Raw genomic sequence first — 65,305 nt, forward strand, 5'->3', positions numbered from 1 at the left:
GAAATTCTTTGATACTTTAAAATAATTAAAATGGTCTGACATGCAAATGTCAAAATGGAAGAAATTTAGCAGAAAATGGAGCAGAAATGGCCAGATCTTCCTATTATCGCTTGCTGTACATCTCAAAAGACAGCTGATTCCCGGCTCTGTATGGGTTCCAGCATTCAGTGATTTATTGGGTAATTCAGCATTTGCCAGTATGTCTTGTGCTAATTAAATGCATCGCACTCTATTCAGAAATGTCACAATTGATTTGTCTTCTGCAAGCACTGACTTTATTTCAATCTTCTAAAAAGATTTTATGAGCCCCAGATAACTTATCCTGGCACATTCATCTCCCAGGGCAGCTTCTGCATCTGAAGGCAGTATGGGAAGAAACCAACAATGAACGTCCAATACAAATGTCTTCTTTGGACAGCTTATTTATCTGATATGTGCTGTATATCCAGGAGTGGGTAGCCTATATGGCGAAATTACAAGCTGTTCCATTAATGTATAAAAATGCTCCAACATGTCAGAATTTAATATACAGTATTGGCAGATTTTATTGGTTGATAGAGCCAAAGAGCCATGAGGATTGAGAACGCTGTAAGCTGTAACAAGGTGTTTATTTACAAGTGGTTTTGTGACTGAATTTGGCTATTAACTAAATTGCATCAAGAGGAAATGAGCATAAAATAGCTCACTCAAAATATAAGATGCCAAAGCATGCTTAGTATAATATTCAGAGGCTGAGGACTATTCTGTCATTTTAATAAAGCGTTTCACTCCACACATTATGCATAACGGAATGCTGAGGGAAAATTGCAGCATTTTTCTACTCGGTCTTAGAGAATACAGTTACAGTGTACAGTAGAAAACTGCTTTGTTCTGAGAAAGTACAATTCCTGTCACACAATTGTGGTTGAAGCTTAATTAGAATTGAAAATCTGTGATGCAAGATAGAGTGCTTTTCATGTGACACAGGAAGAAAACAACTACCTGTTTTAAGGCAGGGAGTGATTATTCAGAGGCCCAACAGGAAGGTCAACACCAAAATTATTTTGAGCATTTTAGTAGAAAACAATGATTTTCTATTACCATCACTTCCATCTCAGACCATTTATTGCTTAGAGGCTTCTGCAACAGGAATTCTTGCAGAGAGGAAACTTGATGCCTTGGTGAGAAACTTTCTGGAATAGGCTCGAATCAGTCAAGCACAGTTTGAATTTGTCATTTGTCACATTACCAACTGAATGTTGTATTTGTAGCAGTTTGGTGTGTATAGCAGAGGGAGGACCCGGTGTCTATTTTTGCTGCACAGGCTTCTGCTGCTGAGCCCCAACCAAGGATACCTACTATGGTAGGCTGTCTGCAGCAATGATGACATTTAACTGGAAGACAGTGATTCACACAGTTTACTCCCTGGTGTCAGACAGTGGCTGTTTATACACTTTCTGAAGAAAAGCCATTGCATTGGCCATTAACTTGGTCATTTGGCTGTGGCTGTTCATCTTGCCAAAACATGTATGGGTGTTAAGTAGAACTGGATTGTTGATTCAGGGTTCCTGTTCATTTTTAGGTCTTTGTTGTCTCCTTGTTGCTGGCTTGTACAGCAAAGTGGGGAAACACAGTGTATGAACTAGAATAGGAAGGGAAGTCTTTGGATCTTTAATCTGCAACTCCAGACAGTTGTACTATATGCTTCTCATGAAGTAATCACGCTCAGACTACTGAATCTAGCTCTTGTGTCAGGCTGATCCAGAATCTCACCAACAACTAGAATAATTTTCCTGCTAATTTCTATATTAAAATATGTATTTATTTGTCCTATGTTTATTTGATTCTTTTGCTTAAATAGCTCTTCTATATTCTGACTACATATGTCCTTTATGCATTTATAGAGCACAATCACACGCTCTCACAGTTTCCTCCCAGCCAGTCTGCTAAGATGTACCAACCAAATGTTTCAATCTCCGTTCCTCTGGTCATCCTGCACCAATTCTAATTTTAATTAAACTTTTTAGCACACAGATAGCCTGAGCTGTTTCCAATAATCTATATTGCACAATGACTTTAATACTTTCTTCCTTTTTTCTGTGAAAATGCTTCATATGCTACATTAGTATAAAATTTGAGGCTTTCATAACTATGGTAATAGTAATAACGGTAATTACTGCTTACGGCCACTCTGTCATTGAGTAACACACCCTGGTTTTCTTCTTTTTCATTTCAAATCAATGAATTCCCAGTTTACCTAAAAAGATCATGTTACTACCCCTTAAGTGCAATTACATTTTATCCAATTTTCTACTACCTAATCCATTTTAGTCCTCTAGTTGCCCAGTTCTTCAAGGTATCCTGATTTGTTGTTCTACACTATTTTCTGGTAAAACAATGGTACCACTTTTTAGGATGATATTGAGAAAAGCTACAAGATAGCAATATTGCCTACTTACTAATATTAAGCCATTTGTCAGTAGAGAAAGCAAGTTCTACCAAGAGATTCCTTTTTCCATAATCACAATGTATTTCATATGAAAAACACAAATATGCTGTTTACATGAAAGAGGGAAAAATTACATACCAGAAGACATCTTAGCTGCAACCATATTTTAGTATTGCTTAATTTTTCCATGTCACTGATAAAGAAGGGTGCCATGCAACTGTCCATTTACTGCTAAAAGAAGCATTCACTTCCATAATAAAGGGTAAACATTTGTCTACAGAAATATTTTGGGATATCATTACTGCAAAAGGCTGAGATTGCTCAAAGAAAGGACATATTCTCAAAATCACAGTTTTTTCATAACTGACTGTTGGAAAGGAAGAATTACTAGTTTGGCAAAGCCTTAAAAGCTGGTATTTTAGAGATCCAAGATGAAGGAACAAATCTGGTTAATAAAAAGAATCACATCATATATGGAAATTCAGCTGATTAGTAGAGTCATGGAACATGCTTCTGTGTCATCAGGAGAACTGTCTGTCAGTTACGGGGTCATGTTGATCCAGGAAGTTCAAGTCTAACACAGTATCTGGTGTTCTGGCAAGTTTTGCTTTCAGTTGCAATTGCCAAGCCACTCTTTCAAGTGACCAGTTTCAGGTCACACAGAAAATCAATGCTCTGGGGTAACCTCCAGAGCATTCATACAGAGCATTCAGTGCCCTTTTGCCAACCCAAGAAATCATAGACAACTCTTGCTTACACTTCAGTATCTTTCCACAAAATGTTTTACCACCAGGGATCACACTTTCAGAAGGGGCTTCCCAATTTGTAAACTGAGTTTAACATCCTACCAATTGTGTTTTATATATCTTCTCCTTTCCCAAACTGGGTAATGGCAAAGATGTGGTTGAGTGAGATGTCTGAGGATTGATACCCCTCACCTACTTTATATGCTGTAGTGAAGGTCATGTTTAAATGTGACCTCGTGCATATTGAGCTGGAGACACTGACAACAGTGTCACTTCTTGGTCTACCCATGGCACATGTCAGCACTTCCAGGAGAGAGGATGCTGGCATCTCAGCCAGTCTCTGAAGAAAGAACATCCTCATGCACTCTTCTGTATGAGAGTTCTCTCGTTTCTTTTGAACTTCCCTTCTTACTTGTCCCTATTACATTGCACATGGTGGAAAAAAATGGGGCTTAGTCCAATTAAATGTTCTAATCAGAAGTTAAGAGTAAAAATGTGCAGTTAATGCCTGGAAGATAGAAGCAATGGATCTTGATTTCCCTGAGCACCTTCTAATGGGACAGTTGCTAATGCAGCTGCTTTTTCTTTTACAAATGCAAAGCTGATGCACTTCTTTACAAATGTTTCCCATTCTCTTTCCTGCCAATTCATTCCCATTGGTGTCATTGGCAAAACTTTCATTGATTGCACAGGCATCATGGTCAATATCTCCTATACCTGGATGTTTGTCTGTCTTTTTAGGAAATATTTGACTGAGTTTCTTCTTACTAGCACACTTGTTCTGCCTACTTGAAGGGCTTCCCTTCATGGCACTGCCACAAATGAGGATGGTCATTCAACAGAAGTGAGCAAAACCTTGCCTCTGAGTCTTTGTAGGTAGAAAGTCTAGACAGCTAGACAGGTGATAGTGTGCATATTGAGAAGTATTTGGATTAAAAACTATGTAGAAAGATCTTGGTAGAGAGAGAAACATAACTGATGACTTGCAAGACACGTGCATCAATCTTTTTCTTAAATCCCTAATCTACACATGCGCCACAGAGGAGCTGTACGTTAGAGCACTCCATAGGTTCATATACAGAGCACTGCTAGCTTAAGTCCTGGGAGAAGTCTGTTCTTCTTTCCTGGCTACGGGATTGCTCTCCTCTGGCTTGGAGAGGCCATAACATGCTATTGTAGCCAGTACAGATATGTTTCTCTTCTCTTCCCTTTCCATACCATTTATCCTTCTCAGCCAGGAAACAAATGAACAACCCTTTCTGCATTTCTGCACGTTCTTTTTGTATTCCTTCTCTCTTTGTCATGTCCCAGTAGCTCCAGTCCTGAGTGCAGGTCCTCAGGGCAGGTTGTGGTGTGCTATCCTGAGCACAATTCTTTCCATGAGTGTGAATTTTAACTTGTTGAGAGACAAACACTGAAGGCACAGAAGGATTCTCTGTAGGACTTTGCATGACTGTTCTGAGCTTATTTTTATTTGGACCTCTGTCAAAGTAAAAGCAAGCATTTGCTGTCTGAGCTGGGTCCTCTCACTATGGCAACAAATACAGAGTATAGAGATCAGGAGAGCCTGGAAGGGAAAACAGGTTATGGAGAAATGATGTACGAGGATAGTGATCCTGAGCCCGCATTTAATGACTGCATGAGACCCCCCATCTCAAAGGAAGGGTTGCAGTATCCCACACTGCACGGTGCTCACCCAGTCTCCTCTCCACCTACCCACAACAATGTGCCAGCCAGCCTCCTGTGCCAGCTGAGACAGCACCTTTGCATCCCGATGGAGGAACCCCTTTCTCCCGGGCACCACTGAGCTCCTCTGTGCCCCCCATCTTCCCAGGGCTTCTGAGGAGAAAGGCAAAAGAGCCTTCTTCTCTTAGTCATTCTTGGAAGGGAGGCGTTCGTCCCACGGAAGCAAGAAGACTGTGTTTCTTTCATTTGCAATTAAAACACAGTTCTTAAGCACATTTTAAAGCAGAAGAAAAATAAACAATAAGTCAACAAAAGCATCGTTTGTTAGTTGAGAGAAAACTGCTAAAGTCTGCCTTCGCTGCTCGATTTCTGGGGTATGACAGAATCCAGTCAGTCCCTGGGTGCCAAGGATTCAAATAAAAAATATATACATAAAAACAGGCAGTTACTTCTAGCAGAAAGCCAGGATTCGTGCGTGATAGGCTTTAGAATAGATATTACTCAGTAGCTGCATCTGCTGAAAGTCTGGATCTTTCTCTGGAATCTGTCATCTTATCTTCAAGCCACAAGCTGAACTGAGGGGTTTTTTAGGGACTGAGAGCTCTAAGGTGCTGCAATAGGCAGGTAAAGGTGACCACAGGTTCTCAGGAAAGCTGAGACAGCCATGTGCAACTAAAACACTGAAAATGTATTAGCCCTATTGCCAGAACACCGTCACTAATAGAATCATTTGTGCTTCTGGAGTCTGGATAACCTGCTTCACTGGGCTTATTTAAATTTGCTGTACACATCTCAATGCGCTGCACTTTGCCACATTCGGCTTCCTGATGAGTTTGCAGCATGAAAAATTACATATGGAAAACTGCAAGTGGGTGGTTTGTCCCAGGCAAGGGCCAGGGTTGTTGGAAGTGGACTCAAAAGGCATTGAGGAAACTTATTCTTTCCCCGAACCCTACATGTGTTTTCCCATTCAGTTCTTCCTCTGTTGGTCATTCTTTTGCTGGTGGAAATGCTCCATACTGAATTTCTGCACCTGTTACTCTCATAAGACACCAGAAATACCTTTCCTTGGTGTGAGAATGAGTATTCACAGTAGCAGCAGTCTGCAGACTATCAACCCTGGTTGAGAAGACACCCACCATAATTGATAGATGAGGTGATTACCACCAGAAGCACTACCACAAAGAAGTGAAAAAAGGAGCTAAGTGCTGACGACATCCTGAAGTTAAGTGGCAACGAAAGCCACAGCATATCAGTCTTGCTTGTTAATTGCTGTGATTTGGTTCCGAGACAGCTGGAGGTCGGCAAGAAAGCGATTTGTTTGTTCAGCAGAAAATAAAAGTACTTCTGGGGTGTAATCCAGAAAATTCTTTTGAGACCTCACTTGGGCAAGGTCAGGCCTAAAGCTCATCATTTTATTTGCAAAAGTGTTTTAATGAAGGATGGATGCTGTGGTACTGTGAAAAAATCCCTCTTCAGGGTTGCCTGTGACTGTAGTTTGAATAAGAATTAACCCTTGCAGTCTGGACAGTAGAAAATGTGGCGAGACATTTGTTTACTCCTATCTTACTGTGCAGACCTTGGCAGGGACTATGGTGACAAGCAGGAAGGACAGAAGAGATGGTCAGATGTTGCCTAGAAATAAAAACAAAATGCTTTTTGCAGGAAGCACAGAGAAATGAGTCAAACAGGGAATTAACAGGAAGCTTCAGAAAACAGATCACACACAAATAAAAAGAAAAACAAGAATCCCAACCAAATGCTGCTGACACTTAAGAAGGAAAAGGGGAAAAACAAACAAGGGGGGAAAAGGACCTAAAAGTTTACTGTGGCCCATGAGAAAAAAAAATAACTAGCCTTTTAGTAGAAACTGATCACTCAAACCATCCATAGGTAAAAGCGGTTGCAAGACAGGTCTCTATATCTTTCCACATCCTCAGCTGCCTTCAGGAAATCAGTACATGTCAACTGAAATGACACCAGTGGAGTTTCTGGCCCAAAGATTTCAAATGGTTGTGATTAGCTGGCTGTCAATAGCAGATGTGTTACTGAAGTAAAATCCTCTCTAAAGGAAAGCTGCAAGTGTATCATCAAAACCAAATCACAATGGAACTCAAGAGGCAGAGGAATTATCCACATTGACTCAGGGATGCTTGAGAGATCCAACTCGCATCTGGAGTCCTGTTTTTCAAATTGGAAGGTAAAATATTTAGAACCAGAACCTGGGATGCCTCATAGCTTTGGATGTGAGTAACACTTGCATGAAGCTGTTCACATCCCACTTGAATGGTGGGATTACAGTAACCAATAGCCATACCAGCACAGTCCCTTGTTTCTGGTATCAGAATCTGGTATCACCATTATCCCTAAGCATGCTTAAATGCCTTTCAGCAACTAAACTGCAACTTCACATTTGAAATGCCATGTCAGAAGGAAATGAAGATGGGATGTGAGAGGTCAACCAACATATCCAGTAAAGGAAACCTCCTGCTCTCATTGGAGAGCAAATGGCAAAATATGAGAGAAAGCAAGAAAGCTGCAGCAAGCAAGGAAAATGTTGATCAAGGACCCTGATCTGGGGGACACTTAGAATCAAATCTGGCTGCCATGGCAATCTCCTACAGTTTACCAAAGCAGAGTCATTAAACGAGACTTCAGTGACGATGACAAGAGAGAAAGAATTTCTTCTCTCATTGCTAGGCCACTCCTCTTGGACAGCCAATGGACCTACATGTTGCTGAGAACATGGGGTTAGCAGGCAGACTGCATCACATGGGAACTGCATGCAATCAGCTCTGCGTGGAGGGATGGTCCTTTATAGGACTCTGATTCTAGCAGCAATTTCACTGAACCTAAGCTCCAACCAAATGAAGTTAAAAGTTGGAAATAGTTGTTATTTTCTATTTTGTCATCCTTTTACTTTACGTGTTATAAAGTCCTTCCTACACTTCTAAACAGTCTTGCTTTAGAGTATCTGCAATAGTTTCAGACCAGATGGAGTAACTCTTTGACAGGCAATACTGTATAACAAATGTCCAATAATTAATAATTAACTTGGCATTTAATAATTTGTTATAAAAATCATCATACACTAATTTACTGAAATTATGAATCCAACAGGCAATTCCAGATGTCTGCTATAGCTTGGCATCAGCTCATGTTCTTAATGTACTTATGGTACAGCATTTTCATTTTAAAAAAAGAGCTCCAGCAAATCTTTACTACCAAAATACACAGAAAAAATCACCAGCTCTTTTCCCCACACTCAAATGTATTAAGCTTTTCTGTGCCATTAGAGAGTATAGATCTTCTCTTGTGAAAGCTGATTTAGTTTTGTGTCTTTCTGATGGAAACCTTCCTACCACATCCAGAGCTATGAAAATTTCTCTGTGCAACAGCAGTAGGCTCAAGTTCTACGGTCTTTGAGGTAAATCAGGATTTCTGGTCCATGTGCTAATAAGAAAAGCCTCATAATGAATATTACTACTGAGGTACAAAGCTTTCGAGCTATGTCGCACAGAATTTACAAATGTTGGCTTTTTCCCAGCATATTTAGTGAGATCTTGACATCACAGCAGACACTCTTTTGAAAGAAGCAATATGAAATCTATTCACATAACTGCTATATGACCCTCATATGATTTTCGTATGATACCATTTCATAGGCTACTTTGTAAGACACATGTGAACCTGCATTTGCACCAGGTTCATGACCCTTCTTGAGCCTAGAAGTAGGACCAGAGCATAATTACAAAGGCAGTCAGCACATTTCTGCGAAGTGTCCAAGGACCTTCCCTTACCTCCAGTTTACCACAGGAGTGTAACTAAGGGAGTTTCTGAGACTTGGAGGAGCTTCAAGTGCTTCTGACCACAGTTCCCAGATTACAGCAAAAAGCAGTAGTATTGGGTTTAATCCCAGCTGTGATCTTTTCAAAATGATTTTGCATCAGGTTAATTCAGAGCTCGGGACACATACTCAGAGCAACTGAACTTACCTACAGCTGTATAGCATTTTCACTAACCTAGGGTGACTTCATTTTGACTTATGATCTAACAGTGTCTATCAGTGCAGCAACGTATCAGAATTTTTCAGACATGAAGAAAACCAATATCTAAAATGATGCTTGCAGTTCTCCTTAACAGATCTTTACATATCTCAGCAATGTCTGTGGACACTAATTAGATACAGTTAATGAAGAAAATGCCTATATGGGCATGCAAAGGCAGGGTCTAATTGCAAAAGCCTGCAATTAGAGCTCTGACAGCATATGGCAGGTTTGCTTTAGGGCACCAGGACATGGGCTTTCCCCTTTCTAGAGGGATTCTCCACAAGTGTCTCTGACATACCACCACTCCAGGCTCCCCACAACAGGAGCACTGAAGAATGCGTCCAGACCACATGTAATACACAGCTTTGCTGTTAAAATATCATGAGCTCTTTGCAGGGTTTGATTCTTCATCTCCTCGAGTTTGAGAGTTCCATCTAAAAATGTCTGATGTTGCTTTAAAAAAACCCAAACAAACCAACTCATCTCTCCCTCCTCAACATCATCAGCCCTAAGGGGAGCTGCAAGAAAACTCTGTGAGGATGATTCAAGTGCTCGCAAAGACTGAGGAGCTAAATGAGAGCTTGAGCTTTACAACTTCTGTCAAAACCGATGCTCCTGGGAAGGGAAGACCCGTTTCTCAGGCTGCTGGAGGAACCCTCCTTATGCCACTCCTCAGTGGAGCTCAGGCTGCACAGAAAAGCTTCCCTTTGCAGATCAAATCCTTTGCTTAAGCAGTAACTCTGTGGGCAGGAGAGTCCATCCCAAGCAGCTCTCCAGCTGCTCCCATGCCAGCTCCCTGAGACAGGAATGTCTCAGTTTTGGGGTTTGTTTTAATATCTTGTTTGTAGCCCTGGAAGAGCCTTTTTGAATAAACCTAGTTTCAATGCATTCTGCCTGTTCAAACAAGCTCTGCAGACGTTAGATTCCAGCTTTCTTTTAGCCTACAGGCAAATTAGAAATACATGCACATTTTAGAAGACTAGAAATCTCAAAGGGACACCAAAAGGGAACTGGAGTGCTTTCACAGCTAAGTCACACCAAGGGATGTTACCTTTATTCAAATAACCTTTACATAAGTGATCATTTGTACTGCCTGTGAGATGTCAAAGCAGTCGAGACAATCAGCAAAATGTCAATTCTCCTGCTTTCAACAGACTTTGCTACAGACCCCAGCAGAATCCTCTGCCCCTCTGGGAACAGAGTTGGCAATCTGCAGGAGTCAGAAGTGGAGGTGGGGCAGTTAACATCCCGAGCAAGGCGCCTACATTGATCTCCACTCTTCTGCTCATATTTCTTTTGGTGGGATTTGATGCAGAACAGCCTCCCCGAAGACCACTTAGCAGGCAGTCTGTGATTTGAACCACTTCAGGGCTTCTCAATCGGGTTGTTACTGAAGACTAACAACCCACATTTCTCAAGCTGCTCTGCCCTTTTGCTTAAGGTTGCTTTGTGCCTGCTAACCAAACTGATATCTCAGTCATGCCAGATTAATGTCACTTTGCTATACCCTGAGAAAAAAAGGGGGGGGGGTGGGAGGGGGTGGAGAGGAGAAAGGTAAGGGTGGGTCTTTCATAAAGGCCACCATGCAAGAAGTGACCAAGATGAAGTTGCACTATCCATTTGTCCATCTGCTCCATGCCCTGTCAGTCAGGTGCTGGCTGTATTTAATTCCTCTTTAGAGAGGAAGACTACCCTGCAGAGTGGAAGACACTAGGTAATACAGTTATAAACATCATCAAGCCTATAAAGGGGGCAGTGAATGATAAATAATTTACTTTTATCAGAACTACTAAATCTTATTACAAGTTCAGCAATTGCATGTCCTTCTAGTCCACAGTCCTGTCAGAAAAGGAGGATAATTTCAATAGTCTTTTGGTTAGATATATTGGAGTGCTGTATGAGTATTGAACCTACCACTCTTTTACCTTTTGTCCTTTGAAAGGTGATGAGGCTGCTATTACAGTGGGGCCTGCAAAACGCAAAATGGAAACCATTTCAATTTGATTTTTGGAGAAGATTTTGTCATAAATCAATGACAAACTGTCCCTGGAGGATGTTTATATCCTCACCTTCTTTTCAACCCCACTACAAGGCTTATTGTATTTTATATTATCAGAGATATATGGAACTGCTCTGATTGTCTCCTTGTTCCCTCCCCACTATTAGTGTCTGCGTATATAAAAATATGTGTGGTCACAAAGGAAACCAGAAAAGGGAGGGTAAGGGGGCCTCCATTAGCCCTGCAGTCTGGTTCAACAGTGACAGCTGAAGGGTCCACTGTGACAAAATAGACAGAAAAAAAGCTCTTCTAACACCTCCGGACTGCTGAAAGACCCAGGGAAAATGGATGTACTCAAACTTCCACTCTGCGTTTTCATAACCAAGTGTGACAACAGCAACAAAGAATTGACTTCTGTCTCCTCTCTTCTTCAAAAAGCTGGAACGGATAGTCTGGGTTTTTTTCGTGTTAATTCTTATCTTGATTCCAGGAAAGAAACAGCTTGATAAAGCACATGCCTCCCATGAAATAACCAAAACTCCAAACAGCTTCTCACTGTCTGTTCTGTTCCTGGCCTTCTGACCTATGCTAATTGCTAAACTTTGAATATGCATTTACAATTTTCTGTGGGCAATGTGACTCTCTTGAAATAAAAATAGATGCCAGAATGTATTTTCTAACTAAAATACAGAGAATGACATTTAATGTAAGTGTTTAATCATTATTAATTGCTTTGGTATTCATTGACATCATGATGGGTTCATTTGAATGCATAGCATAATTTCTGAGAATACTTTGAATGAATAGATATACCAGAGCTGAGTAAAAAAACATAGTGAAGCCTTCCAGGAATGTTTTTTAATCCGTACACATATATGCTGGAGCTGGTTAAAAATTCAGTTGTCATAAAGCACCTTTAAGAAATAACCTCGCCTATTTTACCCTATAAAGTTTCATTGAAAATCTGAAGCCAAAAATATTTTCAAAACAAATTTATTAAACATAATTAATTTTAAAAATCCCTTTTTATTTTTAAAATAAATTTTTCCTAACATTTTTTGTGATAAAGCTGTGTTTGTATTTTGTTTAAAAAAACAGTTCCTGTGTGATGTACTGTAGGTTACCCTGCTCTTGCAGGGGGGTTGGACTAGATGATCTTTTTAGGTCCCTTCCAACCCTTGGGATTCTGTGATTCTGTGATTCTGTGAAAAAGTCAGCCAAAAAAAGAAAGCATCCAGCTCTAGCCCAGGTAGGCAGGCACCAAATCATCAGGCAAATTACCACAAACTGTCAGGGAATACAGCGTCCTACAGCCTTGCCAAAAAGGCCACTACAGGGCTCTCTCTTACAAGTCCAGAGAAAACTAACAACCCTGCCAGCTTAGGGACACAGAGACTCCAGAGTATACTAAGAGCACAGGTTTGGGTTGCGACCCTTTCTCCACTAAAATATCTCACTACAAGAAGTCAGGACTCTCTCTGACCTCTTAACACAGACACCTGGTGTAACTTTTATCCCTTTCCTGCTCTCTGTAAAAACCCTGTTAAGACTCAAATTTGTTACAAGATCAGAAATACAGTGACAAGAACTGGCTGATCTAGCAAATCAAGCAGTTATAGCCACATACGACAATAGACAGCTGTTTGTCTATAAGCACATGCACATAGATGCTGTACAATTTAATTTCAGAAGAAAACAAATTTAAATGTTAATATTTCTTCCTCTTCTCTCATAACTAACCATTTCTTCTGGTTTCCTACTCATTACATGTACCATTTTCCATGTTTCAGACATGAATCCATTATCTTAACAGGATCAAACATTTCAATATTAGGCACCAAAATTTGCTATTGAGCCACCCAATAGCAACTCAATTTCACCCAATTTTCATTGCGGAGAATGACATGGCCTGGTAACATCCGCCACACAGAAAAGAAAAATGGAGCCTGGGCAAAGGATAGGAAAATAGTTGTTCTACTGGAAAAACCTAACTTGGTGACTGGCAAGAGCAATTAGTTTTCTTTTTAGTTATGTTTCTGAGCAAAGCAGGGTTTTATAAACTGCATGACTATAGCTGCAGGAATCTAGAGCAAAGGGTACTAAGAAATCATGAGTTCAAACCAAATGTTTCTGAGAGATAATAAGTCTATTTACATGAAAATTTCAATTCCTAATTCAGAAAGTAAGCACACAGATGAAGACATGCATTGGGGAACATTTTGATATCTGTGCCTATGTTTTTCCTGTGCTAGCCATCCTGTCACCCATCCCACACACCAAATAAGGTATCACAGTAATGCGTTTCCCTGTCATATTAACAATTGTACCTTAACTCTCATGCTCTACACTTACAGTAAGCTTAGATGGAGAGAGTCATTTGGTCTTTTACATATAAAAGTTGTTTTTTTATCTTAATGCAGAAAAAAGAAAGAATTATGATGCTTATCACATATAAAGATTATTTTGAACCAGCCAGAAAGATTCAAATAGCAAAGTTTATATATTCTTTTTTCAAAATAGAGAGATGTTTCACTCTGCCTGCTTAGAGCAGCTGAAGGAACAAGCATAATGACATTTTCAAGTAAGAAGAAATCTGGCATATTTGTAGAAGCAAGGCAAAAGGCAACAGGAGATGTGAATTCTTTTTCTCAAATTAGAGAAAACATTTGAAAATATATGCCTTAAACTCTCTACTTTTACATTTGCTGATGGAATTCTTGATAGGATTGGAGTCCTGCTACTACTTTCCAAAAGATCAGTAGTGGAGTTGGTAGGAATTTTTCTGGTAAAATAGCTTTCTGTCACAAATATGTCAACAGCTCAAGATCAAAAGTTTGTGCAAAAAATAGATGTGCTTCAATGAAGATGATTGTGCTGGGGAGGGAAAAAAAAACTCAAGATATTCAGAGCTAAAATTTGCATCATAAGACTTTTTCCTGTAGATGAGTGGCCAAAATACTGTTTTCAGTCATTTTGAGGTGAGAAAAACCTCACACTAAAATTGTAAGGGAAGGATAGACTGTGCACCCAGTATTTTGTACGGCGTGACTTTTGCTTTTAAACCTGAGATAGGGAATAAGTCTTCCCTTTCATGCCTCTATTCACATAACATTTATGTCTGTCCCGAATGAGAACCAGTCTACCTGATTTTCCCATTTCTCCAGTTTGAAAACAGGTGAACATACTTGGTTTCATCCCCATGTGGGGCAGGCAATCAAGAAAATGTTTCCAAGGAAGCTGAAAAGCAATTCCTATTTAGACTTACTCAGTATTACTACTGGCTGTAGGGCACTTTCAAAGTCTTAAAAAGGCATCAAAAAACCCCCCAACCTCCTTTCACAGATAAGTAAAAAAAAAGCTTGACAGCAAGATAGCCACCTTCATAATTAAAAACATTAGCAAAACTAGCTAAAAGTGCTTCAAATTCAGTTCTATCCAATGTTAAACTGCAAACTATATGAATCCATATTTAATAGCCAACAGCTTGCTATCTAACTGCAAAACTTTTGCCACACTGATGCAAACACATAGTGAAAACAAGGCATTTGAATGTGTTTCTTGTTTTTTTTTCAAGTCACCACTGAAATTTAATTTTGTTTTACAACTGGAACTTTTCACAGTGGTAATATCAGCATTCATATGGTCTTCACAGCCATTAAAACTTTGAATAATCATTACTGAGGGAACTGCCAAAAATGCAGTTGTAAATGAACAAACATGCCTGAAGCCTTTTAAAGTAGTTATACAAGAAACTGAGAAACAAATTTCTAGGTGTTAACGATGGTGGTACAGGTTGGATGATTCAGGCACAGAAAGAAAAGGATATTAAATAGTGATGCTGGTTGAAAGTCACTGTTTATTACACAGAAAAATGAGCCATGATGTGTACTGTCATATTAAACACCAAGGAAGTAGAAAATAAATCCCCAAACTCATATCCAGTTTCCTAATTTTAAAATGAGCCCTTTTAACTATTTTTTAAAGAAAATATCCCATTCAGCAATACTAAGTGGATTTGTAATTGTTCATCAGGCTGCAGTCAGAGGCTCTGGGTTCTAAAAGAGAACCTACAGCGCAAGAAAATGGGGAGTTATTTAAGACAACAGAACAAAAAGACGTAGGGGACTGTATGTACATATATGTAGATACATATATGTGTGTATATATATATATAAATAAAAACAAACCATGGTGAAACTCAGTATTTAGTGTTTTTACCTTTTCAGATTAAGACCCATATACAACCAGTTACCTCTTCTTAATGTATAAGGATTATCTTTTCTTATTTTACCTTTTATAAACAGTGTTTGAAAACTAATGGACTGAGCTTTTGGGTCTCCCTGTTCTCATGTTTTCCTTGACTCATTCTTGTAACTTTGAATGGGGAGGAATGGGAAGGAATGCAGAAATATATCTTGAGTCACTGTCACTATAGATTTGAAATAATTTCATCTTCCTGCTTCTTCTTGATATTGGCAGATGTAAGCCTGTGGGAAGTACATTGCTGCTGTCTTGCATACAGCATCAGATTGGGCACTCAGCTTCTTTTGATTATCTAACTGCTGTGATTCCTGTGTCATTTTCAGAATTACTGAATCACACCCTCACTTTATCAATGCTTTCTCTGAGTCAAGATATGTCTTCCTATGGGGATGAACTTAAAAAATATGTTCTTCAGGTTAAGCATAGTATGTATAATTTATATCACTCTGATTTTTGTATCTATCTGTAAATTTTAGCATGATGATTCACAAATAATTAGCAAAACAACTGAACAGCAACAAGCCGTCTGTTCCTGCCAGATAGTTATTTCCCATTTACAATTATTCTGTGACACATACCGAGTAGCCATGTTTTAGGCAATACCGGCAATGTCAATCTCACCTTCTACAGTTTGTTTTTCAATTGCATTTCTGTAAATCGTTATGAGAAGTGGTCAGTTGTAAATGTCACCATTTTTATGTCTTGTGTGAAAAGTAAAGACTTTCCCTTAAAAAAAAAATAATGAAGAAAAAACATTGAGAAACTCAAGAATCTCTAAAAGCCATTCTCTATGATGATCCTAACAAAATCAGGGGCACTTATTTTTCTAAAATGTATCTGTAAACTATTCATCTTGTTTTGGGAATGTTCAGAGGACTACAGTTACCGAACAGTATCTCAACATCTGCAAAGCACTATCATCCAGAACTTTGACTGCTACTTTGTTCAGACAGCAATTACAAAGTCTGTGTATCTATGGCCTAAAAGACTCATGTTAATGTGTACATAGCATTATTTCAGCATGCAATTACCACTAATTATTTAATATGTCCTCATTGCAAGCTGCACTTGGAAGCATGATGACTGAGGCTTCAGAAATATAACGTAAGTTTGTACAATGCATATTTCTTATAAATTGACTTTCTGGAGCTTTCTTGCTCTGAACAATCTTATGTGACAAAAGGTTTGGTTTTTTTCTTCTGCTGAAGTACCTTTAAGAGGAGAGACTACATGAAGGAAAAAAATTATAAACATATTCAAGGACAAGAGATTCAGAAAAGGTAAACACTGTTTGTGTTCAGTCTTTTACGAGGATAGGAACCAAACCTTTGGTCTAAGGTATTTAAGAAATCCTCTTTGTCAGCATCCACTGATTCTCAGACATCTGAAATGCAGACATTTTATACAAAGAGATATAAAATGAGAGTATTCTGAGGAGATGAGGAAACAGACTTGTCAAGAGAAAACACATTAGAATGAGTTGGATCACACCCAAAATGACAATTTATTTGCAGGAGAGGAATCTTCTTGAGATATTTCATATTTTAGTTGCTATTAGTCAATTGTGTCTACGTTTTTATAACACAAATGAGACTGTTTGCTTGTATTTGCTCCCCCAGTTACAGAAAACATCCCTGTTTTAATAGTCTGCCATGGAAAGACTCTAGGGGCATAGGCTTAATTTAAATGAAGCACCTTTCCTACAGTGAGATGCCAAGTTGATTTACATGCTCTTGAATCACATGCCTAATGGCAAAATACAGACAGCTGTAATGTGAAACCCAAGAACTATTTAACAGTGCACATCGATACTAAACCATACTCTGAGCCTTGAAGATGAGAATGTTTTATCCAAATCCATTACCAAGAATTTTTGCACAGTATAACACATACTTACCATATTTTATAGCACATGCTTACACCCTCAAAACTATAGGAATACACAACCTAAGACCTTGTCTTTAAGTTAACTACACCAAAGCAAGATCCCATGAACATATGCTTTTTTAATGTAGAACTGATATATACTGTAGGTTTGCATCAGTCTGGTTTCCTGGTGAGGGAAGACATATTCCCTGGTGCTTCAGTACACCAAGACTCAATGCTAACAGACTAAGTTCTAAGAAAAATGATGTGAGGGTTGTGAGGCACTGGAACAGGTTGTCCGAAGAAGTGGTAAATGCTCCATCACTGACAGTGTTCAAGGCAAGGTTGGACAGAGCCTTGGGTGACATGGTTTAGTGTGAGGTGTCCCTGCCCATGACAAAGGGTTTGGAACTAGATGATCTTAAGGTCCTTTCCAACCCAAACCATTCTATGATTCTATGATTCGATGTCTCTCCTGATGCAACACTTACATACTGAAAGATCAAACAGCACAGCTCTGAGCTCTGCTTTGCCTTGCACCCTGCCTGTTCTTGACCCATGTGTTCAGTGGCTCACCAGTCAGCTGGCAGAGGAGTTATCAGTGCCATCACTAACACTTCTGCACCAAAAGAAAAGATCTCTGTAAGCCTTATCTGGCTCTTATTAGGTCAACCAAGTACAGCAGCAAATTGTTTCACTAGACTGTGAATCTAACTCTCAAATCATGAGAAAAACCCACTGTGAATCTCCTGATAATGATCTAATGTCATAATTCCTTCGTGGGTATTTCACTGACACTAGTTTTAAAAATGCTTCTGCTGATCTTTCAAGAAAAAACAAACCAAACCAAACAAACAAACAAAACCAACCCCAGACAAATCTTCCTGCTGCCTCTCTTCCAGCCTCTCGGACATATGTAAAAAAACCAAACCAAACCAAAGTTTTAATTAAGAAATAAAATTTAAGGGCTTTTGAAGGCACTGAAAACTCGTTTTCTGCTGTATCTGCAAAACCAGACACAGATGCGTTTGGGAGTATTTGTACTGCTGACTGTTTGACTGGCATCTACAAATAAATTGTTCATGGTCCAAGTACTCAGGTGTAAAGTTTACACAATTGAATTCTAAGTGGAAGAAGCATGCAGAGCTTGATGCCTGCTATATCATGGCTTTAAAAATATATCTCTTTGAACCTGAAGTCCTGTCTGCACTAGGAACAATATTTGTTTATCAGGCAGGATGCTAGCTCCTATGTCACTCAGACACACAGAAAAATATCCTACACCCTCAAACGTCTTCAGGTTTTGATACATAAACTAGAAGCTGTGACCTGGACTTATATTACTTCATAAAGCATTACAGGAGGACTTGATCACCAATTTCCAATATTAAGCAAAAGTTATTTCACATGGAGCTTTTAGTAAAATAAATATAATGAACATTGAGAATATGAGACCTATAGAGTACTTAAGCAAGTGCTTAAATTAAGACAGGGAGCCCATCATCTTCTGCAGGACCATATTCAACTGCTTTTTTTAACTAATGCCTACATAGCCATCGACGTACATACAGCTCGCTAACCAAACCTCACAAAACACATTCCTATAGGACGAAACAGACCTGGCAAGGTTTTGTGAGGAACTTGTTATAAAGGACACATCAAACAGGAGAAAATCTATCATTTCAGCTCTGGATGCCACATAGCATTGCAATGCCACTTTTTAAGGCAGTGTGAACAGGACAGGCAAAGACCCAGCCTGCAGGAGTCTGAACTACCTCTTCCTTCAGTTGGGGTGGTCAACTCAATGTGAGATTGCTGAGGTAGCACAGCAAACACTGAACTCTCACCAATGATACTCTGAATGTCCTCTGGCAAAATAGAGTCTTTAAGGCTGTCAATTTGGCATCTTTCGTGAGTTAAATTCACACACAAAAAAAGTAAAAAAAAAAAAAAATAGAGGGCAAAGTCTTAGTTTCACAGAATGACACAAGCAGCACTGAGCTGTGATAAACAACTGGAAGTGGAATTACTTATTTTCAAAGCAGTTGAAAAGTTGCTGTTTGAATGCAGCATTAAGCATAACTAATTTATTCTGGTAGTGTTTTCAGGCTGCCAAATGCATTTTTAAAAAGAAACCCATTTGAAATGCATCCTTATAGCAAATGTACCAGTGTTATCCAACTGGACAACAAAAGGAGCGGACTGCTACCTCACTTTCAAGCAAGAATGGTGCAAAAAAAGAATATTTCTGTTTCAACACAATAACAAAGCTGTAGGTGACAAATGCATTTTCCTACCAGTTTCAGTCTTAATAGGTCAGTACAATCGCTATCAGACTAAGTTTCAGCTCGCTGTATCAAAAGAATTAGAACAGACAGGCACCAGTTTAAGGTAGTTGGTACAATTTACCTTGACTTAATAGGGTCTTTCTATGGGAGAATAGCTAGGAGTATAAATAGTCCTACAGATATGCTCAGAGCTTTCTTTGGTACTTCTTAACATTGGATGCTTTCATGATATTGGTCACAGAAATATTTAGCTGGCTTAGAACAATTGCTTAGTCTTTTCTGAATATAATATCCCAGTCTTCATTCTACTAACTATTAGTAGATTTTTATTTAATTTGTATCAGGTTCAGATACAGGCAATGACAAAGTTTTGTCCAGATTTTTCACGGCTGTTTGCTCTCCACTCTGTTTTATGTGTAGACATATTTTGGAGCTGACCGACGATGTATTACTTCTCCTCTGCTCCCAGCAGGACCGATAAAGCCCTACCAGCTATGCAGCAGCCAGTCTCCAAGTGCCTCCTTCCGTAGATAAAGTAGCTATGTAAGGCAACTTGTGCTTTACAAAACATCAGTCCCTGAGATGATAGGTGATATGACTGGAAAGAAGCTATGACCGGGATCCTCATCATCTGGATAGTGTTTTGAGGGCCACTGGCTGGAACATCAATATAGATCAAGCACTGAGGGCTCCGAAACTCTGGCATGTAGCATTGCTTCCGAGTTGTAAATACTCTCCCTAATTTAATAGAGGAAGCCACAACTTGATAGGACCCAAGTAGCTGGATTTGCCTCCGCATATTTCTAGCAAACTGTCACCCATGTTGCAGACAATTATATTAAATATTCATACCAATTTAAAATTTCTGAGTTGTTAGCTTTTCAAACAGGAAACAAAAATATACCCCATATTTGTAAAATTTGCCTATTATCTCTGATTAATTTGTCCCATCTGTTTTGCTCACAAAATGATCTCTCAGTAAGCATGAGCTTCCATGTGTGATTGTTGTCACTGGTACAAACGAGAAGGAATTTCAGTACATACAATTTTCATACCCCTTTGCACAGGAGTCACTGATTATAAAATCTGCATGGCAACATAAGGACTCACAGTTTCTGCAAGGCAATTAAATAGGCAGGTACAGTGTCCCACGCGCATTGTCTGAGATAATGAATGTAATATTCAGAAACTGTAGCTTTGTCTTCTAAAACGCAAGCTCTTCTGCTTTGTCTGTCACTGACAGAAGAGAAAAACACCACTCTTGTTCATAATAGGAATATTGTGACATGAGACGTGGTATGTTGTTGAGCAAAAGAAAGGAAATAAATGAAAGAACATAGCAGCCAAATTTTCAAAGAAATAATGTTTTCAGTTGAAAGAGAACTGTCCTTGACTTTCTTCATCTGGATGTAAAACTAAGATTCAACAGCAAATATGAACAGAACTAAAAATGTACACATAAAATAACTGTAGTTCTAGCCTCAGAAATCAAAACATGGGGAAAAATGAGAAACCTCTCCCTGTGAGATTTTGCTGTTAATGAATGCTGTTCCAGGATACAAGGGGATACTGTCAGCTCATAATTTAGACAACTTTTGATGCCTGCTCCTGTCTTCGTGCATGTGTACTTCTGTGTGCACGCATACCAGGATGCATGCGTGACTTTAATTATTTTTCTACCTTTTATCTTCCTTTTTTTGCCTGGAAGATCAACACAAACAAGGGAAGACTGACTAATGCACCTCACACTGAAAATTTCTCTCCTGGGGGAAATGCCTTGGCCCACAAAGCACCCCATTTAAAATAGTGAGGCTCTACATGGGAGCATGGCGTTTCCCACATGCAACAGCCTGCAGGATCAGGCGAATTAATGATGCAAAATGTTGCCCAAAGCAGGCACCTGACTAAAGAGGAAAAAAATATAGATCTAAAAAACTCAAAGGGCAAAATGGAAAACTTTTTTTTTTTCTTTGTCCTGTCCTTCTCCCACAAACATTCAATATAGAATCATAGAATCATAGAATAGTTAGGGTTGGAAAGGACCTCAAGATCATCTAGTTCCAACCCCCCTGCCATGGGCAGGGACACCTCTCACTAAACCATCCCACACAAGGCTTCATCCAACCTGGCCTTGAACACCGCCAGGGATGGAGCACTCACAACCTCTCTGGGCAACCCATTCCAGTGCCTCACCACCCTCGCAGGAAAGAACTTCCTCCTTATATCCAATCTAAACTTCCCCTGTTTAAGTTTTAACCTGTTACCCCTTGTCCTGTCACTACAGTCCCTGACGAAGAGTCCCTCCCCACCATCCCTATAGGCCCCCTTCAGATACTGGAAGGCTGCTATGAGGTCTCCACGCAGCCTTCTCTTCTCCAGGCTGAACAGCCCCAACTTCCTCAGCCTATCTTCATACAGGAGGTGCTCCAGTCCCCTGATCATCCTCGTGGCCCTCCTCTGGACTTGTTCCAGCAGTTCCATGTCCTTTTTATGTTGAGGACACCAGAACTGCACACAATACTCCAGGTGAGGTCTCACAAGAGCAGAGTAGAGGGGCAGGATCACCTCCTTCGACCTGCTGGTCACGCTCCTTTTGATGCAGCCCAGGATATGGTTGGCTTCTGGGCTGCGAGCGTACACTGAAGCCGGCTCATGTTCATTTTCTCATCGACCAGCACCCCCAAGTCCTTCTCTGCAGGCCTGCTCTGAATCTCTTCTCTGCCCAACCTGTAGCTGTGCCTGGGATTGCTCCGACCCAGGTGTAGGACCTTGCGCTGGTCGTGGTTGAACTTCATAAGGTTGGCATCAGCCCACCTCACAAGCGTGTCAAGGTCCCTCTGGATGGCATCCCTTCCCTCCAGCGTATCAACCGGACCACACAGCTTGGTGTCATCAGCAAACTTGCTGAGGGCGCACTCAATCCCACTGTCCATGTCAGCGATGAAGATGTTAAACAAGACCGGTCCCAACACCGATCCCTGAGGGACACCACTCGTTACTGGTCTCCAGCCGGACATCGAGCCATTATATAAGAAAATCCCTTTTATTTATTCACTTGGTCTCCACTTGGTTATTCCTGAAAAGATGTCAGTTATCCCCTCTCGCCATGGCCACATCAATTCCTGCATGGGATGCCCAAGGCACAGGGGAAATATTTTTACTTTCAGAGCTGGATTCTTGTCCCTGTTAGAAATTTTGTGACTGAGAAATTATTCAAGAAAAAGGTAAATCCAGGTCACCCTCACTCCAGCAATCCCTAGCTGCTGCGATAGCCCCTGGCAGTGACAGTAGTCAGCCTTGAAATTTCTACAGCTATGTAATATAGCTGGAAGCAATACCCTGTAGTACACAGCTGGTATCATACAAATTAATACAGGGTAAATGCTGCTACTTTGCTGCTTACCCCCGAAGCTCTTTCTTTCCCTTTCAGGAAAGTAGCTGTGCTGATCAATAACTAGAGAATCTGTTAGAACCACAGAAAATTGTTTGCCTTGTGAAAACTGCTTTTCTCCTGTAAACATTTGCTTTCAAATAGCACAGACTGCAGCTGCACCCTAGACAGAGCGAAATTGCTCACCCTAGTTTGACTTGAAAGGGGCAGTCATTTCTGCTTCTATCAATCAGTCTCAAACTTGACCCTTCTCCCACCCAACTTACAGTCAACGCCAAGGGACTGCAGGATCAGGATCATTAAGCAGTGCTGAATGGACAAGTCCTAAAGTGAAGCAGAGGGACAGTCAATTGTAGGTGGAATGCAGCAGATTTATATCCACTAGGTGAAAGAAAAATGACTCCTAAATGGGCTGGAGCAGCTGTGAAACTAGTGTGCCACAAGCAAGGATGAAGCATGGGAATCTCAGAGAAGAGCCTCTTCGCTATCCAGCTCTAAAAGCAATTACCATAGATAAAAGCAAGTTCCTGGCAGGGCAGGCCAACTGACAGGGCTCAATTCTTAAACAGCAATCTGATCCCAGGGGAGCTTCCAGGTCACTTACAGAACTACCATCACAGCAGCCTTACTGACTGAAAGTATGAAAACAGAGTAGGAGTAAGAGAGATTGTCCCTCCAGATATAATGATGCTGCCCAGAAAGAGCCTTTAAAGAGAGGATTCCACATGGAAATTACTGATCTCAATGCAGGTGTTAGGGGAAAGCCACATAGTTAGGAATGGTAAGAGTGAGCTTGAGCTTTACAAATCAGAAGTAAAACTCTCAGACATTTAAATTTTTAATGGAATCCACTTTTAGTGTTCTAATGAAGATTGGTGTTTGGTAGTTAATTTCATGGATCAGAACAACTGTAATCTCCCAAACACAGTTCTGTAAGGCCTAAAGCTGAATTACGATTTTGCTGTGAGTACAAACTAATATTATCTTTTCAATAAAAGAGGAAATAATAATATATTAAACTGTCTGTGAAGGCATCTATTTGGCCTAGCGTTATATATTGGTTTATATCAAAATGGAAAAAAAAAAAAAATCATAGGTTAAAAAAAAAAAGAAAAGATCAAGGTTAAAGTGAGGAGTTAGAGGAAGACTGGAGAAAGAGCAGTATCTTTCATTGCTCGAAGAGAAAGTTTTAACTGTGTGTCTCATGAGCCATGACAGAGAGCAAAACCTGAGAAGACAGAGCAGAGCAAGAAGCTGGACACTGAAGCATGGAAAGATGTATGCTTAGTATTACTTAGACAGACAGGTTAAAACAATGGGTAAGTGAACAAGTGAGAATAGAAGATCAAGAAGATAGGGCTAAAGCTGACGTGATAGCAGATTGCCATTCTGAAGAAGGGAAAATAAATAAACTCTGCTTGGGAATAAATACAGACCAATAATATAAGTTTTTAAAAAAAGCCATCACAAATAAAACTTTTAGAATGTGAATGGCTGGAGACAGAACTATCAAAGTTTTACTCAACAGGGAAAGGGTTAAAGACACCATGTGATAATTCCTTTGCTGTCTCTGTAGTTCTTTGGATCAGGGTAGCCCAGTGCAAAGTACAAGCAAGCCAAGGCACTCATGATCACTAGGGGTAACCTAGATAACATTAATAAGTACAAATACTCAAGCTTTTCTTGATCTAGCATTAACCAGTTTCAGCTCCATCTGCTCCATTTTGGATAGCCGCCTGGATGTTTCATGTTAACTTCGTATGCTTCTAAATTGCCATCAGTTGTATCTTCTATTAAATAATGTTCAACAACTGTCTGGACAGAACAAGGGCTATGTTCACCTCACTGATTTCAAAAAGACTGCTTAGAGAGGGTGGGGCACAGAAGACCTGATCCCATGCCTCAAAATTCATTCCTAGGTTTAAAGAACACTATTTACAGCATCTTTCTGTTCCCAAATTAGCAGAGAAACACATTTAAACAAAATAGAAATGTGCTTTAAGCAAACAGGCCAAAGGCTTGTAGGCTTAATTTTATCTTTTCTTAAACATAAGCAGCTTCATGACCTTCAAAGGCCTTTTCCTAAGGGATTGAAAGGTGAGGCTATAAAGGACAGATCTTGTTTGCAACAAAGAAATGGGAGTTAGGGAACTGATTTAAGGAGATAGGATTTGATCTGGTGAGTTAGTGGCAAAATAAAAGAGTCTAGCCTCCATTTACGGTTTAGTTTGAGCCTGTAGAACCATCTCCATTTCAATTCCTCTCATTAAGGAGTTTTCTCATTCTCAGCTTCTCTCATTAAAGACATAAACTTTAAAAGGTGGCAACAAACTGGAAGAAATTGTGTTTGTACAGTGAATTGAAACCTAGCAGCCACAAGTTTTGCCCTCGATTACATCCACATGAAGATATTCATAACTTTGGTACTAATTGCTAGTACAGGCGATATCAAGGTCATTTATCTGCAGCTCTTGGGATTTATCAGAAGAACGAAGGAAAAGTGGCGGGCTGAAGTGACCAGTCTTGGTTTACTCATGTGTGTTATCACTGACCACCTGCAGAAATAAGCTTGAGTTTTGTGCTACTGAATTACATCATCCCAGCGCTGAGCTAGAAACAAAGCAGCAGTTTTTTTCCAAAATTCTTCCACATAGTACTATTAAATATATTGAAGTCAATATTAGGGAGTGAAACAGTAAAAGTCACTCTGATATTTTATATTTTTTTCTTGTTTCTGTAAAAAAGAATAAATCTTTATTTCTTGAAAATAAATGGAAATGTTCTTTTGTGGAACCTCTTGCTCTCAACCAGCAGCCCATTATAAAGTATGCAAATTGCCCATCATCCCGTCTTCCACTCCAGCAGTGCAACCAGAGATTTTACTTCTCTCTTTTTTTCTGTTCCTCTACTGTATAACCACCAACAGTAAGACCCCTGCAGTTTCAGATTATATGTGACTGGTAAACCTGTCATTTTCTAAGAAAAAAATAAATGTCTGTGTAGTCACTTGTCATCTGGATCGAGTCGATTTACATACATGTCTTTGAAAAAATTCCTCTTAACTCAGAAAGCGAACATGCGCTTTTTGCTGAAAATATCTCAGAAGCTTGAGGACTCACAGGAATACTTGTCTGCATCCTTCTCTCTGGGAAAAAAATACTAAATCAGATCAAACAAAAGCCTGAAAATACTTACCCTCCTAAAATATTAATCAACAAGATAACAGGAGAGGCACCATCATATAACCTGCTCAGAGTTTCTAGCCTAGTCAAAGATGAGGGTGCTGAGAGAATTGTATTTAATGGCTGTGAATTCAACAGCATCCTGAAATAATATTTGAGCTGAATACTGCAAACTTTCTTAATGATCAACATAGCTTGGCTATTTCAAAATACCCTCCACTAACTCAAATAATAACTAAGAATGTAAGATTAAGTAAATCTTTAGTCAAAGTTAACATCGTTCTGCCTTTTGCCTACAGAAAATTGTAACTTAATATTCTTCAGAGACATGTTTACTTTTGCTGTTAATGAATAACTTTGTGTTATTTCCAGTTAAGTATTATGTATTGCCTACTTCTTCCAATTTCCATTTGCATCTGCAATTTAACACTCAGTTAAATGGTACCTACATTTGAAGCACATCAGAATTTTTCAAGAACAGCCGTTATTAATCTTTGAATTACACTGCTAACCAAAAAAAAACACCCTTCCTAAGCAAAAAAGACACACCTGAAACACTTTCCAAACAGTCATGGTTGGTTTTAAACCCCTACTTACCATATAATTCATCTCCTGAATGAACTGAAGGACTCCTGTCTGCTGTTCAGTTATTTAACAGCAACAGGCCTGTGCCACACTGACAAGTAAATTATTCTTTTTAACCCTCTCAATTTATGGAAGCACTTGGAAAGGGGGGCAGGGGGGATTTTTATCATGATCAATAAAAGGTTTCCCTGAAGAATTAAATTTTGCATATTTTACCTTTGCTGCATGAATTTTCTCTGGTGTTTTTAACATTCTGGGGTTCCTATTTATTCATGCTACTAACTTGCATATTATGGATTATATTGTACATGTGTACAACTGATATTCTGGCTTCCATTTCCCAACAGTATGTGAAAATGCTTATGTTTACAATGGCCCTTGCACAAATACAGCTTGAAATTGCATTTTGTGTCTTTTTCCTTTCCACGCTTATTACCTTTCTGAAGAAAGAATAATAGTAATCTGTAGTCTTCAGCTACTAATTTTTATTAAAACAAACTGGAATTCCCTTGTCTTCAAGTCATACCAGAAGAAAAATTCATATACAGCTTCATATTAAAGAAGTACTTGTTTGTGCCTGGAAGTTTGCCTAGTTTTCCACTTACCATTAGTCGGCTTCCTGAATGCTGTTACCACAGCCCCCAAAAGGGACTTGCTTCAAAGAAGAAAAATACTACATTTAAGCTAGTGAAAACATTATCAATTGTTCTCTTAATAAACCAAAACACAGCATGGTTTTTATATCTTCTGTAGCACCTGAGTAATTGAGCCCTGAGTAGATGTCCGGCTGGAGAAGATTCTGAAGTCCCCAAGGTCCTAGAGCCGTGGACTAGGTGCTTCCACAGCCATACAGGTGGCAGTAGCTGCCACAGCCTCTCTGTCTTGGGAATCCCACCTGGGTTTAGGACCTCTGTGCACCTTCTTGGTACAGCCCCTCTATGGCACTTCCCCCTAGGTCACCCTGAAGAGCACTCCCTTGCATCAGGGTGTTGCACCCACAGGTCTGCTCTTTTCTCTTGGAAAGAGATGTTACTGAAGCTGCAAGGATATGTTCCTTATTTTGTGTTTACTGTTAAATAATGGACAAAGTATACAAAAGCGTCTTCAATGGGTAAAGAATCAATCCCTTTTGCTCACTGCATGACAGAGGAGGACAAAAGTATGGGTATTATTTAGCCCTGATCAGACTGTAGCTTTTACAAAAGCCACTGATACCAAGCTTTTCTTTAGTGCAAATAGTAAACTGCTTTTCCTTGTTTCTGAACCATATAATATGGATATTCTAGTTTGTGACATTACTGATAGTTGCCACTGCCATTTGTATGGCAACATAGCTGAGGTTTTTTGCAGCCTTTGTTTCCTCCAATTTCATAAGCCATTTAATGTGGTAACCAATTCAGTATTTCTAGGAAGCCCACAGCCTGGTTTTCAGACTTGGGAAAGGGGATACAAATGCCAGATAGATTACAAAAGGTTGTATATCACCTAAATTGTGAATACAGTGTGATATGTATAGACTGTGCCAGCTGCTGGCTTGTTTTCACTGTTCACTACACATTCGGTCTGAACAAGACAGCCTCATTACTTTATGTTTACAAGCCTCAGTTTTGTAGCAGGTTGAAATCAAGGACATAAAAAATAAAAATATAGCACCTTACTTTGATTTGGCCATACTGAAGATTGCTTTAAAGAGAAGCTCATTCTGCGTATGTAAAAATGCAGATTGAATATGGTTTTACTTTGTACATACCCAAGTTTTAATATTGCTTTTATTTCAAAACACAAAAGAAATGTAGAAGTGCAGGCCTTATGCAAAATTCATCGCAAATCTTCAAAACAGGTTTGATATGGCCAGTGATAAATAATGTTCCATAAAGCATTGCATGACTATTTTTAACATAGCTCTCATACATAATTTCTCCTGCACTGATGGCCCAGCAATAGGATCATGTTGAAATTCAAGGCATTATAAATGACAGTCTTTCATATCTCCACTTAATCTTTACAGGACCCATACTCACTTGACTTCATATGAGAAGCAAATAAAAACAAGTGACGCTGACAACTAGAACCATCCCAGCACCTTCGCTCTAGACATCTATCTGTATTAATCACTGCTGCATATGTGGAGTGACTGGCTGCTAATTCAAAAGATCCCAACCATTTCACTTGCTTCACCTTTTACTTTCCCTTTACTGGGCAGTAGTTTCCATTTGGGTTGAGATCCTAAAGGCTGAGCCCTCCCCACACCAATATGACAAGTCACTGTAGACTCTACGCTATAGGTTTTCTCACAATGCTCCTTTTCTTTCTTTATTTTTTTTAAAGCCAAATTCCACTTCTTCGTCACTTTTATAAAAGCACAACTTTCCCTTACCTCCTACCCCTCTAAAGTTGTTTACTACTGCACCCTCCTCATTTTTCATCCACTACCTCCACTTTTGTTCTTCCTTCACTGTAAGATAGATGGTAAAAGGCCTGAGCACCAGCATGCATTGGCTTTCATTCCCAGTTTTGCCCACTCACATTCTGCATCACTGGATTATCTAGGATCTGAATAAAAGCCACGATCCAGCTCCCATAGGCAATGAACAGCTGTATTAGAGGCTGACACACCAGAATTCATTTGCAGGCACCACGCTGCAGTGCTGAGTACAGGCTGGGGCTCTGTATAGCGGGATGCAGGGCCATTGCTGGCCTCAGCCTCAGACAAAAGGAAACAGGGCAGGAATCAGAGCAGAATGGCCAGCAATGAGAACAGCAAGTACTTCTCCCACAAAAGCCTGAGGTTCCTTCCTGGGCTCAGCGCAGAGGGTGGCTTTGCTGCAGCTTTGGCTGTGCGCAAGGGCTGGAGGAGTTCACCATCCTTTGTGTCTTTGTTAGTCATGTTGCCAGCATCTGTTTACCCTTCTATAAAATGGAAGAGTACGACACAGGATACCGCGAACCTTAGGGAAATAAAGACACTTTCGAGATCCTTAGCGGAAAGTGTAAAAACTTGGTGTGCGCTCTGTTTTCATTTCATATTTTGCACCTGTTTTTATCTGGAATCACTGTCAATGTCATCCTGTTTGTGGACATTGGGAAGCGCCTCTTCAACCTTCCCTGCTATTTGCATTGCAAGGGCAAACTAGAAAATATTGCCTCTTGCAAGCCCATTCAGCACGATCTCCCAACCCCCCGAAATGACTCAGTAGATCCAAGCCTCCTCCCTGCTGTGTAAACAGGGGTACGAGCAAGGACAGGCAGGATGCACGCATCCACCGGCTCCCGTTTGTACGTGGAGCCAGCGCCGGCACAGAGCACTGCTGGACCTTACTCTAAGGCGGAACGAGCTTCTGCGGCGCACGACCCGCGGGTGGCGAGGCAGGAGCCCAGCGGCAGGGCCCACACCTGCGCCGGTCGCCGCAGGGATCCAGCGGGGCACGGCTCCCCCCCGCTCCCGCTCCCCCGGCCTGCGGCGCCCCGTGTCCCGCCCCCTTCGCGCCCAGCCCGCTCCCTCCAGTCCACCGCCCGCCCCCATCGCCGGCGCCGGGCCGAGGCGGGGAGTGCCGCCCCGCGCCGCGGGGAGGCGGCGAGCCGCCAGCCGAGAGCCGTGCGCGGGGCTGACGTGCTGCCGGCGGAGGGGCCTGCCGTGGGGTGAGCGACCGGTGCGGCGGGACCCCGGGGTGCGTCTCCTAAGCGTGCCGAGCCGCTCCGCGCTCTCCTGCTGCCCAGACCCCGTCCCAGCGTTGCCCTTAATGCCCTCGGACTGACAAGCGCCCGGGCCTAGCAACTCCGCTGGAGCTGCGGAGCGAGAGCTGCTTCCGCCCCTTCCTTCGGCTGCCGGCCCAGGGAGGGGGGCCTGAGGCGGGCAGGGTAGCGAGCAGCGACCGCGGCGACGGCCGCGAGTCCCCTTCCTGCGGAGCTGGGGCCGCGTCGGGCGCTGTGGCTGAGGCGGGCGGGCCGGCGCTGCGGGGCCGGGAGCGCGGGGCCGGCAGCCGCGGGCACTGCGGCGCACGGCCCTACCGAGTGCACCCTCGGCGGAGGGGGCCCTGGCCTGAGCGGACGAGGGAGGGACCTCGGCCACGAGAGTGGCGCTGGGTCAGGCAGGGCTCCTGCAGGGCCACCCGCGGTGGTGAGCGCCTCTTCCGTTCTAGGCTTGCGTTTCACAGGATCTGGTGGCTGTTACCAGCAAAGTAAGCCGCTAGCTCGGGCGGGCCTCACTGTGCGAGTGCAGCTGTTCTGCTGTTATTAGTGCTGGTATTTAATATCTGTGCAGTCATAACAAATTAAATACTGGAGCTACGTCCTCTTGGTAGTCTTCTCCCGTCAGCCCCTGAAGGTGGCTCCGTGAAGAAACAAATGCCTCAATCCAAAACTGGGACTGTCAAAGCCTGCCTTCAGCTGTCTCTCCATCTGGAAGCACCCGCAGACCTCTGCAAGATGCTTCCGGAGTTGCTTAAGCTTGACAGGGCCCAACAGCATAGCTCCAGACTTGCCTGTGAGCCTCGTTGGGCTCCATACACCAGGCATTTTCTACCTGGCCTGAGGGATGCCGCCCTTTACAAGACACAGTGCGGCAGATGCTCTATTTTCTCTTCCCCTCGCACTGGTTTGGTGAGCTGCAGAGATGAGTGCTGGTTCTGAGTGAAGGAGGTTCAGGTCCCCTCTGCCAGGTGTGCTTTGGCAACCCCTCCGCAGCAGGTCTTGTGCTGTACAGAGCTTGGTCCCAAGTTGAAGCATCCAAGTCCTGTTGGTGAGGAATTTAGAAAAGCATCTTTTGGCCTAGCAAGTACATACATTAGTATATGATCTCTAAGAAACTTGCAGGTACAATTCTTTTTTGTGTGTCTTCTTAAGGATGGTGTCTTCTTTATGCTACAGTCGTGTGATAACTCTGGAATGAAACACATTTTTAGCCGGAGGTCACTTGCTTTTGGAAAATTGTGTTTTGCTTGTCTGGAATTCCTTTGTGCTTTATACTGGATACATTATTCATCGTCCTCTGTTGTAATATGTTCTGTAGTCTTTAAAGGTTGTTGCCTTCTTTCTACTGGGGGCTATGTTTCAGTGAAGGGTGAAGCGATGCTTCTAATAGGTAGTTTTGTATCATTTTGTCAGGTACTTTGGGTTTGTTATATGAAAGACTACAGAAGTGTCACTTATTATTATGAATGCCTCTCACGTTTTGGAATGTAACAGACATAATATTTGCCATCATGTCACTATCATCACATTCATTTTTGTAGTTATAATCAAAGGTGGCAACAATGGCATTCAGATGCTTAATTACATTTCATATAGGTGACCAGTGCTCACTTATTAAATTAATGCATGGTGGAGCAGGAACAAGTGTCACTACTTCCGTCTGTGGTTAAGGAGCCATCACACAGAATAATCAGTATATAGTGAAGCATATGGCACCAATGGGTTCTGTGTTTATTAAAGGGTGATTTCTCTGAACATTCTGTGGATTTTATCTCTTATTTCACTGGATATCGATCTAAAATATTTTTTGCATATTTCAAAACTTGAAATACTGAACACAGTTCTTTTTTTTAATAAGCTGAAGCTGAGGTTTAATGTTCTATGAAAACAGAGGAAGGAGACTTCTATTTGCAAGAGACTGGCCACCTGCCTGGTAGGGGAGGATTAGAAATCCATCTAGGCTGTGGAAACCTAAGGTTCAAGTCACTGGTTTGATAAAGAGCAGTTTTTAACTTAGGTCTTCTGTATTTCTGGAGAATATGCAAGTCATTGCATTACCAGCTGAATTGGAAGGGAAAGGGAGTGTCCCATCCCCCTAGTTCTAAAAAGAAATTTCATCTTTTTCTCAAAACTGGTAGGGTAGGTTTCCTGCTTTAACATCATTTTTTGGTCATGAATTGAAAAGCTTCCTCAGAATTTTCTAAGCAGTGGCCATGTCTTTAGTCTGATAGTAATATATGTGTGTGTAATAATCCAAGAAAGGCATTTTATCCTAGCAGTGGCTTTGATATGTTTCACAAGTATTTAACTGCTTCGATAAGGAGGAAGTAGGAAGACCACCACCACCATCTCTTATATGACAGCTTTAAGTATATCACAGTTTTTCAGTCAGATCTCAGGAGCGTGAAGGATTGCTATTCTAAAACCTTAGTTTTGCACAGAGCTAAAACCACAGGGTGGTTTTTTCCTGAAGTAACTTCTGTGGAGGAGGGAGGACCAAACGAGTGGTATATTACCTACTGAGGTACTCTCTCTTTTCCTGCTCTTTCAGGATCTCACCTCATACCTCAAAGTGCAAAAGAAAACTCGTTTTATCCCATCGTTGTCTTTGCCCTGTCTTGACCTTGAGAAGGGCATATGGCTTCCACTTCCTGAGACAGCAATAGGGCACAGTCACAATGGAAAGTGGGAGGTTTTTCTCAACATGATTTTTTTTCTACTGGATCTTCAGATTGGTTGCAAGTTTGGGGATGCAATTTGCAGTAGTGAGGAACTGAATTTAGTTCTGTGCATCTAAGCCCATCACTCACTAGTAAAGTGGTTTTCTGGAAGTCTGTGCATATTCCAGTTGCTGCAGTCTGCGATCTTGAATGAGGCACTAGACCCCATCTCCATGCTGTTTTCCACTGTGCAGACTTTTTTTTCCTGTATCTTCTTGTCCTAGCAAGGCTTGTAGCCTAGAACCTGTGAGAAGCAAATACGATTCTCTTTAGGCTTAAGAATACAAATGTATCAACATGCAGGACTCAGCCTATATTTGCATATAGCATAATGACTTCAGTTCTGATTTTTTTGCCTAAAAACACTATGTGTGCATGTAAAATATAATTAATGTAATGTTGGACCTAGGGGAGAATTTTTATCTGACCTTTTATCTGGAGTAATTTTGGAAGCTGCCCAAAATGTAAAATCCCCTGAAGTTCTTGTAAAGGAGATGTTAATGAAAAAACACCTATGGGGGTGTTGGTCTCAGATCTTTCTGAGGAAGAGAACTTCAGTGTGACTTTGCTGGGAAAAGGCTAGATTTTGAGACTGTTATTTACACAGAAATAAGCTAAAATAAAAGTCTAACTATTCTGTTCACAACAGCTGATCTTTAACCAAATTGAAAAAAAAAAAAAAAACCCAAACCTATGCACTGTATTACATGCTAAGTGGTTTAACTTCTGCTTTTGGGCAAATGTATGTGTGCATACATGCTCATGTGTAGATTGTATGTACTTGCTTTGACCCCAAAGGTATAGCCATTCTGTGAAATCGATTTGAGAGGCCACACTTTGTTCTGGTGTCACTGTTTTAAGGAAGAAATCTGTTTTATGTATTGTCTGGCTCAAAGCCTAGCTACAGCAAGAATGTGACCCCCAAACCTCACAAAGCTGGAAGGTCTATCTGTCTGCCACTAGCTGAGCGACAGAGGGAATACACGGTGAGCATTTTCATTTATCCTTTCAGGTGAACATTTAAAAGCTTTGCTTCTTGCTGGCCAAGATCCTCACCCCCGAGGGTGCTTTTCAGAGGTTCTGAAGGCAGGGAGTCAGTATATTGGCCTTTGATGTATGTGTAGAAGTGTTTAAATTTCTCTTAAAATTTAAATGACTTTGCTTTTAGGTTGTGGAACATTGCCAGTGTCACTCAAGCAACGTAACTGCTGTGGTATGTGTACATGCATATTTTGCTGGGACTTCCCTTTATCATTGTAGGATTGTATGAGGCTCAGCTAAAGCTCTCCCAGTTTTTTTCATAGCATGTATTGTGACTTTATGTAAAGTTTTGCTTTCGGTATCCCTTTTCACTTCTGTAGTATAAGGGTTTTTTGGTTGCTGAAAGCATATATAGAAAATGTGGTGAAAACCAATATTTAGCATTTCTTTTAGCTTGGTTTCTGGAGGAAATACATGTTTCTGAATGGTTTGGGGACCAGAGGAAGGTTGTTGAAGGCCACAGCATTAACCCACTACTCTGAATGTCTCCAGAACAACGTGTTTCAGGAAAAAATGTGGTATCGTACAGAGAGATGATACTTTTAAAATATTTCCCCCAAGAGTTCTCTTGGTTTTGAATCTGTTGGCCAAGTTCTGTTGGCAATTGAGAGATTACATGTATCTGAAATGGTAAGGTCCTTACTTGCTGCATGAAAATGCAGCCACCCAAAGATGGAAAACTGCAGGTGCCCCATCAAGTGAAGAGCTGCAGCATATGCAGCAGATGCTTGTATGGGGTTAGGGAGGAGATTTAGAAGGAGAGAAGCACTGGAAGTATTACCCTCCTCTCTGAGAGGAGCTTTAGTCAAAGCATGAAAGATCTATTGTGTGACATAGATCCTTAGGATACAAAGCATTGCCTCCATGTTGGTGCTCATGGAAGTACTAGGATGCCTTTCTCCCCTTAGTACACTTCTGCCCTAGGCAAGGGGTCATACTGTGAAAAGCTGTCATGATACTCATTTTGCTTTGGGTTTTTGTGATTAACAGAGTATGAAGGAAGTGAAAAATGGAAAACAAAACAAAACACTCCTGAATAGATCAGATTATTTTTCTTGGCTTAGTCTTCTGAGTTACCTTCAAGTTCAGCAAATCATGATAATCTCGTAGCTCCAGTTTGGGAGAGGAAAACGAGCAGTGTCACTTCCAACCACTGTCAATTCTGAAGACAGGGAAGATCGATGATGACTGTAATGAGAATAATCTGCATCACCTTCAGAGAAGCATATCTGCCCTTTCTGCAGAAGAGACAGTATTTTGCCCAGAAACCTGCATTTTTTCATAGTACTTATACACTGTTTCCAAATTCTGTTTCTTGGGCAAAATAATCCAGAAGCAATAGGAGATGTGCTGTTACCTCATGTAACCCAGACAACTAGCGGTGCTGTGAGAGTGCTTGTGAATAGTGTTGTAGGCTGGTGAACACCAGTGTTGGACATTGACACACAGGGAATTGCTGGGCTAAATGACAGGTAAGCCTGTACCTGCCCTGGAGCAGATGCAAGTTCAGTCCTACTGCTGCTCTAACCCTGACAGCTGTGGTGAACTCTGCTCCACAGTCCTTGTAGCTGCACTTTCCTGACACTATGCCTGAGAAAAAAAAAAACAGCGTATGAGAAAGCTGGTTTTCAGGCATGTTTGTCCTGTAATTGGCACTTGTGGATGCATTTTTTACAAGGTAAGGTAGATCTGGCACACATCTGTCAGAGAAGTTAGACAGCTTGCTTGTCTGGTGGGGTAGAGGAAGAACTGTGCTGGCAGCAGAGTTCCTTTCACCCTGTAAACCTCCTCAGGGTTGGCAGAAGCATGGAAGAAGAGAGAAGGAAGTTCCTTTTTTAAATTCTTCCTGACACACTTTCTGCTTCTCCTTGTCCTTTGTCTTGCTAAGTCTCCTCATCATACAATGTTTGCATGTGGGGAATGGTGAGATAACACGGCATAGACTAACTAATGGTAATTTACTACAGATGTGTCATGTGTTTCTAATTCGGGGCTTTCCATGCTCTGTAGAGGTAGCTCAGAATAGAACTGGATGCTCTTTGAGCATTTCCTCCATCTGTAAGTATATAGCAAATGTGTGCTATGTCACATATTCTGGGACTGCATGGTTATAAAGGAAAGACCCACTTACTGTGCTCTTCATGCAGCCAAGGCTAAATTGTTCCTAAATGGCAGCTGTGTTTAACTTTTTCTGACTATAATAAATACCTATTGAGCTATTCTTTTTGCTTTTTATTTTTTTTGGTAAATTTTTTGTCACAGCAATCTGGATTTAGCATCACTGTAATCTCACTTTGTAATGTAATGGCAATCAAATGATTCCCATGTAAGCCTAGGGAGAATCTATGCTAATACCATTAAAATGTGCTTACTGAATCAAAACAAGTGCAGCATTAGCATGTGGAAACTGTGTTTATGCGATTATAGTGTTTCAGCAATATGAGATTACTGTGGGAAGCAACTAATGCAAACCTAAAGAGACTTCCCATTACAGTACCATTAAAATGACACAATGACTGAAACACAGGTTTCAGATGGGGAAAGCAGGAACACAAGTCTTGTCATCAGTATTCAGGCAAAACGTCTATTGAACTCCGTGGAGTTTTTACCAGAGTCAGGAATGCAGTACCAGGACCTTTTTAGCAGCATGTCTCTTTTCTCTTAACAGTACCCCTAGGAAAAACATTTACTTTACCAGTATTTAATGGCTGGCTCATGGTGAGAGTTCTATTTTATGCACCATTTGATTAGTTGTAAAGATTTGTCAGGAGTTTGTTACAGAAATGTTGAGGTATATTTTCAAGGCTGTTACGAAATAATACAAGTTTTGGTTATATCTTAAAGCAATTATAATTTTATTTTTATTGAAATATGTAATTTTCAGGAAATGCCATTTATTTCTCTGTTTATATGGTACCTGGAGCATGGAAGCCTTGATCTGTTCAGGAGCACCATCGCAACACCACAGCATAAATTAGTGATTTCCTAAACCAAAATACCTGTTATTGCCAGGTAAGAGCTACCTATTTATCTTCTGTCATAGGAATCAAGACCTTTCCCCTTCCCTCAGACTGGACAAGGATTCAGGAAATATAATTCACATATCTTACATAAACCATCTAAAATATGCTTTTCTTGTCCAGGATGGTTTCTTGGCTCCCTCCATAGTCCTTGGAAGGAGGCTGATACTACAGAAAGTGACTTTTCGTGTCCTATTACAAACATGCAAAATAGGCTGGATGAGTTACCTATGGATATATCTTTCCATCTTGGCTGTGAAAATGCTCTTCTGTAGAAGGCATACCTCATTTTAGATGGCTGAAGGAGGTGATTTGAATTCAGTCCATGATGTATGAAAGAAGGAACTTCCTCAGAAGAAAGTTCTGTGTAAAACATGGCCTGCCAGTCATTAGTAAAGCACACATTGATTCCTGTACTAACATATACATGCTTAAATTAAGCAGTCCTTGCTCCATTTAGAAGTTGCTTGCACCTAGAATTTGTTTTAAAGACACTAATTAAATTCTGTTTCTGTCAGGTGAATATTATTAGGAATAATACATCATTATAGCATTTAATCAGGCATTCTGTCTATGTAAATGACAGTAGGAATGATATCAAGGCGGTGGTTTTAAAAATGATCCAGTCACAGGTTGTTGGCTGTCTTTATTTTTCATATTTTTATTAAAAGCTGTGGGTTTCTAAAACTGTGTTAGTAAGCAAGTGCAGACATTAATATTAATCATGTTTTTCATGCAGATAAAATTAGGCCTACTTTAAATGCTGTTAGTGTCAGTTTCTGTTTTTGTGATGCTGCTTGTATTTATAAAAATCCTTGGCCTCAATCAAAAGGTTCAGTAGTAGACACTGGTTGTGTAAACTCTGTGTGTATGCTATAATCTGAACTCTAGAGTCTAAAAATGAATGGATTGATGTCTGCTATAAGAGAAACCTTTTGCTGGAACTAATAATTTCAGATCTTCTGCTGCTGCTGTAAATCAGTAGATTTATAGCACCTCAGGCTGTAAGATGATCTCACACCTGCAGCTATAGGTCTTTGGAGTGGGCAAGCCGGACTAATTGAGGGTAATCTAAATTAACTGTGGTGGAAAGGAATGAGTGGGAACGAATGTTACAAGTCAGCTTTTCATTAAAGTAGTAACCTAAAAGTGGGCAAAAATTCACATTCTATTTTTTAGTGACTGCACTATTAAATAATGAAAAAACTGAAGGCGAAATTTGTTAAAGAAACAGACTGCAATCAATTTTTGTGAAGTTTTACTAACAGAACTTCAGTACTTACGTATTTGATTATATAACAAAATACTTCTATAGGTTTATTTTCCTAACTTGGATTTGAAATGCATTTGAAATTCCTGAATGGATTTGAAAATTGCCAATGAACATGGGGAAAGAAAAGCGTGTCTGCAATGCAGAGAGTAGTTATCACTCTTCATGCTGTCAGGGTTTTACTGAATACCAGCATATAGATATTTAATATTTAAAAAAAAAAAAGGATGGGGGGAAGCAAATGTAATGCAATTATCATAGACTTATGTTAGCCTCCTTGCTGTGCATCTAGGAATGACTCAGATCATTGAACTTTCTCCAAAATAGTGGGTTGCTCTATAGAGCACCAGCTTTGTTCAAGGATGGAATTAATGACTGGGTTGAACAACTTAATTGAATTGCAGCTAGCAGCAGATTCTGACTAAGACAGGTATTTTGCTTTTGATTATTTGCTCAAGAATAATATTTTCTGAAATCATGCACTTCTTAATTTATTTGGCAAAAAATAAATCATTATATTAATCAGCCAGCAGTCTGTTCTGAGAGTAATTATTCTTCTGCCTTCTCAAACAAGTCAACACACTAGTCTAGATAGGAAATTCATAAAAGAACAGTTCTTCCTAAATCTGCTTTTACACAAGACAAACAGTCAGTCCTTTCTCTTTCTTATGGATGGCCAAGTTTCTGTATTAAAATAACTGTCAGCACTCCAGACATCACTAGGCAGGTGATAACTGCCTTTTGCAGGGGCTGAGTCACTTTTGTACATTGGTACTCTTGACAATGACTGCTGCTTGTGAGATCAAAGTATCCCCAAAGAGACCTCGATGTTCTTGTGCCCTTTGATATGTAGAGTTCAGTGCCCTTCAGATTTCAGGTTTTCTGGCATCCTGGTAGATTAACTTTAGCAGTTAAAAGGAAAATGTCCTCTGAGGGCATCACCAGTAACAAAACCATATTTATGACATTATTCGCTAAAAGGGAGACAGAAATGGGAAAGACCTCTCTCTTTAATCAATAATGCATGCTCTAGTTAGTCCTGTCTTCTGGACATGATTAAACATGTATTTTGTTTCATAACTGATGATTTTGGTTGACTAGGGATTATAACTATATATCCTCAAGCCTTTGCAACTAGCATCAGGGAGATCTAACAAGAACTGGGTAGTCAGGACTGCCCCCACTCACCAGTGAGAAACCTCGCCCCAAATCCCAATGGTGAGAGCTGCAGCTAATTCTAACCTTCAGTGAGTCAAGCCAAGCTGGCACAGGGCAGATGCCTTTGACATGAAGCAACTGCAGACAGCAGAGTCAATGTGTGTCTTTGTCATCACTCATTTCAGATTCTAAGAACATTGTTCTGTTCATGTTAAAGATGAATGTCTCTTAAAGGCTGAGCCATGTAAATTGTTAGATTAAAGTCTGTTCTTAACTGATGAAATATTTGGCCAATGAAGCTGATGGGAAAATCTCTTTGGCTTCTCGCTGCTGGTTGGGGACCACCCTGTATCTTCAGCAACTATTGTTAGCCTTGGGAGAGTTGTCCGGGGCTGTTCCAGACCTCAACAGTACAGCTGGTAAAACAACCTGAGATCCATTGAAGCTGAAGGAGCAGAAGATTGTCCCCATCCCCGCACTCCTCATACAGAGGGACAGATGAGGTGTCCAAACACAGACAGCTTCCTTGGCATGCGCAGGGGACAGTGTGTCTTGGAGGACACAGATGAATAAACCGAATGTACTAGAAAGGAATACTCAGCCTTGGTGCTGAGTATGTCCATAGTGGCTCAAGCTGGCAAAATTTGATAGCTGATGTCGAGCAGAGAATCCTAAATGAGCATACCATGGTTGTTAATTAAATGGGAAACATTTCTCTAATCGTGATACTGACTATAGCACAATAAATGATGGCGATTTCCTTTGACAATGAGTGTGATACGTTTACATTGCTAGAGTACTGATACAAGCATAGTTAGGTAAAATAAATGTTTTTCACGTTGAGCACTCTACTGGAAGCAGCATTTGAAAACGTTTCAAAACATTTAATTCAGCAAACACACACAGCTTGTAGGTACGTGTGTGTGAGAGAGGAGGGAATTCACAAATTGTATAAGGAAGGTTTGCTCTTTCTGAAATGTTCTTCTTTCCTTTCTTCTTCTTTCCCAGACTCTTTCAGAATCTGATTTTTTTCGTTTTTGTTGAAGAAAAATGCCTTCCTTGAGCGGGAAAGTACAGACTGTCTTGGGCCCTGTGGAGCCAGACCAACTTGGCTATACATTGACTCATGAACACTTGGCCATGAACTACAGCAGCAGTTTTTTGCCACCCTCTCCAGGCCAAGAGCCTCTGTCTAATGGGCCCATTGAGATGAAGAACTTGTTTTGGATTAAGCAAAATCCCTACAGCCATAAGGAAAACCTTCTTCTGTATCAGGAAACAGATGCTGTGAAGGAGGAGCTGTTGCATTTTAAAGCAGCAGGTGGTGGGACGATTGTGGAAAACACGACCACAGGAATTGGTCGAGATATGAATACTTTGAAGAAACTTGCTGAAGAAACTGGAGTCCATATTATTGCTGGCGCTGGGTTTTATGTGGGTTTTACTCATTCTTCTCAAACACAGGCCATGACAGTGGAGCAGGTAAGTCTTAACCATTGCTTCAGAGTCTCTCCCCTATGAATTATCCCTGGGTAAGTCAAAGTTGGAGAGGAATTCCAGCAAAATGGATGAAATCTAGAAGTTCTTAACATGAAAATCTTGGGAACAGCATTACTGCTTGTGTGTTATAGCTAGAACAGCACTATTTGTGTGTGCTGGGATCATTTGTCAGCATTTCTAATTCTGAAGCTCTGTTTTCTCTGATAAAATTTGTTATAATGCAACAGTAAAACGGAAGTAAAGTACTTCATCTGTGGGTATCTGGTACAGCACCAATTATACTATTATTTTTACATTTTTTAAGGAAGGTGCATATCCTTTCTGCTGCTTCTGCCTCTTTTTCTGGTTAATTGCTTCCCGATGAGATCACCCAGGATTTTTATAAAAAGTGTAAATAATTGCAGTATTTACAGGACAGTTGCAAATCATTGTTCTGCTCAGGCTGTGTGTTATATCTCTGTTCTCTACTGTTTGTCCAGACTTTTCAGGGCAGAGGCTACATCAGATTGTTTGTGTGGTGCCTAAGACAATGTGTTAATAATGACTGAGGTCCCCAGATATTCCTATAATTATAAATATTCATTCACCTTTTATTAAGAAAATGTGATGATAGGGAGAAGAGGGAAGGAAACTCTCTGGGGCAGGAGGCTGTGGATGAGATGAACAGAGCTGGGAAAATGTTTTTAAAATCTGTCACAGTTTACAAATGAGCCAAAGTAATTTTAGAAATCAATGGGCGTAACTTGAGCAGCTCTGCCAGCCACACTGGCCCAAGCTGTGTGGAACAGAACTACTTCTCCGTAATATTCTTCCATTGTTTGAACTTTGATAACAAATAGATTTCCTGGGGCAAAGGTTTCCCTTTTGTATGTGGACTGCTGGAGACCCAGAGATGTTCTGTATGCAGCAGGTCATCAATATTTAATCTAGTCCAGAAGACAGTTATTTAGAAAGGGTTATGCAATGACTGATCCTCAGTAACTGGTGGTTCCTTATTTGCCAGTGAATTTGACATGATGATATGTTTTATGATTAGACAAAGATAATTTGAGATTTTGAGAGATGCTCTTCAGGAGAGGAGTGAATTCTGTATCTGTCTACAGAAATGGTTGGCAGACTGGTTAGACATGAAGCAGAAGGTGTGTAATTACAGGATAAAGTATTGGGCAGAAGCCTGCTGTAAACTGTAATACCTGGGGCTGACTTCTGTATGCAAATTGAGTATTTACTGATATGTTGTATGAGGCTGTTGAGGAGATAAGGTGTGGAGTGGAGATACGGTGTGGAGTAGAGATAAGTTACAGATAATTTAGTTTTCTGGATTTGCTTGCAAACCTTCCTTCTTCCTTTGCTCACTTTATTCTTCCTGAAAATCATGATTTCCTTAAGATTCAAGGCCAAAGAGTTAGGTGATCATTAGTGCCATTTTGTGCTCTTGGTTCTGAATGTATTCTTTAAGATACATGGCCTATTCTGGAAAAGAAAAACTATAGTTTTTATAGCAAATTGCTTTTATTAGGAGATTCTGATGTCCTGTTTGCATATCAATATTTAAAAACAAGCTGATTTTCACCCTGTAAATCTGTCAGCTGAGCTTTGTTCTTGTAGTTCTGGTAAGTCAGGGCAGCTCTTGCTGGTTTACATTGGCATTCACACAAGCAGGATTTGCCTGAAACTTGTGTCTTCAGCATCTGGCAGAGTTTTCCCTTCTCCATCTGAATGACAAGGTTGCCTTATTCACAAAAAATTACATTGAATTGTTTCTGAATCTGCTTCAGGACTGTGAGGCACAGGTTTAAGAAAAATTAGTGTCAGCCTAAATCAGTATTCAAATTACATGTAGACCAGCTTTCTTGTCAAACCTGGACAACTGTGTGAGTGGATACTGTTAAATCGATATGCTTCTGTGTTTATGTTGGTCTTGGTGAATGGCTAGCATAACATTAATTGACAGAAATCAGATTTTAACCACCGTGTTTTCACACACCCAACTGTTATTAAGTAAGTTCAGGAAGACCTTGGGAGTATAACTAGCAGAGTGTTCATAGGCCAAATTCGATGCTATTTAACACAAATAGTATTAATAACAAAAAATCTCATTTTCCTTTTCTCTAGCTTACAGGCATTATTGTTGATGAGATACTCAGTGGAGCGGATGGGACTGACATCAGGTGTGGTGTAGTGGGAGAAATAGGTTGCTCCTGGCCTTTGACTCAGAGTGAACACAGAGTGCTTCAGGCAACAGCGCAGGCTCAGTCACAGCTCGGGTGCCCCATTATCATCCATCCTGGCAGGCACAGCGATTCACCTTTCCAGCTTATCCGCATTCTGCAGGAAGCTGGGGCTGATGCTTCAAAGACAGTCATGTCTCACCTCGACAGGTAAGCAGACTATTCTACTGTCCTAGCTAGGTTTCTGTTGTGCACTGGGATCACGGCATGAAGAATTGTCTTCAAATTTACTGACTTCAAAATAACTGCTTATATAGAGCTTCATCAGCTTCCAGCACTTCAGTCAGGATCATCTGTGAGATTCACATTGATAAAAAGATTTTGGTATTTTTAATGCTCTCTTTGAAGGCCTGGAGCAAGATTAGGAATAACTGTAGCCACATTTAAAAAAAAAAAAAAAAAAAAAAAAAAGTGGAATTCCATTAATTCATATCCCTGTACAAAAGCATTAGAAATTGATCCCCTTTCACCAAATTGGGTGGGAAGCTCTGGGCTTCTGGCACTTTTTAAAACTGGAACACTCTTAAAGGCCTACCAAAATCTCACAAAAGCTAATGGAGAGCTCCCTGATTTGGCTGGATTCTGTATCAAAGCAGAAGACAGATCTTTAACATTCTTCTACCAGACAGAAGAAATATTGCTTAAAAAGAAAATAGTTGGGGTTTGGATGGTTCTTAGCATTGACCAGAGAGCTAACTTTTAGTTTCCTTGAGAACAAAAACCAGGCCTCATATTAGACATGGAGAGGAAATAGGGTGCTTTTCTCTCTCCAGTTTAGAAACATAGCCTCTATTACCAAATCTGTTTTGTGTGACCTTGTGTTGCTCATGGTGAGCTGGAAAATATCCAAGCATTGATTAGTTTGGACAGTTGCTGAATAATGGAGACTGTTTGTGGTCATATGATTCTCAGCAATTGGATTGTTTGCCCTCTATGTGAGTGTAATACAGGCAAGAGAACTGTGCTCCAAATTCCTAACAGATACAGGCTCTAACAGCTTGCAAATCGAGCTACAGGTGTTTTGTATTCACACAGAGATCAATGTTTTACTTGGGAATTTTTGGAGCATAAAATTCAGTGTGATGAAGTTTTATTTATATTTGATTATATATGACCGATATGAGCTTACTTTATGTATTTACCTGCATTTTGTTGTATCTGTAGCTATATTTTTCTCTCCTTTTTAAAGAAAAAATGATTACTTGAATCTTTTTACAATAGAGGACTGAGCAAGCTGCCTGTGTCAGTACTTATGTAGCCATTTTGATACAACATAAACACACAGTTATGGTTTTTTACCTTTGTATGCTGTTGTATATGAATATATATGTATATGCATATTAATTCAGTGATTTATTGGTGGAAAATAGGCAATGTAAGTAGGAAAACAGGCAAAACAGAGGTGGTTTCACTAACAGCCGTTGGTGCACAATATGACATTTTCTTACACTCCTTCTATCATTACTTTCACACATTCAGTTGGCATTTGCTGTAGCATAGTCTCTAAACTACTGTGAAGTTTGGCTGTGCAATGTGCACTTAACATTTTAAGTCTCCTCCAGTGAGAAGAATCCACGTGGGAGCATCACAGTCCCTTAAATGTGAGATAAATTTGTACATAGCTCCATATTTCATGTCTGCTTTGATACAGACAGAACGGTAGTTTTCAGGTAGATTTATAATCAAATGATAAAACTAATTTTTTTTTCAGTTTAGCATCTTAGAACAAAAAGTAGAAAGTGTCCATAGTGAAACTGTAGTGTAGATAAAAGGCTGGGAAGCAGAAGCTATTGGGTCTTGGCTTTGGCCATTTGTTAGGGGCCAAGGTTATAAAGGTATCTTGGTAGATACCAACATACATTCACTTCTAACTTTTGTTAGAAGACTCACAGAAACTGTTATGAATGCTTGGTAATGGTTTGGTGGGTGTCCCTATGGTGTTGTATGGATGAGGTCCAAAATACAGGATGTTTCCCTGTATGCCATCTCCTGTCCCACACATTCAGGGCTGCTCAGGGACATTGTTGCCCAGACACCTAATTCTAGCACAGATACTTAACAGTTCCAGCTGGTAACTCTTGCTGCTGCTGCATCCATGTGGCTTACAAGGCGATCCAATGGATGATGAAATTACGCTCTCCTGCTCTTTGTTGGGTCAGAGCACCCAAAAGCATAACACCAACAATAGTTTTAAAAAGACATTTTTCTGGCTCTGATTTTGAAATGCATCATTGGGTGGGTTTTGACGCCTGCACATGATTAAGATCATAGAATAGAATCATAGAATAGTTAGGGTTGGAAAGGACCTCAAGATCATCTAGTTCCAACCCCCCTGCCATGGGCAGGGACGCCTCACACTAAACCATCCCACCCAAGGCTTCATCCAACCTGGCCTTGAGCACTGCCAGGGATGGAGCACTCACAACCTCCCTGGGCAACCCATTCCAGTGCCTCACCACCCTAACAGGAAAGAATACTCTTGGCTACCATCTTCATGTGAACTGAGCAGGGCTGGATCTAAAATAACCCATTCTTTTGCTCTGCACTTTGAAAACTCATTTGGTGATAAATGTTCAATCTCTGTAAACTGTAACATTTATTTTAAAATAATGCTTTTTATTAATTACAGTTGGCAAATTTTAGACTCCCGCTGATTGCAGGTTTGTTTCAACAAGGGTTTTCTCTCTCAGCCCATCTGTTCCTCCTACTTGTCCCTGTTGTAAAGTCATAATATTGAGATTGTGACATCAGCCATTTCCATAGCAACAGACTGTGATGTCATTGTAGAGAGTAAAATTACTTTGTGTCATCAATATCTGCAATAATAAAAAAACCTAACAACTGCCCTTTTGGTTAACTGTGCTGTTCTTGTGGACATGTGTTTATTCCCTAGACGAAAAAAATTGTCCTTTGGTTATAAAGATAAAATTATAATGTATCATTTGAGGGGTTTTGTTCTGTTTTGTTTTTTGGTGTTTTTGGTTTTTTTTTTTTTTGCATTTGGATAGCTTATACTCTTGACAAAAATGTTTCCAAGGAAAAAAATATATTCCAGAGAGCTCTTACTTCAGTTGCCATTCTTTTCCATGTGAGTGACAGGTTTTAGCAGCATTGTTTCTCTTTGTTCCTTCAATTTTCAGATCTGCTGCAAAGCCCAAGTTCCAGGTACTCACAGTGCCATTATATATTTTGGTGAGAACGTTTCCTTAAAGCATTCTGGCCAGATCCCATTGCAGACAATGATGTATTGCTGTTCTAATGACAATCTAGAAACATCAGTGTACAGAATAGAAACTAAAGACAAAGTTGTGTATTACTGGTGTGTGATAGATGAAATGAGCCCTGGATGTAGCTGTCTCCTGCAACTTTTTTGAGAAAGTAAATCTGTCTTCTGTAACTAATCCGTTGTCTTTCTTAAATGTCTCTATGAATTAACCTCCTCCTTAAATGTCCTTCCTTGCTAGGTTGTCTATTGAGAGGGTTAGTGATAATCAAAAGTAAGTAACTTTCCTGTTTCCACTTAAAGATTATCATAAATGTTTTCATTATTACATGGGGGAAGAATTGGGTTTGTTTTGGTTTATTTTATTTTAATGCATGAAGTCCCAGATGGAGGTGAAAGGTGTATGAGCTTAAGTTGCATGTGTCAAATAGGAGTCCTGTTTTCCAAAAGGATGAACTACATCTTAGATTATTGGTTTTGTTTCTTGAAGTAGGAAGTCACAAAATACCTATCCTCTTTTTTCTTCCTGTTATAATGATTTGTTTCTTCCCTTTACAATGCTGACTTTGTTTTATATGTTCCTCAGGACCATATTTGATAAAAAGAAACTTCTGGAATTTGCTGACCTTGGGTGCTATTTAGAGTATGACCTATTTGGTACAGAATTTCTTCATTACCACTTCTGTCCTGAGGTTGACATGCCGAGCGACAATGACAGAATTACAAGGTATCTGCTTCTATGCAGTTTAAGCTATAGCGTTGCCATTGACAAATGAATATTATTGGTACTTGTTTTAAGGCCATCACAGTGATTCTGCTTGCTGTTCAAAATTGCCTTTTTTCATATTAAAATAATAGCAGTTTTCCCCTGCTGCTGGCACGTCATTAGAGCAGCATGTGTAATTTCTTCTGTCTGCAAAGGAAGATGTAGAATCATAGTGTTGTGGAAAGTTACTTGAGAAGAAGATCAAGAGCTTTTTTCGCTTCATTCTCTGTCCTAATTCTGTGCTGATCTGGTTGAATTTTATCATTTACTTCATTTATATAGACTGTAAAAAAGGCTGGAGATACTGGATTCATGTTAAGGTTTAGCTTTTGTTTGAAACACAGTATTGGAAACCTAGTGCTGCTGCCAAGCATCATCTGGGCCTGTTACATCTCCTCACAAGTGCAGTAAACCAGCAGAACCCATTGGTTGTCTTGGGTACATTTGTGCTTACATCCTGAAAACCACACTTTTTTTTCTTCCAGGCACTTTACCACCTCTCCTTCCCCTCTCCTTTTGCCCTTTCTCTCTTTTGAAAGGTGAAATTCCCATCTCCTCAGCACTCCCATGCTTCTTGCACTCACAATGTGAAAATATTGGCCCCACTGGCAGGATACCTCTTCCCTGCTTCTCGTCAGCCCATGCAGTCTCAGCTCAGCTGCACAGCAAATCTGTTGTGCTGTGCTAACACAAGGTATTGCCAAGGAGATGCACTCCTTGCAGAAACTGTCAGAGAGAAGGTAGGATCAGCTGGGAATGGGCATCTCACTCCTTCCACGCTGGAGGTGGAAGCCTCATCTGCTGTTTGTCCACAATGTTCGTGTGCAGTGAAGTGGCAGGTTTCTGAGGGTGGGCTGCCATCCTGCCTGTGTCTTTTTTTTTCCTTTCAGAGTTCCTTGATTAGAAACATTTTGTGATCCCTGATCACTAATTAAGTAACTTTTCAGCTTTCACTTACATTTCAGACACAGCTTCCCTCCCCCTCTTTGTCATATTAACCTCAAAACTAATCTTCTCTGTTTTCAGACTGTTCTCTTCTTAAGAAGGTGTCGTGGTTACTATTCCACTTACTGCCAAGTGTTTGCTGCTGCTTTTCACAGGAGAAATCCTGTCTCTGTCTTAACAGGGCTCTGAGTCTTGCAGTTGGTATTTTAAACTGGTGCACCAAATACACCGTTTTCACATTTAGAATGGGTAACACTGCTCCTCTCCCCTGTGCCTCCCCCCGTTTCCTGTGCCATGGGAGGTCACTGTGTGCACAGATCTGTGAGGAGTGTGTGCAGAAGAATGGGTTACGCTGTGGTTAGCAAGCATTTGTTCAGCCATGGCAAAGTTTTCATTCCATCCATGATACTTGCTCAGCCATTGATGTCTCTCCTTCAGCTCACTGGCATTTGAGTACCTCTTGCAGCAGTCTGCCGATAGGAAGAAACCACAAAAAGTGTTCTCATTGTATGGTGTGAGTATGCACATTTGAGTTAGATGTGCAATTAAATGGGTTTTGCTGGGCTTTTTATGCAGCCACACTGGACATAGGATGACGGTGGCAATCTCCTTAGGGTTTGGGTTTTTTTTGTCAAACTGCACCTGAGAAGTGGAAGTCAAATAGACATTTTAATATGTTGATGAAAATACTGAAGAGAAAATATATATTTGGGTCTTGTCTATTCAAAACGTAAACTCCTGTAGTCATGCCATACCTCCTCAAATACAATTTAGCCAAGTGTGTACTTTCATATTTTTGCTGCAGCCTACTGTCAATGCAAGTAAAAGAACTGATTTTTTTCAGGGGCAGTTTTACCTTGAGTCAGAAGCAAATACTAACTAAACTTACAATAACGAGCAAAAAGCAAGAATGAGTATGGGATATAAAGGACCATATGCTTCCCAGCCCGTGAAATTCATCCAGACATGAAGGGAGATGATTCTAAGATGTTTGGTCAGCAAAGAACTTAGTCACTCCAGTGTCATCGTTCTTACTCTCTGGTTGGCTTGTGGTCTGTCTGAATTTTAGGCTGGAAAAGATACTTGTGATGTTGTAATACTACAGTATACATAGTGCTGTGCACTAAATAGCACAGCTTATGGTAGGTTTTTGAAAGATGCTCATATTTACCAAGTTCTATCTTACTTGCCTTTTTCCTGCTGCCCATATTGATTTGATCCTGATGCATGTATCTCCTCATAACTAGTTGTAATAAACCTGACAGTAAGGGCTTTCAGATATGGTGTAGTTCCTTATAAAACTGGTATTTGCTTTCTTGCTGTTCAAAGCACAGTCAGGAAGTTAAGAATTAGAATTTCACAGTGCTGGCAAAAGATAGAGTTTGGTGCCTTCATGGGGAACAAGCACTTCCTAGGTCTGGTCTGTCCATCTCTGCCACTTTAATGCTGCAACCTGCTGCCGAACTAAACTGAAGCCTAGTGGGAAACGTAACAGTCATGCAAAACAGGAGTTTAGACACCCACTGAATAAATTTTAAAGAATGAGCAGAGCAAAGGATTAAGTTTACCAGGGTGAAAAGTGGAACAGAAGGGCTTGCTGCGGTGGACTTGCTGCAGGGCAGTGACCAGGATTACTTCTTTTTCCAAGCTGACTTGTTTTGCCAAGTCTTTTTAGCTGGGCTGTGTACTAACTCCTTTCATTTCCTGGCAGATGCACTGTGCAACACCTGTTTTATCTTCTCCTTTAACAAACATCTTTGAAATGTGTTTGTATGGTAACTGTCTATATGGAATGTTTGCTAAATGGGAATTAACTAAAGATATGGAAGTATTTGTGTGATTGAGCTGGGCTTCTCAAAGGAGGTGTCACACACAGAGTCTGGTCATTAACAAATGTAATGGGACTAGCACTGTGAGAGCAGCAAGAATTAGCTTGCTGAGAAGGAGTTTATATAGCAAATTATCACTTACTCGTGTATGTAAAACCCATGTCCTGTGCTTCGTGATGCTGAAGCTCTTGAATTCCTCCATGGACTTAATGGGGCTGGGAATGCAAAGTCATGTACCAACTGCAAAGTGTTTCCCTTCTCCATTTTGAGATGTGGTGGTATGTTTTCAGAGGTGTTCGGGGGGTTTTCATTCAATAAATTATGTGTTTTATTTTCAATTGCATATAAAGAATATGTCTTCTGAGTAGCTGAAAATAAGTATCTCAGTTATTATACAGTCCAGCAATGAGGAAAAAAAGTAAATCGTGCTCATTTCTGTGCTGTTGCAGTGGGAGCCTTTCACTGACAGGTATGCTTTTTACTTTTGCAGGATTCGTATGCTGGTCGATGAAGGCTATGAAGACAGAATTCTGATTGCTCATGATGTGCATACTAAGAATAGGTTGATGAAATATGGAGGCCATGGATATTCACATATCCTTAAAAATATAATCCCTAAAATGCTGATTAGAGGCATATCCCAAGACAAAATTGATAAAATACTCCTAGCAAATCCAAAGCGGTGGCTGACTTTTAAGTAAGAATAATGAATAAACGTTCCTATTTTATAAGGAATCTTGACAAAATTCATGTTTGTTTCAGGAGAGCAGTCATTTTAAAACATGGTTCTTTTCAGAGAAGCTGGAAGTTACTAGTTAGATGCGAACAAATTCATTATGATTTTTCTCTTTAATGAGAGAAACAAACCAATATATATCCTTTCTGCATTTTCTCCCTTTTAGAAGCCTGTCCATGAATAATTTACTGGATATGAGCCTACCTGCAAAATCTTTTCTATTGAAATTTTAAAATGATTGTTTCTACAGGGTAATCTAATACTGCTATTAAATGATACCCAAAGTATGATTGAAGATGCATCATCTGGACTTCAAAGGAAATTAGAGTTTTCAATTAAATTCTCCTTCTCCAGGGGGTAGTTTTAATCCTTGTAATATTGACAATGTTCTAATTATCCTTATATTCTTTAAAAATGCTTGCTAAAAGGTCTGTGACTTTTATGTAGCTTCCACAGACAACAGAAAGCAAAAAGAATCTCAAGTAATTCTAAAAAGATATTGTTTCTTTCTAGCTTATCAACTTATTTTTAAGTTGATATGCAAGTTGAGTGCAAAAATTACTTGGAAAATATATTTTTGAATAAAGCAATTTGATGACTTCTAAAGCTATGTGTGTTATTGTGGATGTCTTTTAATTGCATCAATTTTTTATCCTGAACTTTTGGGATCTCACAGCGATCATGTGAAACTTCACGCAGACCAGCTTCTTTTTGTAAGGAGGCAACACCAAAAGTCAAAATGTATTACATAATAGTTTTAATGAGTTGTAATAGTTATAACAAAGGTTGTGATATAAGTCTTTACAAATCAGTATATCAAGATATGATGAAAAAGGAAGAAATGTTTGCCTTCTATGTGTTTTTCACATGAAGTGTGTTCTTTGCTCTTGTCTAACTTTAACCAGGGCACATGATTTATCCAAAAAATGGTCTTATCCATTAGCAGTGGTAGCCTGATTTCAAAAGCTTCTTCAACTTGGACCTTATCATCTCTGGTAGTATTATGCTTTTCCAATAAATATCTTAGTAAATGCACATTGCTAGTTGTAAATGATATCTAGCCTGCTACATTACTGTTGAATACTATGCAGAGAATCCCTAGCTACACTGCTGTTGTGAGTGTGCTAACCAATGAAAGCAACCATAGAGCAAACAGACCTGAAGTCAGTTACACATCTGTTAATAAAATACATTACCTTGTAGGAAAAAAAACCAACCCAGGAGTAATCACTGCAATGTACCGGTATAGGTTGGCACTTTGTCATAAACTAAAAGTGTTACCAGCCTGGTGAGATAATACACAAGCAATTGGCAGTGCAATGTCCCTTTATAAATCCTAGCTGAGTTAGACTGGATGTGTCATCTAGACTAACTCAATATTTGTTTTGAATTGGAAAAGTCAAAACGAAAGAGTAACACTTTCTGTTTAAAATAAGCTTAACTCGTTCAAACAAGAGATTTTCAGAGAGATTCATAAAACCTTTTACTGAGCAGCCAGCATCAAAGAGCTTTTTTGTCACAGTGGCAGACACCTTCAGCATCTTAGTACAGATAAATCTGAGTCTGTACCCTTAGTACATTAGACGAGGTTGCTTGTGGCAAAGTACATGAAACAGAAATGCTAGGGGTAGCTTCTATTACTCTTTAAGAAGTTATGAAAATGTTACCTTCATTTTGCCAAAATGTTAAACAACATAACCAACTGTGCTGAAGAGCTAATTAATTATCCTACTATAATTTAGGTTTAGAATGAGATCTGCAAGTTTTAACCTGAGAGAAATAAACAGCCTCCCCTCCCCAAACCAAAACAAATAATAAATCCATTTTCTGAATAAAAATACCCTATGGACATTACTGGTATTAACTGATTTTAAAGCATTTTTATAACTATGCAACTCATAATGCCTGTGTTTAGTTTAATTCTCCAAGCCATTAATCCTTTCTATGGATTAAACTTCTTTGAGACTTTATATCTATCTATCTATATATATATATGAATGAGAAAAATAGGTTTTAATACACACTTTTTTTTTTTGTTTTTGCATGTAAATATCTGCTTCTTTCTTTGCATATGTGTTATCATTTTTGGTAATATGCTTATTTGTGTCCATTTCATAGGCACACCTTACTACAAACCGGTAACTAGCTACCATGGAAAAGGTCTGTGTGACAGCATTCTCTCACGTGTCAGATCTCCCATTCTTCCTTTGTAGGAGTAAGCCCACTAACATCAGTGAGACAAGACGCCTAAGACAAGTAATGCTTTGACCCATTATACTCCTACGAAATTCTAGTTGAACATCTGCAGTATGTTAAGTCATAACTATTTTGTTAAAAATTGTACCCAAGTACAGACTAAGTGCTAAAAGACTAATGACAACTAATTACTGCAAAGAAAACACTCTACCTTAGTCTGAGGATGTGGATGCCAGCCTTGCTAAATATTTACACAACTAACCATCAAGAATGGGCCTGTGAGAATTGTCTAAATATATATATTTACACGTTTACAATTTAAAGGCCAAATCGTCTTTTTTTTCCACTAATATCAATGGGAGTTTTGCCACTGGCTTTGGTGGAATCAGGGATTTGGTCCAATAGAATAGTTTATATTCTATTTTATATAGCTGTATTTTTCAGGAAGTAAGAAAAAGAAAAGTGTTTCTTCTATCCCTTTTCTTTTAGAACACAGCTAAGGGGAAAACAAAATTTAAACAACTCCACTGGGCTGATTGGATGTCAAAAGTAATGTAAACCTACAAAGCAGGAACATTAAGTTAAGGCTTGAAGCTGATTAGTTTCTAGTTTTATGTAGAAGGATAAGAAAAGTACAAGTCAAACAATTCCTTTGGAGAGAGAAAGTATATTTTGATTACCCCTTCCTTTTATTGGAAAATCATTCCTCATCACACTATGAGTGGACTCCAAGCATCATTGTTAGCAAGTAAGTCACAAGAACCAAAGCTGAAGTATGGATAAAGCAGCAAGATCATAACACAGCAAAGTATCATATACACTGAAAAAATACCTCAGCGTCCTTAGGTGGTGTTTTATTTTTCTATAAAAATTTGCTCTATGTAGGACTTCATTCACATGGACACTGACAATGAGGAAGTATTTGCTTTGGCGGTACTGGATCGCACATCTGTTTAACTTGTTTTGCAATTTTTTAACATAAGGTTTCTCTGTGTTGTACAGATGTGAATCAGGTAGCATTCGACTTTTCCCCCCCGCTACTGAGGTGCGCGATGGTCGCTCTCTGCTGGGGTGCTTGTTTCATTGACTTTTGCCACGCAAATCCATTGCTTAGAAGAGCAAGCTTCATTTTTGGACTGGTTTGGTGGGTCTGTTTTACTCATTATCAGTCAGCATAAATAATAAATCCAGAAAATGTGCTGTATTTGTTGTTGTTTCCTCCATGTGCTTTTCCTCCATCTAGTTTAATGTAAACTTCATCTCCTGGCTCCAGATGAAGAACCACGCTGTTACTGGCATAGTCGTAGTTCTGATCAGCATCCTGAGCAATCGCGCTAGCTCGAACCTACATAAAATACATAATTAGTGGTGAAGAAAACTCGGATAATTCTTCCTGCATGGTGAAATTAAAGCATACCCTCAATGTTTTATTCAGCATGCACAAGTTGCCACATTTAATGCCTGGCAACATATACCGTAGTTCTTTCCTATGGTTATTGCTTATTTTCTCCTATAATACAACCTCTGAAATAAAAGCAGTAACTAAGAACTATCCTTTCTCAGTCATCTTATTAATACACAACCACCACCTGCACTCCTGTAGATGTTTGGAGCCTTTTAAAATACATGCAGAATAACAGCTGGAGTTGGGACAACTGAATGTGGTCATGTGCCAATTTTACATTGGCATTGCTTTTCTTTGAGTGGGTCGAGTGATTGACACTGGTGAGGATCCGCAGTGAGGCCCTGTTGGTAATACCTGGCTGGACTTTCCCCAGAGGCGATTTATTGTCGTACTACTAATGGCATTATGCTGCAAAAAGAATACAAAACATCCGCACCCACCCGCACACACACTCCAATGCACACAAAGCAGGTAAAGAGCCTGGTCAGGGTTTGGGGAAACTGCTATTGCCACATTTCAGTGAGCAAACATTTAATTTTGGTGTGGTTTAAGAGATGCAAATGTGCAAAATCACACCCAAGTGGCTCTTCACTCTAGGAGGCTTTGGGATATACAAGTCACTGAGGGCTTCTCATTTGCAACTTTCACTTAAACCTAATTTTTTTCCGCATTCCTCCCTTGCTATTGTGCTGCTGACTACATTTGACATTACTAGCAAACTGGAAGTAATCTGTGATTTCAAGATGCATGTTGGTTTCCAGCACTGAATAGCCCATGCCATTGCAAATCTCCAAATCATTTATGTATAATTTGACCCTGTTCAGTAAAATATTTAAACTTAGTTGTATGTGATTTATTTCAGTGTAACACATCATCTGCTTGGCTTTGTTCTAGCATAGTTACAGAACAGTAAGTGATTTAGTGGTCCTGCAAACCTGAACTAAGTAATAATGCATGACTTGGTGTACTATATGTGGGATTTTATCTGTTCTGAGTTGAAAAAATAGGCTATAACTCACAATTTTCAATGGATTCCTTTCAAAGTTTAAATGATAAATTTCCAAATTAAATTTTCATGTGATAGGATTTCACATTAATACTGAAACGTTCTTTTACCACACGGGTTCTTATGGCATTATGCAGCTGAAAAAAATCACAGTAGGTGGAAATTCTTTATACATCCTGTGAGGAGAGGGAGAAAGGCTTACAAGGCTTGCAGGGGTGTGACAGGCTGCAAATTTAAACCCATACACGGCAGGATGATAAACCCCAACTGTTTCAGGATTCCTTGGTCCTGAACTGCCTAGGATTGTTTACAGAGACGAGCTATTTTGCTGGTGTTTAAACAATAATTATTCTAAGCACTGGGTATTTCCTCTGTATTAATGACAGGCGGGGTGGAGTTGAGGTCTGTGGGCCATTAACCCTGGAAATACCCTCCAGAGGAAATAATGGGCTGAGACACTCGCTGGGAAGCTGAGGGTGTAAACAGAGGGGGGAACGGGAAGGGGAGAAAAGGCTACAGGTGAGATAGGAAAACTTTCATAGAGAGCTAGTGTCTTGCATACTGGCAAACAAAATGGTTAAAAGTACATTCCAGATTCCCATTTACATGGTAATGAAGTGCTGCTTCTGTGGATTTGTCTAAAATGTTGTGCTTCTGTGGATGGTAAAGGAGATTTCAAATTGCATTAGTGACTATCTTAAGGGAGTCAACATATGGTCACTGACTACAACAGCATGAATATTTAATTGTTAAGATTCTACATACAGCACATACTGGCTGAAGAGAAAAAGGAAAAAAGACAGTATTGAAAGTCTAGAAACCAAAGTGCCGATCTTCCTGCCCTCTGTAGAGCAATAAATGCCCTCTATACTCTAGTGTGCTATTCTTGGAGGCTTTACCTGCTTGTTTGGTTAGCCAGAACAAAGGCTAGGAGAACAGTCTCAAATGAATTCTCAGTGTACTGCCTGCTGCAAAACGGTAAATGTATCGCAAAATGAAACCGCTAATGGGCTATACATTTCAGAAGTTGCATGCAAGTTCTCTCATGAAGCTATGCTCTCAGGTTGCACACACATGCTAAATAGTGTGATCTAAGGTAAGCCGTGTGATCTCAGTTTACCTTAAAGCTGAGATCAAGCTTCATAACCATTAAAGAAGGCAATGTGTTAACAGCCGAGACCTTGAAGTTCCACCTGTGCACTGCTTAGGGATGATTTGTTCCCCCTGTAAGTCATGCACTTTCCAGCGGTTTGGTCTTTTCATTGTTAGAAAACACTGGATTTATAATGTGACCTTTGTCAGACTCCCATTTAACGACTTCCTTCCAAAATGTCTGAGCTTTCTCACAAATAATACGCAAAATTAACCGCTGTCACATCAGCGTTTAGTGTTTCAAGCATAAATCATCATCAAAAGGAGGCACTGCTGCATTAAAACTGTGCGTCAATTTTAAATAGTTTGTATTTACCTAAACACTTATCTTTGCATAGATAGATACAAATATATACACAGAGCCTCTGCCCTTTCTTGACTCTCCCCCCACACACACTTTGAGCCGCTCCGCTGCGAGATCAATTTGTCTCACGGCTGGCACTGGAAGCAGTTACATTTGGGAACAATTAGACTTCAGGTTCAATGCAATAGCTATAATTGAGTACTTTTTAAAATGTGCTGGTGTGTATTTTGTTCAGGGTTTGGGTAAATAAACACTTTAAAACATTATAAATGTGAGTCAGAAGCAGAAGAATGTTTTAATGCCAGTAAAACGGTATTCTCGCCGTGGAAATACTGCCTTTGAAGAAATCAGAGTATGTACCGATGTACTTAGCTCTACTAGTCCTGCTTTATCTGCTGTGGTAGTATTTATGGTGGACATTTTCTAATTTAATTAATTGCTGCTGATGGCCTCATTATTCTGGTTCCTTGGTACTTCTGAGGGGCCATAAACAGAAGGTTAAGTGCTCTATTAAATGAATTAACCGGCCGCCGCCGCTCCCGCCTGCGCCGAGCGCCAAGGGCCGGGGAACTGCGGGCTCCGCCGATCGGCGCTGCTCTGCGGGGACGGGGCGCACCGACGATGGGACGGACACGGCGGGGACACCGGCTCAACCCCCAGCCGAGCCCGCCGGCGGGTGAACAGCCCGGGCAGAGCGCAGGGCACCCCAAACCGGGAGAGCCGGCAGCCGGTCCCGGTAACCCTCTGCGGGCCGCGACGGCCCGGGCGGGGAAGGACCTGTTGAGCGGCGGGTCCCTCGCCTTCCCTCCGCAGCGGAGGCTGGGGAGAGCACCACGGGGCTCCCGGAGGGGGGGGGAACGCCGTGCTGCCCTCGGCACCCAGGGCAGGAGGGACGGCGGTACCGCGGAGCACCCTCATAACTAGAGCCAAGCTCTCTGTCTGCGAACAGCGTACGGAAGAAAGGCAAAACTGCGAAGTACGCTCCTCGGGGGCGATGCGGCAGGCACGGCCCCTGCGAGCGCGGTGCCAACCTTTACCCTAATTAAAATGGATGATTCCTCTGTCTCTCAGACGCTAGCACGGCTGGGGTTTTAATTATTCCGAACGTTTCGCTCCTGTCGGGGTGCCGGCAGACCTCGCACCGCGGCTGTGTGCCGGCCCGCCACTGGGAGAGGTCTGCGGGCACCGTGCTCGCACTGTTACCGGCTTTCCCTGGCAGAGGGAGACCTCGCTCCCAGCAGGGTCTGAGCGCGTCCAAATCGGGCGTGGGAGCCCCGTCCCGTGGGTGTTTTCCTAGCTCACACCTCGCCCTTCCCCACGCAGGATCACCCCTCTGAGCTCACCGCCTCCCCCGGCTCCTGCTCCTTCTCAGCGAGATTCCGCTCCCGGGGGGATCCCCCGTCCCGGGCGCCCTCCGCTGCCGGACCGACATGCTGCGGTTAGCGCCCCGCGGCCTGCGGCCGACACTGAGGGCCGGACGGCAGCCGGGACCGGACGGGAGAAGCGGGCGGCATCCAGGTGTTCGGACAGAGGGCTGGCAGCGGGCGCCAGCGGCGGCACTCGGGGAAAAGAGTGCGCCGGATCCGCATTCACGCCGCGGACCGGCGGGGCACCCGAGGCGGAGCCGGCTGCTGGGCAGCGAGCGCCCGCGACCCTCAGCTCCCCCGAGGGTTCTCACCCCTGCCCACCCGGTGCCCTCACGGCGCCCACTCCCTCAGGGAGCCCCGCTTTCCCTCTCGGGTGCCGGCTCACAGCATGATCCAGGTTGGACAGGACCTGAAGATCACTTAGTTCCAGCCCCCGAACTATCCCAACGCACTTCTCTGCTCCCGCTTCCTCCGAGAGCCCGTCTCCCCACGGGTGCCTGCTCCCCTCACGGCACCCGGCTGCCCTCAGGAAACCCGGCTCCCTTCCGGTCTCCGCTGTCCTCACGTCCCCTGCTCCCCGCGACGTCCCCCGTTGCGGTGCCCACCTGGTTGTTCTTGCAGAGGTCGGCCCACATGCTGGTGCCGTCGCCGCCCCGCATGAGCACATGGTAGGTGAAGAAGTAGATGCCGGGAATGGAGCAGGTGAACTTGCCAGTGGTGGGGTCGTAGTGGTTGCCCAGGTTGGTGACCACGTCGTCGAACTTGAGCACCTCGTAGCCCTCGTGCTGCCGCTTGAGGCCGGCGTAGAAGGCGATCTTGGGCACGGTGCTATAGGTGGCGGCGCTGATGGCCCCAGCCGCGTTCAGCCCCGGCGCGCCGGGGGGACCGGGCAGGCCTTGCCTCCCCGGCTCGCCCTTCTCACCCGGCGGCCCCACCGGGCCGGGCGGCCCCGGCTCCCCCGGGGGGCCGCGGGGCCCCGCTTTGCCCGGCCGTCCGGCCTCCCCCTTTGGCCCCTGGATGAAGGTGGGCAGGGACTGCATGAGGCCGCGGTCGGGCGTGGCCGCCGTGCTGGGCGCCTTGGTGCCGCCGTAGGGGTCGCAGACCATGCGGCAGGTGCCCAGCATCTCGTAGTGCGCCGAGGTGCCGGCCGAGCTGACCAGCACCGGGATGAGGATGACCAGCAGCAGCACCATCACCACCCCCAGCGCGCCGGCCGCGATCAGCCGCCGCCTGCTGCCCACCAGCCGGCTCAGCGCAGGGCGATCCTCTTGCCTGCTTTTGGACAAAATCTTGATGGTTGGCGGGGGACCTCCTCAGAGCCGAAAAACCGCCGAGCCCGCCCGAGCTCGGCTCCCCTGGGGCTTCGCCGCCCTCCCGCTGCCGGTGGCGGCGGGGGCTTCAGCGGGTCGCGGCTCTGCTGCGGCCGCGGGGCGGGAGGGAGAGCAGAGGAGAGCAGCGGAGGGGAGGGAGCGCTGCCGCCGCGCCCCGGCCGCCCGCACTTTTATGCTCCTGCTGGCGATCGACTTTTTTTTTTGCAGGCTGTGCCAGTCTGAGTCAACTTTCCCTGGAACTTGCCTTTCCTCTCGCGATCGCCCCGCTCGCCTCCTCGCTTGCTCGCTCTCTCCTCTTTTTCCTCCCCTCGCACAGACGACAGTCCTCAGCGGGGACGCGCCTCCCGGCCGCCCCGCCGCCGCCCCGCTGCCCGCCGCCGAGAGCCCGAACCGCACCGCCGCGCCGGAGCCGGAGCCGGAGCCGGAGAGAGAGCGGGATCCTGCCCGGGTGCCACCTGCCAGGAGACGAGGAGGCTGACGAGCGCGCTGGAGCAATTTATAGGCACCCAAAAGCGCAGGGGAAAGGGGAGCTGCTTTGGCATCTCATTCCAGCATCTGCTCTGCTCTTCCCACTCACAGAGAGTTTGGCATTACTCTGGCAGTGTGGGAAATATGTATTTCCCCCCCACACACCTCTCTCCCTCCCCCTCCCCTCCCGCAAACGGATGAACAGTGAAATCGTGAGCCTCACTCACTAGCTGCATCTTGCGATGACAGCTCTTTCTGGAGCAGACCGAAAGGAAGAGATGTGTTTAGCAGCCTCTGGGTACCCTTCAGGTCACCGATCGAGAATTAAAAGGTCAATCCACCTCCTGCTTAACGCTTCCCTGAGGCTGACCTGCCATATTAGTGTTTTCTGGGAACTACTGCTTTAAATGTAGGGACGCTTTACAGTTGCCCATTGCACACTGAACATAAATCTCCCACCTCGCACAGTAACAGAGATTAGCATCTCTCACAACTTCGGATCTCCCTCTTCTCCCCCTTCTCCCGATTACAACCATGAAGGCAGAGAAGGAAGCGGTTCTTTCTATGAATTGGAATTGACGTTACCCATCACCGGCTGCAGTGTTTTCCCGGTGTTAAAGCCAGCCACCGCTTCGCTAGCAAACTGACACCGGGGAAAAGAGTTGCCTTTTGTGTAGAAGCCAAAGGCAAGTGCCGGGCATACGCAGATCAACAGATGCCTGGACCTAAGAAAAATACTTCTCTGGTTTAAGCCGGCGGCAGCAAAGCGTTTTGTTAAGTCCTGATATAAAAAAAAAAAAAAAAAAAAATTCTTTTTTTTTTTTTTTTCCCCTCGATCTTTTTAATTTTCCTTTTTGTGTACGCGTGTGAAAGGTTTCTCCTCCCCCAAGGGCTGATGAGCACCTCCATGGCTGAGTGGGAAGGTGAATGTGCAGTATTAGTGGCATTTCTCCTGAGAAAATACTAAGGAACTTGTCCTGCTTACAGATATACAAGGTACACAAAGAGCTGTTTAAATAAACAAACAGAATTGATTCCTAAATCATACTTCTGTATTCAGGAGCAATGGACGTCAATCAAACGCGGGTGACATTTGCCTGTCAATACAGGGATGATGGCTGGAAAGAGTGTGACTTATTACAGCAAGGCAAGAATCAGAAATGAGCAACAGCGGCAAATAGGACAACAACTAAATAATGGCATCTCCAGCGATTAGAGGGCTGTGATCTTGTCTTGGATTTTATTAGCACAAATCCCCTCTCCCCTCACCCGTTCTCTTTTTTTCCTTTTCTACTCCGCAACACAATAAGGTCAAACAAGCAGGCGTTGGGAAACAAAGATTCATTGATTCTTCCTTTTCAGCAGAAATGTCAGCAGCTCCTTTTGCTCTTTCCTGAGAGACTCAGAGGCAGCGAGTGTGTCCACCCTGCGTAGAGATGGGCCAGCCCAGCTCCTTATCTCCCGATAAAGCTTCCATTTCCCACACCTGTAAATATCCCTTGCTCCCCCCACTTCTTTCTTTTTAATTCTTCCTCCTTTCTCTCCTCCGATGCTCTGTGTTTAAAAAATTCTTTATCTGGCACTGACACAAGCTGGCCGGTTCCCTCAGCTAAGGGCTTCCCCTAAAGACCCAGGAAGGCAGTTGAACAGAATTATGCTCATATCTCACTGCTCTCCTCACCCCATAGGAAAGGGCTTTCAGCGGTGCTCTTTCATCTGGGCGGGCAGAAAAGTTACGGTAAGAGTGACGGGTCCATCTCAGCCTGTAGCTGGGCCCTTGAGGGGTTGTATTTAGTTATCCCTAACCCAGGTGGTTTTCATGACAGGGATGTGCATAAACCTCCATTGCAACAGCCATGTTAGACCCTGGGAAAAACACTTTGCTCTCAAATAGGCACTAACTTCTCATGCCTTGTCAAACCATAGTGACGCTGGGTGACTTACTGGCATCAAGCACGCTCTCAGTTTCTTACTCCAGCTATAATAAGCCTGATTTTTTAAAGTGAAGTCCTACCATGCGAACACATTTACCTTCTCAATAGACAAATAGTTTGATTCTCGTGCATATTGCCAAGAGCGCTCATTCACTCTGAACTCTTGCAGACTTTCTCCCAAAGAAGACAGCCACAAAAATCACACCTTGAGTAAGCAGAACTGAGAGAACAGGAACAGTACCGGTGCTGGGTTGTCAGTGGACCTTGTGTGTTAGCTGGGAATACAGCCTGGACCTTGAATGCCAGACCCATGTTTTAGTTACCAGATTACCCTTAGTTTCTAAGGAAAAAGTATTTATTGTCCAAGGAAACCAAGAATGGGAAACCAAAGGGCTCAGTTTTTCACTGGACCTCTCAGTATTCTGGAGCAAAGTTAAAGGAAATGTAGAAATCTCTTTTTACCATGGGACCTTTGTGTTCCTGAAGTGGTATGTCAGAGCATTGATTCACTGTAATTAAGGCTTGGGTAGCATTTATGCTATAGTATAATCTCCTCTCATGTTAAAGGCTAACACTCGAGCTTGACAGTCCATTCTTAATATCTTAATTGTACCTATGTGAGCTGCAGCCGATCTTAACGTGTTAAATTTCTTTGTATTTTTGGAGCCCTCTTGCAGGCTTGCTCCAGCCTTTCAGCCTGTTTGCTTCCCTTCCCGTCCTCTGGGCCTTTACACATTCAGACCGCAGCTGGTGTTCAAGCTGTATCCCCTGCAGCTTCTGCTCTTTGAAACAGCCTTCTCACAGCTCTTTTCCTTACTGACTAATTAGTTAATGTTCATACAGAGCCTTAAAGATGTACAGCATAACATGCATGTCCATTTTACACGTGTGACATTGCCTCAGCGCTAATATAGGGTAAACATGGAGAAAATGGTGTAAGAACACATCCACTAGCACACAGGGGAACACATTCTGCAGTTGCCAGGCACAAAATGGCTTCTTATGCCTGACATACTAAATTCAAAGGGTTAACCCAGGAAAAAATACCATGTGAGAAAGGGCAGCCTTTTACCAGCTACAGTGAGCAGGAGTAACATGGAAAAAGGCATATGCCAAACAAAGGAGTGTTCAAACGCTGTGCCAAGTTCCATACTGCTTCTGCTCACTCCTATCTGCATTTGTTTTGCTCTTCCTTATATTTTAACTCTTTTTTATTATTACCTTACTGAAGCATTTTGAATTTCAGTCAACTCAAAAATTAAGGCTTTGCTACGCTGTACCTTTATATACCCTGGTTTAACTATGTGTTCCAAGGTTAGCATTTCAACCTGGATACCAGTGGTAGGATCAAGGAAAAACAGGCACTCCAATATGTGAGTTCAATGCTACAAAATAAAACATATCATAAAAGGAGGACAAATATTCATATCAGATGGCTCAAAGTTACCATGGTGGTGACACGTTTGCTGCTATCCTCAAGCATTCCCGGTGTCCTATTTTACTTCTGCTCACTCAGTTTGGGCATGTGTCATGTAGTAGGCTCTGGACAGGGACACATCCTGTACCAGTTCGGGTAGAAGCTGGTACAGGCAGTGTTAACTAAGCTCTCCCAGAAACTTGCTTTGGTCAGCATGACTGAAGACCATCTGTGTTTATAGTGGTGCAAGTTGCCCACTGGATTATTTAATAAAATTAAGACTTTTATGCTCGTGGAAGGAAAATCAGCTTCAACGTACGAGAGAAAAAAAATTGCTGTGCTGTTGTTTTGAAGCTTTAACCTGTTCTCTGGAATGTCGGAAGCTGTTCTGCAGGGTATTCTCTGCTATTCAGGGATTTAAGCCATCTTCGTGTTTGTGTGCAACTGGAAATAGTCTGGATTTAGTTTTGTTAATAATGCCCTTTGAAGATCTGCCTCTGAATGTGAAGGCAAACAGGAAAATGAACCAGAGAAAATGTGTCCAGGCTTGAAAGGGTTACAACCACTTTTCAAACCTGAATGAGGGGGAATTCAGGGAGGGCTGTCACTAAAGTGACAGGGCTCAACAAAGAGAACTGGCAAATAAATTCCACATAACTCTTCCTTTTTAGTTTTTAATCTGAAAAAGCAGTCAAACATGACTAGTTACTGGGTGGGGTGTCAATTAAAATGGAAAGAGCGGTACCCAAGTCATGTATATCATGTTTTGACTGGTGAATTACAGCAGATATAGAAACATATCTGAGTGTGTAAAAATAAGTCTTAAACACATAGGGAGCTAAAGATTACACATTCAACTGAGCAAGTTTAAAGATAGGAAATAATCGTGCATGCCACTTTATAAATGCCAACATAAATAGCAGTAATGAACAATAAAAGATAATCAGAATTGCAAGTGACCTTGTTTATTCCAAAGTTTAAATGACTAGTTGCAAGCATAAAAGATTGTTCTTGCAGGTTTCTCCTCTCCTTTTTCACGCGCCTGCAAACCTCCTTCTCTCTTTGTGTTTTTCTCACAGTGATGCTCGTACTTCGACTCCGGTGGTGCTGGCCACTTGATTGCTCTTGCACTGGTGATGGTATAGAACTGCAAAGAGCCGTACCTAGCATCAGCTTCACAGTCTCTGGGTAAAGCTGCACCCACTGAGATCCTTTTTATATCTGTCACCCCTTCCAAGTGGCAGGCCCATGCTTTCCTTTGCAGGAGGAGCTGTGAGTTGGACAGTTTCTAGTGAGGTTACCAAGAGCCATGGTGCCATGGAGATGCAACTGAGCAACGTTTGCACCAACCAGTAAACAACTCTTCCATCAACAGCCTCCATTTTCCAATAAATGCACTGCATTTCAGGAACTGGGTTTCAAACAGTGAGGTTTTTTACACAGCACTTCTGCCAGCTTTCATCACAGGAGCCTGGACACCCTCTGCCCCCAGGCACCATGACAGTATCTGCTTGCAGCAGGGTCCAGCTCACAGTCTAGGTCAGCAATACTTGCTGAAAACACCCTTTTCCACTGCACACCACACCTCTCCCTTTCTGTAGGATGGGAAGTTTAACTTGTCACCCTCTTTTGGTGTAGAAGTCTTGGCTTCTGCAGCTGCCTATGTAACCACATCAGCAGTTGTGATATTTTTCATGTAAGCTTTTTGCTTGACCCCCCTTAACTCCCTCCTGATCAAAATCCATAGCAGATAACCTGTCATAAACAGGCACACAGAAGAACTCACAATGTTCATTAATAACCCTCAAAATAGAGAGACACTCTCATAAGTGCTATTAAATCAAGGAGTATTGCTAATAGTGAAGGCTACAGTGTCTGCATGCTTATGAAGATGTAAATAGTAAATACAAAGGGGTGGAAGATAAATGCTTCTAACATGGGAGTAAGATTAAACAACCACTTTGTCCCTGCTTAAAACTATACCACTAAGCAAAGGCATAAATCATGTTGCACTTCTATTAAAAATTATGTCAGTTGTTAGAGTCAATCAGGAGCAGATTTCCAGGTGATTTGCCCATGAGTATGATTTTGGTTACCTTTGAAATGGTTATTA

General features: G+C 41.6%; 2 protein-coding genes across 9 annotated transcripts; one reads left to right on the forward strand and one right to left on the reverse strand.

The window, feature by feature from the left end:
• The first annotated feature begins 29,991 nt into the window (after positions 1 to 29,991).
• PTER (phosphotriesterase related) lies at positions 29,992 to 51,218 on the forward strand. 8 transcript variants are annotated; one of them, XM_065666486.1, is made up of 8 exons: positions 29,992 to 30,122; positions 33,692 to 33,879; positions 36,819 to 36,946; positions 40,391 to 40,864; positions 42,998 to 43,263; positions 46,578 to 46,610; positions 46,923 to 47,063; positions 50,367 to 51,218. In XM_065666486.1, the coding sequence occupies exons 4-8, from the start codon at positions 40,433 to 40,435 to the stop codon at positions 50,575 to 50,577; spliced, it is 1,083 nt and encodes a 360-aa protein (XP_065522558.1). In that variant the 5' UTR covers positions 29,992 to 30,122; positions 33,692 to 33,879; positions 36,819 to 36,946; positions 40,391 to 40,432; the 3' UTR covers positions 50,578 to 51,218. The 8 variants fall into 8 exon arrangements, with proteins under 8 accessions (XP_065522558.1, XP_065522557.1, XP_065522555.1 ...); XM_065666485.1 differs by lacking the exon at positions 33,692 to 33,879 and having other exon boundaries at positions 29,992 to 30,151; XM_065666483.1 differs by lacking the exon at positions 33,692 to 33,879.
• A 143-nt stretch (positions 51,219 to 51,361) lies between these two features.
• On the reverse strand, positions 51,362 to 59,567 carry C1QL3 (complement C1q like 3). Its single transcript, XM_065666492.1, has 2 exons — positions 58,648 to 59,567; positions 51,362 to 54,153 (listed from the first exon to the last, which is right to left on the reverse strand). The coding sequence occupies exons 1-2, from the start codon at positions 59,233 to 59,235 to the stop codon at positions 53,974 to 53,976; spliced, it is 768 nt and encodes a 255-aa protein (XP_065522564.1). The 5' UTR covers positions 59,236 to 59,567; the 3' UTR covers positions 51,362 to 53,973.
• Positions 59,568 to 65,305: the final 5,738 nt, after the last annotated feature.

This window comes from Lathamus discolor, chromosome 2 (genome assembly GCF_037157495.1).
Source record: "Lathamus discolor isolate bLatDis1 chromosome 2, bLatDis1.hap1, whole genome shotgun sequence".
NCBI classification, from domain to species: Eukaryota; Metazoa; Chordata; class Aves; order Psittaciformes; family Psittacidae; genus Lathamus; species Lathamus discolor.

Bases quoted from the DNA above. Each gene is read 5' to 3' on its own strand.
- C1QL3 (XM_065666492.1), bottom strand. From the start codon at position 59,235: ATGGTGCTGCTGCTGGTCATCCTCATCCCGGTGCTGGTCAGCTCGGCC. The intron at 54,154-58,647 runs GTGGGCACCGCA...TATTTTATGTAG, and splicing joins ACCTCTGCAAGAACAACCAG to GTTCGAGCTAGCGCGATTGC.
- PTER (XM_065666485.1), top strand. From the start codon at position 40,433: ATGCCTTCCTTGAGCGGGAAAGTACAGACTGTCTTGGGCCCTGTGGAG. The intron at 40,865-42,997 runs GTAAGTCTTAAC...CCTTTTCTCTAG, and splicing joins AGGCCATGACAGTGGAGCAG to CTTACAGGCATTATTGTTGA. The intron at 43,264-46,577 runs GTAAGCAGACTA...CTTCCTTGCTAG, and splicing joins GTCATGTCTCACCTCGACAG to GTTGTCTATTGAGAGGGTTA.